Source organism: Salvia hispanica, chromosome 6, assembly GCF_023119035.1.
Source record: "Salvia hispanica cultivar TCC Black 2014 chromosome 6, UniMelb_Shisp_WGS_1.0, whole genome shotgun sequence".
In the NCBI taxonomy this organism is placed as follows: domain Eukaryota; kingdom Viridiplantae; phylum Streptophyta; class Magnoliopsida; order Lamiales; family Lamiaceae; genus Salvia; species Salvia hispanica.
Window position 1 is genome coordinate 8,323,545 of NC_062970.1, and position 57,562 is coordinate 8,381,106.

Sequence of the window (57,562 nt, forward strand, 5' to 3'; positions counted from 1 at the left end):
GAGATTAGCCATCTCAGAACCAATCAATAAAAGAGGTCCCGGTAATTAGCGAATCCCGAGTGGTCTGATCCCTACAGAGCTGAATGAGATGGAGGGGCTGAATAGATTTTGAGAAAGAAAATTTGCAGAAGATTTGAAAGGAAAAAATGGCTGCCGCATTCTTTGGGAAGAAGTTAAATAAAAATCTTATTTTTTAACTGATACTCCTACTTAAACTTTAATTTATTAATTTTTTTAGCAATGAAAACTTCCTTCATTTCTTTAGCTAAATTGCATAAATTGAGTAGAAGTTATAATCTTTTCTAAATACAGCTAAATTGTACTCCCCTCCGTCCCATTTTAGGAGTCCTGGTTTACCATTTTTGGGTGTCCTACTTTAGGAGTCCCGATTGGAATATTCCATAAATGGTATTAGGCCCCATATTCCACTAACCTTTTTCTACTCACATTTTATTATAAAACTAATATAAAAAAGTAGGACCCATATTCCACTATCTTTTTTCACCAACTTTCCTTTACATTTCATAAAACCCGTCCGAACTCAACCGGGACTCCTAGAGTGGGACGGAGGGAGTACTCCATATAAAAAAAAGATTTCTTCATAATTCATCCAAATTAAACTACTCCATCGGTTCTTGGCTGCTTTACTCATAAGTTCAACATTACAATTTCTTTTCATTTGATTGGTCTGTGTTGGATTAATTTTATGTATAAATCATGTATGTATTTTTGGTATTTTATGATGTGTTCGACTAGTATATGAGTTCTGTGTATGATATAGTACTCCTACTATATTACTTTTTCTTATATGGTGAAGTCCCTACCACTAATAATTTCTGTGTCCTTCATTGTACACAGGATGATCCCCCCAAAAACTAACTATGCCCAAGTGCAAATGATGCTTGAAGACCTAATGGTCTTGTACCGCGTTGAGACAACAGTTCTTATTACTAGATTTAGGCGTGCAAGAAGTGAAAAACAACGCCGGAGAATCCTTGAACACGTTAGGCGGTACAGTGTATTGAATAAGATACCTGACCAGTTGAAATACATAGACCGACTTGTCCATGTAAACGACGATGATTGCATCTCTAACTTTCGCATGGACCGAAACACATTTGAGAAGTTGTGTCATATTCTAGCAGTACGTGGTGGTCTTACAGTTGGTAAATGTCTTGGAGTGGAAGAACAAGTTGCAATTTTTGTGGGTATTTTGGCTCACCACAAAAAAAATCGCTCTGTTCATTGTGAGTTTCGGCGTTCAGGGGCAACTATTTCTTATTACTTACACAGAGTTTTAGGTGCGGTACTTAGCCTCCACAAAGTTCTTTTATCCAAGCCAACTCCAGTGCCCGCTGATTGTACCGACCGCCGCTGGAAGTGGTTCAAGGTAAGTGAAAACACTCTCCCATTGAGTTCCTGATGTCTTATGTTCTTTATTGCAATTATAACATGTAATAAGGTTTGAATGCAGGGTTGTTTAGGTGCTCTAGATGGCACCCACATCAATGTCTTAGTGAGTGCGGGAGACAAACTAAGGTATCGAACACGCAAAGGTCAAATAGCCACTAATACACTGGTTGTTTGCGACATAAACATGCAATTCATGTACCTCTTATCTGGTTGGGAGGGGTCAGCCGAAGATTCATGTGTTCTCAGGGATGCTTTGTCTCATCCTACCGGCCTGCGGGTGCCCCAAGGTAGGGTTCGTGCTTATCATCATAATCCAAAATTTTGAAAAGTTTAAATTCTATTTTTGTTCAAGTTATTTAAAAAAGTTGCATCTGTTGTGTTCACAGGAGGTTATTACTTATGCGATAACGCATACGCCAATAACAATGGTTTTTTAACAACTTACTAAGGGGCGAGGTACCATCTTAAGGAGTGGGGCCCCAGTACAGACGCTCCTCAAAACCCAAAAGAAATGTTCAATATGCGCCACGCCAAGGCGAGAAATATTATAGTGCGGGCATTCGCAGTTCTCAAAATGCGGTGGGGAATTCTCCGAAGTGCTTCATATTACCCTATAAAAACCCAAATCCGGCTCATTATGGCGTATTTCCTTCTGCACAACTTCATTAGACGGGAAATGTCAATCGACCCAGTAGAATTAGAGCTTGACGGCACAATCTGCAGGGAAGCCGAAGAGGGAGAATTTGTAGATGTAGATTATGTTGATTGCGTCGAGCCAACACAAGAGTGGACTCAGACTCGTGACAATTTGGCTATGAACATGTGGAACAATCACTACTCTTTAATTGTTGTTTGCTACTTGCTTACCTATTTCTGCATTACTGTAAAACAATGACCTATTTTGTTAATCAATTCGGTATTCCACCAGTGTTTTTTCCCCTTGCATCACCCCGGAAATTGTGGATTCATTGTTGTCTTTGTTTCTGATTTTTTTGCAGCGTTTGTTGGATTTTCTTGCTCATGGGATTGGTCCTTGTTTTGCTGGGTGTAGTGATAGGTAAACTAATATGAAAGGCAATGAAAGGATGAAGGAAGTGTCACTCTCTGTTCTTCGCAAAAAAAAAATCGCTTATGAGACTCATCTAGCCAACTAGAGTTGTAATCTGTTTGAAGCTTTTTTTTGTCAGACTATTTTTGGACCGAAGTCGCAATTCTTACTTTGTAATTCTACTACTACGACAAGGTGGATGAGAATATCTTTGTTTTGTTGGTTACCCTCTACAATAAATTCATTTTTTATATTTATGTGAAGTTGATTTACAATAATTTTATTCTTATTTAAACATATATCTATTCTAGATATACATATTTTAGTTTAGGTCATCTTCTGATGCTTATAGCACTATAATCTAAAATTAAGGCCAAATCTACAACCTTACATTTTAAAATGAGTGGATGAGATTAAATTTTACGAATTTCAATAAACAGTTAACAAAATATCAATAAAGGGGTAAGATCGTCATTCTGTTATCATATCATAATTTTCGTGTTTTTTTATTTATATCAACATTATGTATGACAAATATCAACACAATGACATGAATATTTCAACACAAGTACATGAAAATATCAACACAGATTTATTGAAATTTTTACATGGTTTTATTGAGATTTTTACATGTATTTGTTGATAAAAATCGGCTTATCAACATTTACGAAAACTGATATAAAAAATATCAAATTTCATCATCCAAACGTCATCAGAACATATGCAATTGATATCTCGTTAGAATCCTTGTAAAATTACCTTTAATTTGATATATTTTTTGCGAAAAAATAATTTAAATCGAAAGAGTTGCTTAAATTTAGGATAATTTAATAAGAGTAAATTGACATTAATACCCTTCAATTTTAATTAATAATTATTTAAATTTAAAATATAATCCACTAGGTATTATATCAACCGTTAGATCTTCTAATCCAATAATTAAGAATTGGTCTTAATTTTGAATTGATAATTAATTAGCAATTGATAATCTCTCTATTAGTTTAAGTCTAGATTTAGTGCTACAAATGATATAATGTGTTGGATTTGTTGCTAATTTTTAATCAAATTTGTGGAGCTATAGAAGCATAATACAATGCGTTTCATTAAACAAAGCATACACAAAAGCATCCCTTAGGCTACAAAATAGTTTACACCACTTCCATCTTAGTCCAACAAAATGCGACATAATTTAAACATACTAATCATCATACTTGGCTTAAATTAACTACAAAATATACTAGAACCCCACACAAGCCTAACCCAACTGCTCCTCAACTTTCATGAATATTCTGCTTCAGACATCTCTTCACATAGCCGAATCGAGCATTCGCAGGCATCCCCATAAAAACCTCGAGGCGCTGCTACTTTTCGCTAAGTATATCGCACAGCTCGTACCTCTCGTCAAGGGTGAGGCAGTCAACAATCCCGAGCTTGTCAAACAATGCTTGTCTAGCCTTGCCCAAATCAAACTCATATCCAATCCTCGCAGATATGGCTTCAAGCCTGGAGTTAGTCTCGGCATGGAGATTACTAAGAAATTCCATCAGCGCATCATCACTCAAACCATTCTTCCACTTGAGGGAGCAAGTTTTGGTAGTGTAGTCTGTCGCTCATCATTGCCTGACTCGTGGTCTGGCAAGTCAGCCTGCTCCTCTACTGGAGTGTTAAACTTCAGTCGGCACATCATCCAAAGACGGGTGGTAATCGTTTAACAGTCTCATTCGGGTTAAAATCGTTTAAAAATCGGGTAAAAAATGACGGATGTTCAAAATATAAAGTATATGACAATGAGCATATGTTCAGTACCAGTTTTGCCTTTACTCAATTTTTTATACCAATATGAAACAATCATAAAACTTTTTGTACCGACATGATGCAATGATGAAACATTTTGTATTTTACATAGACAAATAGTTAATGTCGTTTAAACGCATATTAACGGAATGTATTAAACTGAAATACGAATGAAACTTTTTGTGTAAATCTATACATATATAAAAGACGAGTTTTGGTCTTCTTTTAAAATATTTATAAGTTTTGGTGTTATTCTGCAATATTTATAAGTTATGGAATAATATGGAGATTTATGGAGTAATTGGTATAAATTGAGCTGTTACATGAGTTTTTGGAGTTGTTGGTATAAATTAAGCCGTTATCCATGATTGCAAAATTATATTATGATTTATAGATATCTAAATTTTGCAGATATTATATTCAAATGTCAAATAAATTATGAAACATATAAAGCAATAAAATGTGCATATTTTAATGACTATATTGTTAACTATATTAAATGCTATTTATAATTATTTATATTCTATTGTTATTAATTAATTTAAAAAATTGATTGGTGCAGTCATGGCTTTATAAGAAATGTTTTTGTTATAAAATGAAATGTATTTTTTAATTTTTTCCTTTTATTTCTATAGACATTGACTTTTAAGAGTATTAATTAATATCTTTGTTCAATGATAAGTAACGATAAAAATAATTATGTGCATTAATTCTTGGTATCAAATTGGGTGCTGCAAGGAAAAACGTTACTTATAAAGCCCTAGACTCCATTAATCAATTTTAAATTAATTATTCAGTTTTTAACTTTTTTTAAAACTTATTTATCATAATTAACGTGCGAACTTTTAAGTTTTTTTAAAAGAATAGTAAACTACAAAAATGCAAGATTTTAATATGAATATTTACTCTATATAAATGTAAAGTAACGGTCAAATAATTTATGGCTACTAATGGGTGGGTTTCAAATATTTTGTTTTATATTTTTTCATCTATAAATATACGCCATTTGCATTTCCTTCTTACTTTCACCCATTGCATAAAAGATCAGCAGGATTCTTACTCTTTTATCAATAGTAGCATATTTTTGTTCAATCTATTTTATCCACTTTTTTGTATGATTATTATGTTACTAATACAGCGGTCTTACTATAGGAAGGAAACTGAAAACCATGGAATTCAGCATAACTATGTCAATGGAGAAGGAGTAACAAAGACGGTGGATATATAATCCTGTGAGAGAGAGAGTGAAAGGCGACGACCTGAAGCCCGAGACATAGGCCGTGGAGAGATACTCATGTGAGAGAAGGTGAAATAAAAACAACACTTTTAAATCCTATTTTGTTGATCATTCTCTGTTTGAGTGATGTTAGTTCATATATATAAACTTTTTCTTAGTGTTAGTTTGTTTTTTCTTTTTCAGTTTTTTTTTAAGTTTAGCTATAATAGATATTTTTTATAATATTTGTATCGATAATGCTTTTCATATTCGTTGTCAATTTCGTCACTTTCATAGTTTAAAGTAGGAAAACACTCAAAGTTAACGAAATGTCGAGAGAAAGCAAATTAAGAAGATGAAGAACACAAGATATCACATTGTTTTCGCGCAAATGAAAAAATCATCATTTTGGAGATTAAGGGGGAATATAAGGTCAACAGTAGATTGGGAGAGAAATAAGCATGAGAGAAAAGTTGCGGCGCTCTGATGGTGTGTTTGGTTGGATTTGTACTCACTAATTCTTTTTCTTCATTTTGCTATTCGTATTATTAGGGGTGCTTAAACGGTTCTCCGGTTCTCGGTTAACCGGAATCGGAACCGGAACCGACCGGTTAATTGAGGAACCGGAATCGGAAAATCCGGTTCCGGTTACCGGTTCCAACTTTTTAAATAACACCGGTTCCGGTTCGGAACCGGAACCGACCGGTTCCTAACCGGGAACCGGATTATAATTCAATTTTATTTTTTTATAATTTAATATACTAAAAAATCTAATTTATTGAATTAATTTTGAATTAAAGTAAAATAGTTTGAAACATTGAGTGATTTTTAGATTTAAATGTTTAATATGTGATACTTTAAATCTACAATTATTTTCCTAATCCATTTTTTATGAACTAACTACAATGAGTAGAACATCATAAGTTTGTTTTTAGTTTTCAAAAGAACTTATACAAATACAATATCATTTCATATGATATATTTATTACAAATTTATGTAACAATTCATTTAACATACGATTTTAACATATTTGTGAATAATTTATTAAGTGTTCCGGTATAAACCAAATAGTCACAACAATATCAATTAGTATTGGAAATTCCAATGAATACTATGTTTAGCCAAAAAAGCGAAAATGAAATTCAATTTTAAAACTCATTTTTTTAAAAAAAATTTCTAAAGTTTAGAACTCCTATTTTTGTATTAGTAAAAAATTGCTAACATAAACTAGTCCGACCCGACCTACTACACTTGACATCACTCTTATCCATATATGAATATTATTGTATTGTTGGTTTGTATTTTGTGTATTTATTTTAATTTTTAGGTATTATTTGTTATAATTCTAGATGTTGGATTATTATTTTTTTAGTATTGAACTATTTAAAATTATAAATAAATTCGGATTAAAATTACACATCGGTTCTTAACCGGCCGGTTCCAAACCGGAACCGATCAGTTCCGATTCCGGTTCCGGTTCTTGAATTTATGAAAATTTAAAACCGGTTAACCGGTCAACCGGTCCGGTTAGAACCGGAACCGGCCGAATAAGCAGGCCTACGTATTATTGTATAATAAAGGTTGTTTATCTCTTCTATTATTATGGCGGTATCATTGTCCTTCTAATATTTTTTAATTGTATATAAATATTTTATGTCTTTTCATATTATAGTATTTTAGTATTGAAATGTTATTAAGGATATAGTATATAGTATTTTTTATTTTTTTATTTTATGTAATTATGTTGTTTCTTATTTTATTTACAATCCTAAATTAATAAAATAAATATTTTAGATCGCGCATGCGCCGCGTTCACACTAGTTTATATAAACTTCAAACTTTTTATGCTAATATAGTGAAACATTGTTTATGAGCTATGTATTTACCCCAAACTTATAATCTACTCATTTTCGTAATTACTTTACTTAATTAATCAAAAAGTTGAAGACTAATTAATTACGTTAATATGTGGAGTAATATAAATAAATTTAATTAAAAATCGTTTGGGCGAAAAATCAATGTGATGAAGTAGGAAATGAATCTGACGAAAAACCTTTCTCTGTTGAGAAAATTTAAAGAGAACTTGTTGTTTTTTACGCCACCGTCGCCGCGCCGCCAGTCAATACCATACCTCAGGCGGCAACTTACGAACAGTCCATTGTGGTCACCGCAACAGTCATTCCACACCCCTACGCCGCATAAAGATCAAAAGCAGACCTTCAATTTAATTGTGGAATTATATCTAGTTTTAACTCTCAACAAATTAGTTGAGTAACAGGTGCGGTTTAGTTCCTTCAAACCATAATTACTGCCTCTTCAACAAATTTCGCTGAGATTTTCTCATTATTTATTCGATTTGATTGTTTAAGTTTACGTACAAGATCGATTGTTCAATTTTTGGATTTTATTGCTTTCATAAGATTACATTGGTAATTGGAAAAACAGATTAAAGTACTGAACTTTGCTTCTTGGAGATGGAAATACATTGCTCATTTAGGATTCTTTGGGAGAAAAAAATGAACTTCTTATGTTTTTTCGTGCTGTGTCTTGCTGAGAGTGAAATAATGTGTCCGAATCAGCATCTGGTTTGGCCCGGTCCTGTCCAAGCAATAAGGCTGGCCTAGTTGGCCGGTGTCGTGTCAGCCTGGCCAGGTCTATTTGTTTGTCATATTTATTTCCATGTCATCTTCCTATTATTTCTCACATTTGTGATTCAATAGTATGTGTATGGTTGATGTGCAATACTACAATTTAGATTTTGTGATCAACGTTTTCAATCTACATCATATCTAGCACATTGCACCTCAAACAAAATGCTGGATCAATTCATTGAGGTTGAGATTGAAGCTGAAAAGCTCTTATTGGGACGGCATGAGGTAAATGGACTTGATTTTGTTTTGCAATCTGCAATTGTTATTTTCATATCCGATGCTTATCATGTGTTGTGACTGCAGTGGGTTGAAATTGATAAAATGAGGAATGGAAACAGGGAAGCTTTGACAGCTCTAAGAAAGAGGGCTAAAACTACAAAAACGAGTGTCCCTTCACCTTTCGAATCTCTGATGAAGGATATTGATCCAAGGCCACTGGTGAAAGAGGTCTGTGCTACATGTGGTCACCATAATGCTAGAGAGAGCACATTGCTAATGTTCCCTGGAACTGACACCTTTGCAACTATTCCGTTTCATGCTGCTCATACCATTTTGGAAGAAGGTGGCTCTTTCTCTGTTTGAATAGAATATAATGTTTTTGGCAATATTTATCCATAAAATTGCTAATTGGAGGATCTCTGCTTATATTTTGTTGTAAGTTCCCTTTTTGATGATGAGTGGTTCAGTTTAGGTATGTAGGGTATATCTATTTTAGGTTTCTATAAAAGAGTGATGGGTTATTGTTTTCTATAAAGGAGTGATGGGTTATTGTAATTGTTTCATAGTGGTAATTAAGATGCAAAATTGTTTAATGGTGTTATTACTACATGGATGCATCATTTCATAAAGCAAAGGGCAAGTAACCATAGGGATTATAAATCTGTGATGTATGAGCAAAAGGTTAATGCATACATACATATGGTTGCGGATATTATAAATGGCTATATCAGCATATCTCCTAATGTCAATAAGGCCCAAATGTGAATGGGATGTGATGTTGTGAATAACACGAACTAACCTTTCATCATTGTCTGGAATGTTAAGGGCTATCAGATGCCTCTTCAGCCTTTCTCTCTCATTTTGGAGCTACGTAACTGTATACCAAATAACCAAAGTCTAACTCACTGTTTACACTCACTAACGCAACTGAATATTTATGTACCTTGAATGTACTATACTCGCTAATAGATTATTTTGTCCTAATTTAACTGAGCTGGATTGGCTAGCTTTAAAGCTTCCTCTCCTCTAGTGTCAGATAATCGTAATACTAGAGTCTCCTCACAATTGTTTTGATATATTTTGCCATGTTTCACTTTACTGATGGGTTCTATATTTTCTTGTTGTAGATCAAGCACGCCTTGATTTTGATTCCAAAAAACTCCAGAGCTTTGTTAAAGAGCAATCATTAATTCTTTCAGAAAAAGGTGCTCTTTCCGACAAGATAGGTCCTGGTGTGCTAAAATCCCTGGTGGCCTTAAGCGACAAACCAAAGTAATAAGTTACCTGCTTAAAGAATCTAAGTATCCATGTCCTTATTTTATGTCAGAGAAATTACATTCATATGTTGCTTCTGTTCAGGATTGAGGAGGAAAATTGACAACTCCCTGCAGTAATGGAGGAGAAGTGAGTTATTTCTTATAGGGTATGCTAACACAATATTAATCTATGACTGTGTTTTCTTTCCTTCTTGATTTATTTCTAAATGCATGAAGAGGAGAGGTTGGCAGCAGTCAAGTTATGTGATTTGAATAGTTAGAATGTCAATTCTAGTGTACAGCTTGATTTTGTAGCCTTTCTTTTAAAATTCCATGTCCCATTATTTCGAGTTAGTTTAATATTGAAGCTTTTTATTGCCATTGGGCACTCTGTGGATGTATGAGAAGATGTTCTGCTTGATCATTGTTGGCACTCCTTCATTATTAATATTTATACATCAGCATATAAAAAAAGAGAGAAGGGTGAAGAAGATGTTCGACTTAGACAGATAAAGAGATGTGAAATCCGCCCTCCAGTCTGTTATCCTAACCAAGCAAGACCAATAAATTCATTGGTGTAGCAGTCTTTTATGATGTGCTACTGGGAGCCTTGTGTCAGTAATTAGGATTGAAGGAATTTTATGTGTTCATACCTTTCTAGTCCTGACACTTATGTCCCCCTGTACCAAGTGAAATGTAAATAGAACTGAGATACTTCCACTTTATCAATTGAAAGACACAGTTACAACTCATTTCCAATCTTGCCCAATATAATTAGCTTCCATAGAACTTAATAGTATCTCCTCTATTTTATATTCTCCACTATTGACTGTTGCATCACAATAGAAATTTCTACAGTATTATGGATGTTGGCTTTACGGGAACGTAGCTTAAGGTCCCATCTAATTATGAAACATCCATCAATATTTGTGTCTGTTCATTAGTATTATTTTCTTTAAAGCTTTTCATCACTTCCTTTTTTTTGGCGTTTCTGGTCCCATTAGCATCTACCCTTTTGCCCTCTCAGCCAATCTTTACTTTAGAAACCAATATCCTCCTTTTGTCTCTGTTAAAGCAAGTGCTTATCAGTATGCTTGTTGAAGCCTTTGTTTTTTTGAAAGTAAGTGTGACTGAATTGTTTCTTTCAATTACAGGTGTAAAATTCTGCATGAAGATGACCAAACACATGCTAGAGTAGAGCACGAAAGACAGCGACTTGAGGAGCTTCCTAGTGAGTATGATATGCTACTACAACTACCAAGGTTGCTTTTCTTGAATCAAGCCAAAAAATGTTGTCTTAAAGAAGAGGCTCTTAGCACTCTCCTAATTATGTTAGAAGGTCACACTTGGCCTAACACTAATGAAAAACTGTGGGGTTCGTGGCATACCTTACTTATGCCAGAGCCGTTGCTCTCTTGATCTCTTATCATCTGGTAACAAAGGGTTGTCTATAACATTTTACTTTTTTCTATCTTCTCTAGTTAAGATTTGTTTGTGCCTTTTTACTCTCTGATTAGCACTAGCAGTAGTGAAATAGCTTTATGCTGGAGAATATAAGATAGCGTAAGCACCGGAAACTCTTTGAATGGACTGGTTAACATAAAGGTTTTGGTAGTGCAGTAGTAAAGCACGCGGTGTAGAGGAAATGGAGGAGCAAGAGCATACTTTTGGGACCCAGACGTGTAGGTACACTTGTATTATGTTTTTGAAACAAAGCATCGTTAGACATTTCTATCATATACCTTGCTCGTAACATATGATCGTCTGGGTCTGCTGATAACTACGATAGCGAATGTCCTCAAGCCGCTGCTTGGCTCTATTTTGTGCATCCATTGAATGTCTTTGTATTATTAGCTTCAAAGATGGGGATATTGTGGGCCGGTTTTGTGGTGAAGTGGCAATCATTCGGTGGGCATGATTCTTGTTTGGGGACAAAGTTTGAAATAATTAAAGTCGGATTAAAAGTTAGTTTTTCTTGGCTGTTTTGATTTTGTAATCCCAAATCAATGTATTGTTTGCACTTTGCATGTGTTATCGTTGTCATTACTTTGATGATTAGAGTTGAGAGATATTGACAGGGCATAGATAAAAATCGTTGCTGCTAACGACTTGTCTACATTAGTTATTGTTTAACGAGGAACGAAAATGTCGTGCAATTATGGAGGCAGCCACAATTTTTGTGCAATTATTTATGTATTGATTGTATTTGGTATAGGAAAGAAATTGTTCCCTAGGTTGAGTATTTATTACTAATTGAAATAAGACTAAAACTTGACCGAAATCCATTAATTTTATGTGTATTCGTGTTGAAAAATTGTTGCTATTCGTGTCAGTAACTCAAACCAAAATTAGGACAATGACTTCAATCTAACAAAATATATCAAAGGAGTGTATGATGATTGATTATTTCAATGGACCAATATAAACTTTTCTTGTTGGGTTTATTGCCCAAAAATGAAATTTTGGCAGTGAATTGAAATTGACTTCACGGTGGAATTGCATGTGGCATGGTTAAATCGTAGGAGTAATAAATATTTTGATGTAGTGAGGAGAAAAAAGGGGTAATTATTGGGGAATACCCCCTCAAGTTGATGGTACCCAAAACAAATAAGTAGGTCTATGAACATGTGCAACAAGTTGCTGTCAGCTGACAAATTAAATGAGAACTCTTGTGGTTTGTTGTATCGTTTGTTGGCATCTGTGAATGTTCATTTTCAACAAATAGTAATGCCTGCAGCCATTTCTCCATTCATTCCTGTCTCTCTTTATTTTCTAACCAAGTTTGATCAGGAAACCCACCGCCGCTATCTCAACGGACGAAGCAGAGCCACAAAAGAAGATACTGTGTCTTATGAAATCATGATATTATTGGTAGTAGTATTTGTTTTATGTACAATAAATTGCGACCACCTTGGAATATTAAAATCATTTTTAATCACTTGATCATGAAGATCATAAATATTTGTGGATTTTTCTAATAAATTAATATTTGAAATTATTCAGCCTCTCGATCACTACAAAAAACATGGGCTTTTGCGAGCAACTATTTGTCGAGTACATACCGAGCATACGTTTTAGTTGATAATCAACTTCTCGGGATATTTTGGGCCGAAAAATTATTGAGTGGAGTACAAAATAATACTCGGCGAATAATCAACTCTTTGATGCCGACAAATTTGATCGAGTTTTCAATGATAGAAATTGCTCTGTAAATGAAAGAGTAATTTTTACTGAACACTAGTAGGGTGCTCGATATTTTGACTGATTATTTAATAAAAAATAGTATTACCAAGTATATAGTGTGTCCTCAATATTTTGGTCGATGTTTTATACTTAACCTTTACCTAGTAATGTTGTGCTTGACAATGGGCATAACTCATCTCAAATTCCACTTATGAGAACTACTCTTTAAACTTGTTGAGCACCTCATTCTTCTCTTTATTTAATTATGTACACCTATGTACTTCTATTTAATTATCATTTATGATAGACAAAATCATTCCTTTTTTTGTGATTTCTTGGTTTTGAACTTCTTGATTTATGAAGCTCCTTAGCTTGCAAGACATACTGCAACTCATCAAGATCATTGGTTATTTTTGAACCAATCGAAGGTCAAGTGAATCATTTAACTTGCTATAAAGATAGCAAATTATCAAATGAAAGTGACCAATTCAATAATAGTTATTCACAAATCATAACTTGTCAATCATTTGCGTAATAATCAGTCCGCACGTACCTAAATTCAGAACGCGATGGAGGATGGTTGCAAATCGCAATACAATAATACTATATCAATTATACAGTTCCGATGAATAATACTCTTACTCCAAATATCTTTACAAATCGCCATATCTCTTTATGGCTATTTCAATGAAATACAAATGGCCGTTTGTTTTTATAATCGTTTAAACCACTACAGTTGTTTATGAACAAAAGTTTTAAATTATTGAAAATATCTCATTTCTCGTTTCTTCTAACAATCCAAAAATATTACTACTAGTATTTAGAATATTTAGAATTCTCGATAAGTGCGAGGAAAATCTATATCATCAGAACAGTAAGGGTGTCTCCGGTGGTGCCCCTCCCACTAGGACCTCCACTAGCCCTTCCCATAAAAACTGTTTGCCAGCACTAGCCTTTCTCATTCCACTGCCACATCACTAGCCCTTCCCACTGCACTAGGACTTCCACTAGCCATTCCCACAATTATTCAATTTACGGACTAAAATCAACGGAATTATTAATACGTCGAAACGAAATACGGGAAAATTCGAAAACTTCATTAAAAAAATTACATTAAAAAAAAATTACATAATTAAAAAAAATTACATAATTAAAAAAAAAAAAAAACATAGTTTAAAAATAAAATTACATAATACCCTCGGCTCTCACTCCTCATCCTCGTCCTCGTCCCCATCGTCCGTGCCGCTGCTGCCTCCGACGTCCCCGCCCCCGATCTCGACGCCATAATCATCAATGGGTGGCAGCCTTAAATCGCGCCGACATTGGTCGACCACCTCCTTGCACAACCTTTTCAACACTGGATCCTGCGTGTTATACCACTTCATAGTGCTCTGCATCAGGGTCTTCGTTTGCTGCGCGCGGGCGAGACGATCGTTCTCTGGGCCTCCTGGGGACTCCGATTCGACCTCGTAGGACCCGCTGCCGCTGCCGCTTCCCCTCGCCATCCGCTGCGCAGCCTGTTTGCCCCATCGGGCGCCGACGACGGCGAGAGTCTGTTCGTGGTAGCGGGGATACTTCCTCGGCTTCGGGGAGCTTGTGCGAACCAGCACTGCTGCTGTACTCACCGGAAGAGTTGATCTTCGTCCACTTCCAGCCCGATTCGACACCAATCGCAAACTTTTGCGAATCCTTGACCACGAGAAAGGCCTCCCACTTGGTCAAACTCTCTGATGTTCAACTCTCGGTTGGGGTACTGGGCCAAGGTTTGTCTCTTCACATCATCCTCAGACATGCCGCTGGTTACCATGCGCATGTTGTTTTGGTAGAGGGCGGCAAAACGACAGAGCTTAGGCCTCAACCGAAGCCACTGTTTCCGGCATTGCTCGGGTATGCGAGGCTTCGCCCCAGGCGGTTTGACGTTGCGGTAGGCGGCACTAATGCGATGCCACATTCGGTCAACATACTGGTTCGCCCCGACACAGGGATCCTCTATAACACCGATCCATGCCTTCGCAAGCGCGACATTTTCCCACACGGACCAGATCGTCCTCCTCTCATTCTCATCCTCGCCCTCCTCCTCCTCTGCCCCCGGGTGCGAGGAAGAGCTCGGGACTTTGCCCTTGCCCTTGCCCCTACTCCCGCCTCTGGCCTTGCCCTTGCCTTTGCTCCTGCCCCTTGCAGTTGGCTCCGCCTCATCGGGAGTCTCACGGATCGGCGATAGCCCTAGATCCTCAAAAGAGAAAGTCTCGATGCCGGCGTACTAAGTCTCCGGAACAGTACTTGGGGAATCATCGGCCAACAAATCTATATATGGCCGATACACAGATTCCCTAGGCGTCCTCGGGCTCCGCCTCTCCATCGACCCACCCACCGACATATTTGGCGGCGTACCGCCCATCCCCACTGCCCCGGGCATCATCCCTCCCACCCACACCACCTACCGCCCATCCCCGCTGCCCCTGGCATCATCCCACCCATCCCCGACATATTTGCCGGCATACCCGCTGCCCCTGGCATCATCTGACCCATCTGACTCATCCAAGTGTACATAGTGTAGAACATTTGAGGGTCATCGCCGGTATACCGCCCATCCCCGCCGTCCCCGCCATCTAGGGATTCATCCCTGCAAAATTTCCCTCCGATCCGATGGGAATCGAGTGTGTGTTTCCTCCGCTCGTGGTGGGGGAATTTCTATTGTACTCCATTGTAGTAGAAATGAAATTTGTAGATTTAGAGAGAGAAACTTATCAACACAAGTGGTGTGAATGAAATGAAGTTGGGGGAGCCCTATTTATAGAGTTTATTAAAAAAAAAAAATTAAAAATCTCGGACGTCCGACCGGGACGTCCGACCTTCGCCACTGTGGCGGACGTCCGGTCGGACGTGCGCACGAGGGGCGAGCCCATGGCAGGGGCACTCGGGACGGGCGTGGGCGGACGTCCCGCTCACTACGGCGGACGTCCGCCGGTGGAGACACCCTAACAGCACAATATGTCCTATTTCTAATGAATCATATAACATGCCAATTACATGTACCCTATATAAAACAGTACATAAAATCCGTATTGCAAAAGTATACGACACCCTAACTAGGTATATATATGTAAAACAAAAGTTTAAACTTTATTGAAATAAAATAACAAAAGGGGCATAAATTATCCAATTGAGAGAATTAGAAGTAGGAGGCAATGTTGGAGTATGGATGGGGAAACCCACCACCGATTATCCTTTCCGGTGACGATAACCGCCCTGTCTTCGACCTTTGCACCATCTCCGACGCCGCCAACTTCGCTAATCCGGACAACCACATTCCCTTCTCCAATGCCCATTTCACCAGCTTCTACAACCCGCCCCCGCCCCCGCCCCCGCCCCCGCCTCCGGCCTCCTACAACAGCCGAATCGGGCTCAACCTCGGCGGCAGGACCTACTTCGCCTCCTCCGAAGACGACTTCATCAACCGTCTCTACCGCCGCTCCAGGATCATCGAGCCCGGTCCAGTCAACTCGCCCCGCTGCCAGGCCCACGGGTGCAACGCCGACTTGACCCACGCCAAGCACTACCACCGCCGCCACAAGGTCTGCGAGTTTCACTCCAAGGCCGCCACCGTCATCGCCGCCGGCTTGACCCAGCGCTTCTGCCAGCAATGCAGCAGGTCCGAAATTACAAAAATACCCATCATTCATGCATTGCATTTCTTCAAAATTTCATGAGCGATCCCGAGGGCATTTCTGTAAAATTAATTTCATACTTGCCAATTTCAGATTCCAGCTGCTCTCGGAATTCGACAACGGCAAGAGAAGCTGCCGCAAAAGGCTTGCCGACCACAACCGCCGCCGCCGCAAATCCCATCCAAAAATCACCTCCGCATCTGAAAACCTTGCAACTAGTAAAATACTTCACCTCTAAATCTCGCACACAATCTTACTCCCTCCGCTCCATAATAATCGTCATTTTATTTTCTGCACTCATTTTGAAAAAATGATAGTAATAAATAGTTAAAGTGAATAAATAAGAGAATAATGTAGAGAACTATTAATTTTTTTTTAATTTACTCTTTCTCTACTTAAACTAATTTATTAAAAACGAGTGAAAAAAATGAAATGTGTTTACTACTATAGAACGTAAGGGAGTAGTAATTAGTAAAAAATACGTGGACTGATTTTGACAAAACATTTTCAGGGTTGCCGCCTGATTCCGGCCCACAGTCATCGTCGGTGACGGTGGCCATCTCGCCGCCTAGAATCTCGCTGGATTGCTTCACGACGAACTTGCTCTTCTACACCAACGCGTAAAAATTAGGCAGCAGTATCATAATTGCCATCACATTCAAACTTAATTTGCTTTTTTAATTTTAATATCACTATGATTATGGTCACGTACTTTGTTAGCCAAATATGAACAATGTACCTTCATGTTTCAGGGGATTCATTTCCCACTTTGCATGCCTAACTTCAGCTTTGACTGTTTTCATATTAATGAGAAAAAAGAGTTTTTCATGGAAATTCCATCTGCATTCAAGATGAATTTCCATATGTGTAAAAGGGTTGGGTTTGGCAGAGAGGCACTCATGCAGACTCTTGCTATTTACAGTTACTGCATTAATTTCTTTTTGTCTGTGGCTCACTCATATTTCGATACTGTAAAATTAAGGATGAGGGGGTAAAAAAAGAACAAAAAGAGGAGCCATCTTTTTCATCGATTTATACTTTGACAATGAATTTATAGTGAAGTGGTAAAATTTTCTTGGTGAAGAAGATGCCAGTAAGTCAGTCTGTCTCCTGCATGGAGGTATTGGTTGAGGAAAGCTATATTTGTGGGACCTTTTTTTGTCTATATATCACACATCAACTTTTTTTCAACGTTGTTTTTCTTTTATTATTATAATGATTGATTTAATCAAGGAAATAATTATAATTGAACAAATAAGGCATCATTCAAAATTGTAGACTGAAGAATGGTAGACCTTTGGTTATAAAAATCACTCAGTCGATTACTTGTAAAAGAAATTTATATTCACAACATAGATAGACATATACGATCATTGTAAAAATTTGTAGTGTCGATCTGAAGTGACTTCCAATCTTGATGGACCGATGCCATTAGTGTGGTATAAAACTACATTGATAAGTATTACTCCCTCCGTTCCATAGTAACGGAGGCGTTTCTTTTCGGCACGGAGATTAAGAAAAATTGTGTTAGATGAGTTAAGTAAAGAGAGAATAAAGTGGAAAATAAAAAAAGGTAGAGAGATGAAGATAGGAAAAAGTAAGAGAGAGTAAAGTAGGTGTGGAAAAATGTGTTGACTTTTACTAAAAAAGGAAATGACTATATTACTATGGAACGTACCAAAATGGCAAAATGACTCTATTACTATGGAAAGGAGGGAGTATTTCTTTGTTGGTTAATCTAAGTACGACGCCTCGGTGACCAATTATTTCTCAATCTATATAATTGACCTTGAACATACGGTATGAGTTATGCACTACTTTGACATATTAGAAGGTAAAGATTTTTCATAAGACTATTACATCCGCCCTTGAAAAATACTTTTAGAAACTTTTGAAACGGCACGTGTTTTTAATTCACAATTGGTAAAATAAGAGAGAAAGATTGGTAAAAGTAAGAGAGATGAAAAGAAAAAATAATGAAATAAGAGAGAGGAAGGGAAAAAGTAGTGAAAGTAGTGTTAATGGATTATGAGATCCACGTCCTAAAATAGAAAGTAACTATTTTTAAGGGACGAACTGAAATAGAAATAGTTTCTATTTTTAATGAACAGATGTAGTATATTATTTGTATGTGTTGAGTAGTGGTAATTAGTGTTGGAGAATGACTAGTATTCAAATTTTATTAAATCAAGGTTCAGTGCGCAATATCCTCAAAATATGTTTTGAAAAAGAATTTATTATAAGAATCCTAGCTAGTTAAAATTTGTTCATATATAATTGGTAATGTTCCACAAGTATATAGCTCAACTGATGCAAGCCCGGGTACGCAACGTCGAGCACCGAGACAATTTTGAGGCCTTGGATTGATTAGCGGCAAAAAATGAAGGAGAGAGGGGCGATACGAAGACGAGGGTTGAGCGGCCGGGAGAGAGATAGCGTCCAAGATGAGCCACTAGACTGGGTGGCTCAAGGGAGGCCTAACCATCCGACCGCGTGGAGCTCTTTGACGGACAGAGCAAACTACCCTGTCGAGTATCCCTTGCCACACTATCTCACTCGGCCGTGTGAGTTCCTCCAAGGCGAGTTAGTGGCACTAGCTTTATTTGGTAGACTGTGCTGAATCCGTATTTTGGCTAATTTCAGCATTATATACATTGAATTTAGGACATTTTGTGCAGCTAGATCATAATAAATATATACAAATTGCATTTTTCATTTAATTTTTGTCATCTGGATGTATGCAATTGAAATATCGTTCGGATTGTCATAAAATTACCTTTAGTTTAATGACATGTGAAAAAAATATTAATGAAAAGAGTTGTATGAAATTATGTTCTTTGGATTTTTTTTAGATTGATAAGGATTGTCAACGGTCATTGAAAGGGACATGCGGCATTAAAATTTTAAAAAATTCAATGAAATTATAATAGTGCATCGAGTTCATTATCTATATGATATTATTCAAACAAACATCATCAATTATTTTATAATTAAAAAAAATATTAATTCCGTAAAAATAAATCTTATAGCTCACATACTTCTGTCGTGGTTGATCATCCTAATCTGTAGCTCTTGTTTAACTTAGTTTTAATATAAAAATGAGTTTTTATTTGATCAATTCTCTCTCTATATATAAATACCTCCATACCATTAAAATTGAATGGTACAAAAATTATATACCTCCCTACCATTAAAATTGAAACTTGGTCTGAATTGAATGGTACAAAAAGTATTTATGAATCATTGAATAATAGTAATAGTGAATCTTGTTTCCACCGTATTCAAAAATCTTTTTTTCAATTCCTGCTACTGTGGAGGGGGGACTGCCTTTGCAAATTTGGTAGATCGTCCTATCATTTATGTATACATGCCATAATATCAACCAATGTTCATTAATTCTGACTATTGCACGATATAACATTATAACTGTATATTTGTTTGGTTTTTAAATGATAGGACCATACCAAGAACCCCTTACTATAAGTGAAAGAAAGAAAAAAAACTACTCAATACAATACCAAAAATTTGAAAAAAACTGAGACCCACAATTCTTGCTTGGAATGAGAAATTTAAGGAAGTTTATTGTATAGAGCAAGATGAGTTCAATTTAGAGTATTAAACATTAAGAACAAGAAATTTGAAATGAAATTCCCACTACTACATGTTTATCTGCCTTTTCCCATGATAACATCCAAATACTTTCCTTTCTTTCAGAATTTATTTTCTATTTAAGGGGAAGCATCTTTGTTTAGGAATATTCGGTAATTTAGAAATCAGATATCAGATGGCCCAGTGTGATTGTTTCGGGGCCCAGCCCACAGACCTTGAAAAATGATAAAAGCAAATTTGAATCAATTTATTAATGAAATACTACCTGATGCTAATAACATCTCTACATCCACAAAATAGAATATCTTTTCATTTTAATATGATAGTATCATTAACCATGGTCTTGGTTATTCGTTTAAACTTTAAAGTACTCCGTACAATCTATTCAAAGATATTTGTGGAACACATGTTCTAAACAATTAGTGGTGTGTTTCTTTGAAAGAATTCAATGCCCTTCCTACATAACCTAATTAATGTAAAACATACGATTATGCAATCATTGTCATTAATTTTCTGAAAGTCAATAATGCTCCGTTTATGATTATAATCGCTTACCTTTTGATTTTGGTTACTATATGGTTCAATATACTAAGAAATGGAGTACATAATGTTATTGTATGCGTTTTGGCATTTGCCACGAATAAATCATTTCAATCAAATATAAACAATCGATTTCATGTTTGTATCTCGACGAATAATTTAATTTCTAGCTAATAATAATGTTAGAAATCCACGTCATACGAAGAATCCAGAGAGTTTGGTCAGTTTACTAATCTTTAATTCTTGTCATATTATTACTAGAGAAAATAAGTAGAGGTTTACAATAATAAACAAAATAACAAGCGAAGGCGAAATGATATCCACAAGTTTAGATGCACAAAAAACAAAGTTAAAACGCAAAATCAATACCCCAAAGGCAGGTTGTTCCACAGGTCAGAGCAATCTCCAGCGGCGCCTTCTTCCGATGGCCGGTGATCGTGGCCCAAAATAAGCCCGAAAGCCGACTCCGGGCCCTGCATGAGATTCAGTGTCACGTGCCCGCGGCTTTCGGGCTCAGCCCACCCCGGCCATATCTTTGCGGCATCGAAGACCGACGCCCGATTCTCCGCGATGAGCTCCCGCAGGGCCGCGCTGCACCTCGCCGGGAGATCCGGAGCCCCGTAGCTCGCCGGTGAGTGTGACAGAAGAGAGAGAGCACACCCACTGTTGCTCATGCTCACTAAATGCGGCTGCCTGCCTAATATAGTAGTACTCCATTTTTGTCATTAGCATATTTTAAAAAACTCTTAATTTGGAAACAAATGTGGATAATTGGATAATTAAGTTACCTTTGGTAGCAGCAAAAGAGGAAATGTGTTGTTGCGAGCTCTTTCTTCTCCTTTCGTTGTGGCCTGCCAGTCTCCTTCTACAGCTCCTCTTCGTGTCATCAAATTCTCCAACGGCATGAAACCTATATAATTCCATTAAATTAAACATTTGAAGAAAACAATACTAAAGTAGTGGTTATATAATAGTAGTACCATCTACCTGCTGCATTGCTGGCAGAAGCGTTGGTCGATTCCGAGAAGCACGACTTTAGGGGCTTTGGCGTGCGTCTGGCAAACCTTGTGCCGCCGGTGGTAATCCTTGGCGTTGAGCAGAACAGCCTGGCAGCCCTCCACCTGGCAGCGCGGAACAGAGGAAGGCCCTTTGGATCTCTTTATGAGTGGAGAAGAAGAAGAAGAAGAAGACAGATCCCCAAAGTAATGCCTCTTTCCGAGCTTCAAGCAAGTCAGATGCGGATCGGGATTGCGATACCCAGCTTCCTGCATCTGCATCGCCTCCCATGCATTATTACCGTTATGCCCTCCTGCTGCACTGCTACTGTTACTGCTGCTCCTCCCGTATTCCATTTTTTTCCTTCCACAGCTACTACACCAACTCTGTATCTCTGTGTGTGTTTTATGTATATATAGTAATGGATGGTGCTGCAAAAAAAATGGGATTTGCTTCTTGTTACTGTAAAAAGAAGGAAGGAAAGGAAATATGGAAACAAGGTAGGGGAGAAAAAAATAAAGAGTGTGGGGGATAAGATTGATATGTGACAGTTGTACAAGTAGGGGTATGGTTGCAACTGCCCTTCTACTGCAATAGGGTTATGTTCTTAAACAGAAAAGCTGCTGCACTTGTTGCAGACTGATATATATCTACTACTCATTAAATGCCACCACCATTATTCCACTCATTTCCATTTTTAAAATTTTCTGTTTTATTCTATATACATATGTCATATCCAACCAAATAAAGGGACCAAAACTACTTTCTATATAAGTGAGATGTTTTGTGCTTTTAAGGCTATTCGCGTGTCTACTCTTATCCATCTCTTAACCATCTCATCTCTTCATTATTCATGGATTCCACTGTACTTTTCACCCAATCTCTTAACTAAAAGACACACATGCATTCCTCCATAGAATGAGATCCCATGCTGTGCAAAATGCCACAACAGGGGATGCTGTAGTATCTACACCACAAATTAATTTCCCCCCCTACTTGTATTATTATTTTTCATTTAAAAAATGGATGGTTTGATTCACCACAGCATCCCCTGCTGTGGCATTTTGCACAGCAGGGGATCCCATTCCATCCCTCCATCTCTTAATCATCTAATCCCTTAACTATTCATTCAATTTCATTTTTTATTTTTAATTCCAACAAATTCAATTAATAGAAACACACTTCATTAAATAAAATAAAAATTACAATTTAAAGGCCTAAAAATTAAAAAATACATATTTAAAATCCTAAAAAAAATTAAAAATACATAATTAAAATACTCTAAATTACATTATAAAAACTACTCTGCCGGTGAATCATCCCCCGAAGTCGGCGGTGCACCCAAGTTAGATCGATCCTGAATACCAAGTTGAGCTTTCATATGCTCAATTCCGTCCATATGGGCATCAAATTGGCGAGGATTCATTTTTGAAGTGTCAGCCATCGTGGCGAGCAGATACATGGATATTAGGGCGATTCATTTTCAACAATTGGAGAGGAAAGAATAGATGAGTGAAGTGTTTGTGTGTAAAATGGAGAATGGAACAAGAATGGAGTATTTATAGAATAATAAAAGAAAAAAAAATTAAAAAATTCGACCGTTTGCAACGGTCATTTTACCGTTAAATTTTTTTTTTCAAATTTTTGAATTTAAAAAATAAATAAATAAATTTATGACGTCATAATTCGATGCACCCACTCGCGGGCCGGCGAGTTGGCGTCACGCCATCCGCCAGCGCGCGCCACGTGGCCCGCGCGCGTGGCGAGACAGCTCGAGGCCGGCCCCTTCCGCGCGCGACGCACGACGAGCTAGCTCGTCTCTTCGAGACGAGATGCATGCCGCATCGCCGTCTCGATGCCAGCTCTTCTCGTCGAGACGAGACCGAGACGGCATCGAGCCGCGATGTGAATGCCCTAACTCCCTCCTTTTCTAATTAATTGAGATAGTCCCTCCGTTCTTTTTGAATATACACTGTGGATTCAGCCAATAAAGAAAGAGTGAGAAAAAGAGAAAAATAAATTAAAATATTGTTAATCGAAAATGGATCTCATCTTAATATAGAGAAAAGACTTTCTAAAATTAGACAGTGCATATTCTTGTAGGACGGACTAAAAACTAAAGAGTGCATATTATTTTAGAACAGAAGGAGTATATTTTTTCAACATAGAGCTTTAAAATAGTGTATTAAATGGATAATGAATAAAATAAAAGAGAATAAAGTAAGAGAGATGAAAAGAGAATAAAATTATAAAGATGATTACCGATTAACAAAAAATAGAAATGACTCTTGGAACTCACCAAAATAGTAAAATGACTCAATTAACACGGATTCGCAACGAGTTTGAATGCAAAATTGATAAAGTAAAAAAGTGATAGGGAGAAAAATAATTAAAATATTGTTAGTGAGAAATGTAATATTCCAAAAATTAGCTTAAAATAAATTGTTTGAAAAAGTAAGAATTACTATATGAATTCCAAATATTAGAAAGTAATTTTCTTCCCTCTTCAAGAAAGTCGAGATTGTTGATTGGGAGGAGATATTATACCCACCGTCCAATTTTTAATCATAACGAATAATCTAGAAAAAGAGATACTCCCTCCATCCGTGAATAGGAATCATGTTTTTCTATTTTAGTCCGTCCACGAATAAAAGTCCCGGTTCATTTTTACCATAAATAGTAATAGGGTCTCACCTTCACCTAACTCATTCCACTCACATATCATTTAAAACTAATATATACAAGTGGGACCATATTCCATTAACCTTTTTCTATCCACTTTTCTTAACATTTTCTTAAAACCCGTGACGTCAAGGAATGAGACTCCTAATAGCAAACGGAGGAAGTATTACATACTTCAATATTTTTATTTATGCCATGTGTACACTTCAAGTAGTACTAATATTTTTGCTCTCTCTATAAATAGAGAAGGGGAAAGGTCCGGTAAGGGGGGAGAGAAAAACTATACGATACCCTTGAACATGATATCAACTATTTTCTTTCATATATTTGCAACATTTTTCTATTGGGGAATTAAAAATGTCCGATACATGTTCGTCGGTGAATGGAGGTAATGTAAATTGAGGTCCTATGATTAGTAATTTATTTGACAGTAAATTATTATTTCTACTCTTAAAGTGCTTATTTATTGTTCATTCTCTAAAGATGTTATGCAAATATTGTGAAACTATACCTATTACTTGAAGATTATTGTACGATTTTTTTTATAAGTAAATACGGAATTTAATATGGATATTTTGTATTTTAGAATGGAATTATTTCATTAAGGGATAGAAGCAGTGAATTTTGATGTGTATAGTAACAAAATACTTGAAAAATTAATCTAAAAAGGCTTAATAAGAATGAGATGTTACAGGGAATGAGTCCCACCTCATTAGAACGAAAAATAGTTTTTGAAATTGAAAAGTGCATATTCTTGAGGAATTGACTATAAATGAAAGAGTGCATATTCTTGTGGGACGAAGAGAGTAATTGTTTAAAATCATACCTACTTCGTTCATAACTGTATTTTTTTTCTTTTTGCCATTTTTTTAGTATATTTGGTAATTTTATTACTTACATTTAATAATAATATAAAAATATTACTCCGTATTTTACTTTATTAAATTTTAGTAGTAGTACTCCTCTCGTCCCATAAAAATATGTGTACTTTTCATTTCCGTTCATCCCACAAAAATATGAATATTAGCACCATTTATAGAAAGTTGTTTACAATTTATACCACTATATCCTACCATTACAACTCATTAAAACTAATAATAATAGAGTGAACTACAAAAATAGTCCCTGGACTATGCATTTATCTCGCCAGACAACCCTGGACTTTAAAAATATCGCCAGACAACCCTGGACTAAGCGTTTATCTCAAAATTGGTCCTTTTTCACTGTTTCGTACCGAAAATACCCTTTTAGGGCTTTGGGCATTTTCGGAAGTTCAAAAAAATCACTTTTTCAGATGTCAGCACATTTAATGATTTGTTGCAGGTTGTGTCATTATATTAATGCAGATGTCTTTCTCTCTCTCATTCTTTCTCTCACCTTCTCTCCTCCATCTCTCTTCTCTTCCCTTCTTCTTCCTCCCCTTTCTTTCTTCTGCAAAAGTCGAGAAAACATCTCGACTCAAGAAAGAAATCAAAATGGAATGTGTATCTATCTCCGAAGAAAACATCTGCAAAGGCCGCAATTACTTGGTTCAGCATGGTGGGAGTGAAGACGAAGTTGGAAGACAAGATGAAGTTTATTTTGAAGTATCTCTCTCCTCCAACTCTCTCTCTCACCTTCTCTCCTCCATCTCATCTCTCTTATTCTGCACGACGCAACATCTCGACTGAAATCGTTTAGCAGATTCAGCGCGAAGTTGGGGTTGGGGCTGACATATTGAAAAAGTTAAAATTTTCAACAGTCTACAATGTACAGTACTCTACTAGGGACTGCAATTGATATTTCTTCAAACCCAATATGATATTAAAATTTGGGACTAAATCGGATATAACTATCAGGTATCAAATATGATACTATTATTTATTGCTTATTGTCCTAGTACTTCATATGATATTATTTGTGTTGATTACGTCGAGTACTACATCCGATATTATTTCAACAAGATGCATTTCAGTAATCGAAGAAAAGCTCATTCATTCATGCCATGGTTAATTTCATTACTCAATTTAGAAATCAAAATCAAATTACATTGATTTGAACACTACACAATTCTTCCCCAACTTTCACGAACTACGTCACCAAATTTTTTTCCCACAAACTGCAATGACAATATCTGTATATCTGAAACAAATGTGAAACTTCAAAAATTAATACTCAGTACTTAGAAAACATACATCAACATCAAATTACATTAATTTGGAACACTACAATTCTTCCCAAGTTTCACGCACTACTTCACTAAATTGTTTTCCCAAAAACTGCAATCTACGGGTGAAAGCCTACTTCATCAAACTCACCATAATGGCTACAAACGAAACAATCAACGAAAACCCAACAAATAACACCAAAATATAATCTTTAACTTTACTTCCACCTTCAACACGATTTGGAGATAATTCAGAATCAACTCCATCTTGTCTTCCAACTTCGTCTTCACGCCCACCATGCTCAACCAAGTAATTGCAGCCTTCAAAATCCACACACTTGGGATGACACCACTGAAAATACTTGCAGCCTCCAATCTTGCCCTTTTTCTCGCAAACGAAATACAACATTCCATTTGATTCCTTTATTGGATCAACAACGATTTTGAGAATGGCGAGATAAATGCATAGTCCAGGGACTATTTTTGTAGTTCACTCATAATAATATGGGTCATACTATCCATTAACTCTACTTTAATTAATTATCGTTCTCTTCTTTTTTCTTACTTTATCAATTATGCATTAATTTTCGTGTAATTTCAAATGTCCATATTTTCATGGGACCGAGAGTATTAAATTCAAATTCATTACTTCCTCCTTTCGCGAATAGGATTTCCGTTTTTTTCATTTTAGTCCGTCCGTGAATAGGAGTTCCGGTTCATAATTACCATAATGGTAAAGAGGCCTCATTTACACATAATTTAAAACTAATATACATAAGCGGGACCCCTATTCGAGTAACTTTCTTTCACCAACTTTTCTTAACGTTTCTTACAATCCATGTCAAAATAAAAAGAGACTTTTATTCGTGAACGGAGAATGAATTAATTAAATTGATTGGATGGAAGAGGTAAAATTATTTAGACGGACTATGCACGCGGGTAATGAGTTGGTAAAAGGAAGTATATGAATTTATGACTTTAAATCATTTTTGGATATTCAATGCAACAGTTGTAAAGTGAGTTTTACACACAATGCACATACTTCATCTCTCACAATTGCACCTCTCCCGTCAATAAACATGGACCAATCATATTTTACCTGATTGAGACCACTCTTTACCGTTCTTTTTCTCTATTCTTGAAGAGATATTGTTTCATTTTACTCCATTAAACATGCCAGAAAATTTAGCTAACAATATGTATGTAATAAAAAGGAATTACTTTTGTATAAACATATTCTGTTAGTATAACTAGGGCCGGAAACCTAGATTGTCAGTTCATTGATTTTAATTTAAAAATTAAGGAAGCTTAAGTACCCCCTTCAATCTCTGAAACTTTTAGTTTCTGATGATTCTCCGTCCCACATAATTTGGGACACTTTGACTCGACATGGGTTTTAACAAATTTAATGGATAGTGAGTTGAAAAAGTTGGTGGGATGTGAGTCCTACTTTTAAAGTATTAGTTTTATAATAAAACATTAAAATGTGAGTAGGATTGAGTTAGTGGAATATGAGGTCCACTACCAAAAATGATAAAAATGAAGTGTGTCAAATTATGTGCGACGACCCAAAATATAATACTAGGTCAAATTATGTGGGACGGAGGGAGTATAATATTGTTTTGTGAGTTAATGGAAAACAAAGAAAAATGAAAATAAAAATAATAATATTTTCATTTTATTTTTAATGGGATAATCAAAAAGAAAATGATTCACATAGTTTGCGAGTATATATCTAAAATTGGAATGAGATCTCCGACTTTGGAGGAGTGCCCCGTAGAAAGTGTTGCTTCTTACATCCCAATATTTTATTCATCAAATAAAATTAAAATTTGCTTTTTACTAGTACTTCCTCCGTTCCATAGTAATAGATACGTTTATTTTCAGCACGTAGATTAAGAAAAATTGTGTTAGGTGAGTTAAGTAAAGAGAGAATAAAGTGGAAAATGAAAAAGGTTGAAAGATGAAGAGAGAAAAAAGTAAGAGAGAGTAGAGTAGGTGTGGAAACATGTGTTGACTATTACTCCCTCGGTTCCACAAAAGATGTCACACTTTCCTTTTTAGTTTGTTCCACAAAAGATGTCACATTTTCCTTTTTGGAAAAAGTTCTCTCTCACATGAATATAAAAGTTATATTTTCTCTCTCCATTTAATACACAAAACCAAACCTCCTAAAGTCCCGTGCCGTCCCACAAGCGGGACATTTTTTGTGGGACGGATGGAGTACTAAAAAGGGAAATGACTCTATTACTGTGAAATGTATCAAAATAACAAAATGACTCTATTACTATAAAACGGAGTGAGCATAAAATAGTGAGACGTGAGAAACAACGGCAACCCTTAAAATTAAATGCTTATTAATGAAAAAGTATATTGCCTTCCTTTTTCATCTTTACCAAGGATATAAAGCAGGAAAGCGAAGTGACTAGTTCACATAAAAAAAAAGTGTTGCTCGCATATTGCGCCAACTTCCTTTTTTTGGTGGAAAATGAGGATACAATCACATATTCCGATTCCCATACAGTAGACAACTATGTTTCCTACCATCAAATTATAGCATCGATTAATCTGATCTATCATCTATGAATTTTAATTATATGAAGTGTAATGCCAAGTTGATCAATTTGAAAGTCAATTATATTTTACAATTTTTGCTTCCAAAATTTTCCTCCTGTTTCCACATGCATGCAACCATAAATTTAATAATACACACTCACATATGACATATGGAATAAGAAATTCAACAAATATTTACTGTATTCAATATCCAATTCTTCAATTTTGTAGTAGTATATTGATTTCTGAGAAGGAATAATTAATTGGGGTAGAGACACGTGTAGTTAGCCCACAGAAGAGCCGTACGTGGGAGGATCTTGTTCATCGTAAAACACACTGTTTCTTTTAATGAAACACAAATCCATGCGATAATATATATACATATGAGAGAGATATATCAAGTGCAATTTTGTGAGGGGACCATTCAAGCGCATAATTCTGTTTCTTTCGCACTAACTCAAGCCGGGGACCATTTTGCCAATATAAACATACCACATTGTGTGCTTTTTCTTTCTTTTTGGTTTGACTATAAATATACTGAATCCATCCCACTAATTCTGCTCAATTGGATTTGCAGACTAAGGCCGAAAGTCTCTTAGCAAGTGGCAGGGCTTGAACTCGAGACCTCAAGATCACCACAGTCTACACTACAACCTGTTGGTTTACTGGTTGTGTGTGTTTTTTCTAATTTTACATGGTTCGCTTTTTTTTTCAAAATTGATAAATTTTATATGTTTGTTTTTTGGGTGACCAAACCAAAGTATTACATGATCTAGCAATGGATTTTGCTTGTATGGATCCAGTATGGTATAGCTGTTTTGAATCCAATAGTAGAACTTGATATTATTAAGATCCCGGTACAGGTAGCTCGCAAATTAGGCCCAAAACTTAATGGGCATGTTTATTTATTAGACTTGGATCTGATCCAAATATTCTTTTTCCACACTAGACGACAGTTTTTGATTCATGAAAAACATTGAAAGTTGTTGTAAAATTATCAATCTAACTCTTCCAATTAAAATTTTATCTAAACACTACTTTAATCCCTTCTACACTCATTATATTTTAATCCTTACATTAATTCTGGCAATTAATTTCAATAGTACTTTAACGGATTATTCGATTTGCAATATTATATCTTAGGATTAAATATTTAGTGTGTTTGGTTTATGAGATTGACTATAACTCAATCCTAAATGAATAATCATCTGATGATTAATCATGGTCAATTTTCTCCAACTAAAATAATATTACAATGTAATCATAGCTGGATAATGCTCTAGTATATTAGTATTTTATCTAAAAAATTGAAGACTATCTAATCATATTGATTAAAAAACTGAAATTGACCAAGCGATATGCTAATATATACAGAATGATTAACTATTTCCTAAGAAGAATTGAAGCTTACCAAAGGCAGCACAACGTTAATTGAATGTTAATTGATCTATTAGTTAATATGCAAAAAATAATTGATGGAAAAATGATACTCCCTACTCCCTCAGTCGACAAAAATTAGATAATTTTATCATTTTGAGCCGTCCATCAAAATTAGACCAACCTTTTCTTTTAGAGCATCTTCAACTATTCCACTAAACTCAAACCTATTTTAGTGTAAAACTCACACTAAATATTGATTTTGCTCCAACCGTTTACAATAAACTCAAAACCAAAAGAATATTCCTCACCCATTAACTTTTTATACTTTTCAATCATACCTATATGTTTTATCTAAATTACACACTAACCCTATGACACTTATCAATAACTTAAATTAAATTAAAAAATATGATAAATCTATTATTTATTAAACCAAAAAAATTACATAATATAGAAAACTTGAATACAATAAAAATACAAGTACTACAAAAGTTATCAAAAGGTATAAATAGGTTAACTAAAATTCAAAATTAAACTTTATTTAAAGATACCACAAGTATATACATTAGGTATCGTTTTAATTATTAATGTTTAACCATTGTTTGTTATAGTACTTGATAACGTATATAGTTTGATATTATGCATTAGGCATAATATTTGTTTAAAATTAAATATTTTTTTGTCAATTTTTTAAACTAAAATAAATCAATTCTTAATATTAAAATTTAAAAGCTATCAAATTATGTAGAAATTTAATAAAGCATAACTAATCAATATCAACAGGCATAACTAATTAATATTTCTATTTGTTAATTTAGAAAGAAAAAAACTGTGTGTAGCTTTTTAACTAATCAATAACATGTGTATATACTAATATGGGCAAGCCCACTAATTAATTACCAACCAAATATTAATAGAATAAATTTAGGTTTTTTTCTATCTTCTTCTTCCCTACCGCTAGAACAGTGCCGGTAAGTTTTTGTTTTTGTGTATTTTTACTTCTCTCCCTTCCCCTCTTTCTTCCCTTTTCTTTCTTATGTTAGATAAATACTTATAAAATGATTTGGACTTGAATGTAATAAAACAAAATCTGAAAAGCTTTTTGGTATACATTTAGTGCAAACCTAAAGATAGATATTTTTTCTTCAAAAACCTATAATGGGATTGGTTTTGCAGTACCGTTGGGGGTATTATTCTACTGCATTTTAAGTTTTGCAGTACTGTTGGAGATGGTCTTATCCCTCTTCCTTTATCAATTGCGGATTAAAATTCGTGTGATTGTAATTTTATTTTTTATATATATTTGAGACATAGCAACATCATTCTTAGTCATGTTGGTTTTGCAACCGCCTGAAATATACTTAGAGATGATAGATGTTACATCATATAATTGGGTAAATACCCACCAAATTAACCAAAATTTTCCAAGCAAATTAGCCTATCTTGTACTCTAGTATATCAATATTACCAAATCAACTAAATTTCGTACTCAATCGGAGCTGAACATTTGTTTGTGCTAGAATTATATTATGGTCTAAAAGTCTGATACACGTTTCCTTAGTAAATCGAAAATAGTAAGTGGCGTGGGGTATACTAGGAAGAAAAAGCACCGAATTGGATAGGAACAACCGCAATCAAATCATTGCATTTAACATAAGTTTGGTTGAAACAGTTAGCTATATGTTCACCATTCCAAGCAACCATTCTTTACTTCAAACGCACAAAATCCCCCCAAAACTTCTTCCTCTCAACACAGCCATCGCTTGCTTCTGACAGCAACAACTACAACATTTCTCTCTTACACCATGCATTATATCCTATTTTTGAGAACGCTTCAAATTAAAACTCTTGATCATGTTTAGCCACCAAAAGGAATACATTCGCTTAAAATTCTTGATCAATCCCACTTTAAAACTAATTAAGAATCCAAATTAATTTATTACTCTTACCAAACTTCATTAAAAAGTCAAGATTAATAAGAAAGAGATTCAACCAACCAATCAACACAAGAATGTTCTCATTCATGCAAAAAACAATTGCAAACTTATGCAACAAAGCTAATTAGCCCTTTTCTTTATATCAAAGCTTGCATACCTCCTACCTTCATCTGTTACATCATTCAAAACAAACTATGTTGATATCATTTCTTTCTTATTCTTTCCTTGTCTCCTTCATCACCTCACCATCCAAAATCCACGCAAGAACACCTTCAATCTTCACCGTTAACCCGCAAAACACTTCCTCCGTGGCCGAAATCCACGGATACAAATGGCACGAATTCGAAAAGTTCCGCGGCGCAATCAAGGGCAGCTCCGTCAACGGCATTTCACAACTCAAGAGATATTTACACCGATTCGGATATTTAGAAGCACAAGCTGACGATGTATTCGATTCCAATCTCGAAAATGCAATAACCAAATATCAAGAGAAATTAGGGCTTCCGGTCACCGGCAAGCTCGATTCTCCAACAGTTTCAGAGCTCATGTCGCCGAGGTGCGGCGTTCCCGATTTTACTAGAAAGCTGCACGGCATCAGAAATTACGCGTACTTCGCAGGCCGGCCGCGGTGGGGGAGGAATATTCCGATGAAGCTGACGTACGCTTTCTCCCCGGAAAATCCGATCAATTCCTCTCTAAGCAAGGAGGAGATTAGGGTTGCGTTTCGGAGGTCGTTCGGGCGTTGGGCGTCGGTGATTCCGGTGGCATTTGTGGAGGCGGAGGACTACGGAGGGGCGGACATAAAGATAGGGTTCTACAGCGGGGAGCACGGCGACGGGGAGGCGTTCGACGGGGTGCTGGGGGTGCTGGCGCACGCCTTCTCGCCGGAGAGTGGGAGGTTCCACCTGGATGCGGCGGAGACGTGGGCGGTGGACTTCGGGAGGGAGAAATCGGCGGCGGCGGTGGATCTGGAGTCGGTGGCGACGCACGAGATAGGGCACCTGCTGGGGCTGGGGCACACGGCGGTGAAGGAGGCGGTGATGTATCCGAGCCTGAGGCCGAGGGAGACGAAGGTGGAGCTGAAGATGGATGATGTGAAAGGGGTGCAAGCGTTGTATGGATCAAACCCTAATTTCAGTTTAGGGGCATTTTTAGAGTCGGATATTTATTCGAATGGAGGAAATCAAGTTATTAGCCTTACTCTGAGTTTGTTGCAATTCTTCACGATGCTGTGCCTCTGCATGTAGATTCTTTTTTTTTTTTGTTTTGTCTAGTGTGTGTGAATTAATGTGATGATGTATATTTGCGTAAGTGTTTTATTCAATTTGAAGTAGAGGATTACTACTTAATAGTGGTACTTGGAAAAGGAATCGGTGATAATTGAGACATTTATACTCATTATACTTTCATTTTATTTCTGCTTTTGTAATTAGGGGCAAATTCATTAGAAAAATTAGTTGTATATATAAACCCGAGGAAAAATTCACATTATGCTTGATGTTTCATTTATATTTTAAAGCATTTACGTGGTTTAAGTACACAAGTCTAGGTCTTCGCATTATAGACGGAATGATGGTCATGTCATCACTAAAGGTCTTTTATTCAGTTGTTCGCAGAAGTAAGCTTGATTTTTACAATTTAGATAGAATTTGAGAATCTATCGTGAACGGTTTTAGTATTAGTTTTAAGTGGTTTTAGTATTAGTTTTAAGTTGAGCGTCTTCTGTGGATGAAAGCTTCAATCCTTTCTCCAACTCTTGAGTGTCTCTCTTTTATATTCTTCTCTTCTCTTGGGTGGCAAAAGTCCTTTTAAGTTGAGTGTAGGTCTTATTTATAATTGAAAGGTTGATGTATATGCCTTATTTGTATCCAATAGACCCTTTGGAATGCGGGTGTGGACTCGGTCAGGTAGCTGGTGTCGCCTATTTTAACCTTGTTGGGTGGCCCTTTCTAGAATCTCCTGACCATTTTCACCCGGACAGGTGGTTTACAATCAATTCTTCACCAGGCCCGGTACTCCTTTCTACTCTTCTGGAGTCACACCCTTTCTCACCTGACTAGGTGGTAATTTGACACCTATGTGACTCGGTCAGGTCCTTTGTTACTTCACTTGACTGGGTGGCTTTGAAAACCACTCCTCACCTCGCCGAGTGAATTTTTCTAAAGTGCAATTTATGACCTTTCTCGTCTTCATACTTCACTTGTTGCTTACTTTCTTCTATCCTAAGCATTAGGTCATATAATAAAGTCAAAATGAGTCTACAGACTACACTTCACTTTAAAAGTGCATAAAAACATGATAAAAGAAAACTACAATTTGATCCACATCAATTCTAACCAAATCCTAATTGCATAGATTAATAGAAAGATAATTGTATGGTCATTATGAATATGATTTGGTTAAGAACTATGATGATACTTTTTTGACGATTATAACGACATTTTTTAGCTGGTGTTTTAATATTGTACAACTGGTGTTATATATATAGTGTAATGACATTGTATAACTTGTGTAAGATCTAGTGTGATGACATTGTACAACAGACGTGATGACATTACTTAACTGATGTAGTTACATTGGATAAATTGGTGTGCTTACATTGCACAATTGTTGTGATGACATTTCTAACATATTAACATGCAAAACATAGGAGTATAAACTTTCATATAAACATATGCAGTCAGAATATAAGTATAATCTTACTTTTATGTGACATATATTTATTTGAAAACAATTGAAATTGACAGAGTTATGTAGTACTCTATCCGTCCTACAATAAGAGTCACACTTTTCCATTTGGTTCGGCCCATAATAGAAGTCACACTTCATTTTTACTATAAATGGTAAGTAGGTCTCACATTACACTACCTCACTCCACTCACATTTTATTCTAAAACCAATATAAAAAAGTGGGTCTCATATTCCACTAACTTTTCCAATCCACTATTCTTTACATTTTTTAAACCCGTGCCCACAATCAGAGTGACTTCTATTGTGGGACTAATGGAGTATTTTTTAAGGAGAAAAAAATGGTGAGATTTAATTTACTACTCTGTCGCCTATTTTTCCGTCTTGGTAATATTACAGTGATGACATGGGCAAAGAAAATTAGATCAAATAGTTAATATTAGTTCTTAGTTATGCATTAAGGGTCAGTGTGCTTGTGTGAAGTTACATTTAATATATTTTGTGAAAAAAAAAATTAATTAAAAGAGTTATATAAAGAAAATTATTAAAGATATTGTTCGAAAAGAAAAAAGTAGCTAGCCTTAATTTGTTAACTATAAATTTCCTTTTTTTCGTCTTGACAATATTGCCCATGTGATGACATTCTATAGTTAATAGACATGGCTAACATTTAATTGTGGTTATAAAACATTGGATTGAATAGTTATAATTAGATTTTAGACTTTAATTTTGTAGTATACATTAATCAACGGCCAGTGTGGGTGTGCGTTAAATTTCGTTAAAAATGTGCTGAACATCTCTATTGTGTGTTAAATTTCGTTAAAAATGTGCTGAACATGTCGACTTCATGCTTTGACTATATATCGATAAGACTAAATTATCGAAATAGAGCTTTATTTGTTGCCTCTCCACTTCTTGAGTATTTGAAAGATCTAATTCCCAATGAATAACAATAGTGAAATACTCAATAAAATCATAGTGCAAAACGTAGATTAACAAAATAAAAATCAAAACTAGTGGATAAAATAATTGGTAGTAATTGATAGGTAGTGTTAATGAGGATTTGGAGTGAACCAAAAGGTTTGTGCAAGCCTCCTGCATATATGAGAGGGATGAGAGGGATAATAGATGGAAGATATCTTTGTATCCACATAATTAAAGATGCCAATATCTTGGCCGCCTGTTAGTGTCAAACGATCACCGAAATATATGGAGTCGGGTGTCAAGTTGAAGTCAGCCGCCGGAAGCGCGAATGAGTTGTTGTATCTGACAAACATTGCCAAACCATCCAATGAAGCCTCCATTTTGGTGAGTGTCCCTTTGTTGGCATCGATTTCATAGACTTTGAAATTAAAGGTTTTGCGTGGGTAGTCCATACGAACAGTTAAGGCGTATTTCATGTGGGATCCGTCGGGCCCGACACGCCTGTGGATACCACGCTCCACTAGAAATAGGCGGTCGGAATGCTCGTCCATCACCAGATAGCCGTGGTGATCAGATAATCTTCCGAAGAAGGTGTCGTCACCCTCGGAATACAAGGGATGCTCCCACAGAAAGGAGGGAGATTCGAGGTCCCAGCACTCGACCGAGGTATGCGTTAAGCAGAAGAGGCGTTTCTGGCGGGTGGAGTAGGCGATATCACACGGGGAGCCAGGTGCTGCTGTTGTGGCTGGGGAAGCAGAGCTGAACGCGGCTGCTTTGGCAATTGTAGGTGATGATGGCGCGGAAGTCGTGGGCATCGGGAGAGGAGGAGGTTAGGATAATAAGGCCAACTAAGTTTGGGAAGCTTTATATGGCGACCGGTGATGGGATTGGAGAGGAAAGCCTGTTGGTTGTCTTGATTGAATAATGCCATCCAGCCGTGGTTACATCCCAAGTCATGTATTACTTGGCGGTGGCATCTCCTTCTTGATGCTCACCACTTTCTTCTCCGCAAGGCTGTACAACTTAGTACTATTCCTATCATCTGATTGTAGTATCAGCCAAGGGGATATTGATATTTTGCTGCTTGTCCAATAATTCCTATTCATACGGAATATAAATTGGAGACTCATTCTCCTCGGCATATTGGAGTATAATATAACAATATTCCTCCCTCCAATTAATATAGGAAGATTAAATTGAATTCACTCTACATAACTTGTGCTTCAAGTCTTAAGATTTTATTGTAATTAATATAGAATGATTAATAATATACGGTAATTAATAGTAATTTGAATTTAAGATTCACCCAATCTTATTATAACTTGCGCTCCAAGTTGAAGATCATCACCTCTTACTTATTTAATACTCCGTATAATAAGATATGCCCTAACTCTATAATCAACTATTACGCAAATGAAAAAGCTCCTAGTATTTGGAGGTGCGGCCAGATTAAATTTAGGGTTTAGGAAGAATAAATTGAATTCCAAGATTTTATTTGAGATTATGTAATTAGGGCTAAGATTTTATTTGAGATAGTATATAATTCAATCTTATAAAACTTGCGCCTCAAGATTTACTATTTGAGACATACATAATCAATTAATATAGGAGGATTAATTTCAAAGATTTCATCCCAATCTTATAAAATACTAATTTGTTGAAGATACGAATTAATAACAGTATCTATATATATACCCTATAATGCTATAATCAACCAATTACGCAAATGATGAAAATGCTACTAGTATTTGGAGGTGCGGCCGCCAGAGCCATATTACATGGGCGTGGGCGTAGGATGATGAGCACGAGCACGAGCACTAATCCATATCCATGGCTGATGCTGCCGCCCACATTCGACAGAAGGCGCGGTGGCATGGTGTACAACTTCTACAGCCTGGCCGATGAGGAGGTTGTGCTGATCAACAAGTACGGCCAGGGACCGGAGCCTCCCGAGATCCCGGACGACAACGCCCGGGTGGCTAGCATTGATGAACGACCGCAACGACGAGCTGTTCCTCTCCAACCCCATCACCCGGCGCCACATCAGGCTCCCCCCAATCCAGTCCCTTCCTGACCCCGTGCTCAACCTCGAGCGGCAAAGCCACGGTGTCGAAGCTAATCCTGTCTGCAGCCTCCCCCGGCTCGGAGGAGTGCCGTGCCATGGTGTCACAGCCAGGAGTGGGTCCCCATAGGGAAGCCATACATGGATCGAGAGAACAAGACTTTGAACTTGGTCTTTCCCAAGTCGTACGATGACTTTGTGTATTCTAGCAAGAGCAATGTGTTGAGTTGCTTGACCAAGTCGCAGCTCCACGAATCGGGGCTGGAGGAATGGGACCTGACGGACATGCATTCTCCCAAATTAGCTTGGATTCGGACGCACACCAATAGTCCGTCGGGCCGATTGATGATGAGCACCTGGCGTTGGCGTATGCGGAGCAGACGGATGAGCTGTTCCTCGTGTCACGTTTTATCCACAAACGCCAACACAAAACTGTCTTTTTCAGTACATATAAAATTATAAAGGAGGATGGATGGATTCGGACAGGATCGTCATTTTCATCTCATCTCGCCTTGTTTCTTGGAACCAATCACGCCTTTGCCATCTCCCATTTCAACCCCAATTCCATTCACTTCACCAACCATAAACACCATTATCATCGTCATCATCATCATCCAGATGTCGGAGTATACCATTGCGGCGACCATACTCTCTCAAATTGCTACTATCCCTTGCATCAAACCAATACTACCAATGTTGTCCCTGCACCCATTTGGTTTACTCCAACACTTGCTTCATTCTAGTATTTTTTTTTTATTATACTACTTACTTTTTGGGCTGCAACATGTTATTAAGTTTATCAAGTACATGAGTTAGCGTATTTATAATGAACAATATATATAGTTGTTGTGATACTTATTAAGTATTTGTTGGTATGCTGCTAACATATTGGATTTTAAATGCACAAAAGCACGCCAATGTTGTGGTACTCCGTTAAGGGAATGTGCGTACATTTTCCGAGCGCACCAACAACTTACTTCAATTGAATTTCTTGCTCACATTCCTCAATTTTTACCACTATTTTCATCATAGTATGTATTTCAAACAAAATTTTATTTATCAAGCTATCATTCTCTATAGCATTTAGAGTTGTCGGACTAAAAAACAAAGAATGAATAATCAACTCAATATCCATCATATGCTGAGGAATATCACTTTTCCATTTTGCCATTTTGGTATGTCTCGAAAATTTTGCCTCATCCCAATTTTACTCTTATAATTGGTTTTTCAATCATTAAATTCCACATAATTTAATCTTTAAGAGATGGTTAATGATATAACTATTACAATTAGATTTAATAAATGAATATTTGCATCAAAATCTTTTAACATTATCACATGGTTACATTGTTGAGTAGAACTGATAAAAATTCATTTACAAATACAAGAAATAGACTAATTTAATGAGAAATATTAGTGTCAAGTTCTAACCTCAGCATATTACATAAAGATTAAAGGCCACTATTCAACACACAAGGTCTTCAACATGAAGTGCTCATAAGAAGCTTGTGGCAACACTGAGGTCATTCAAGTTGGACATGATCTGCATCCGTGTCGTACCAATCTGATTAGCAATTTCAAGTTGATCTTCGAGCGCCAGCATCTCGAAACTGCCAAAAGAGGGTAACTTTTTATTTCATAGACGGAGAAATAGGCTAAGTAAGGATGTGTGTGCGAAAGAGTAAGATACGTACTGCACGAGCAGCTCACAATCGACAATGCTGTCAGGACCTGGGCGATGAGCCTTTCCATTCGAATGGAAATGTCTGGAAGATCGTGGATTTAGTCCAGCGACATGGCAGACAGAATCTACGAGCTTTTTCTGCAATGACTGCAGACGGCGAAAGGTAAGTTCCTCCAGAGGTGCAATGCTGCCTTCCAGGGTACCAAAAAGTAAGGCAAATCGGTTTGTCTTATCAGAGCCAGGCACAGTTCGATCAGCAGATGTGGGAAGAAGCTGCAACCGTAGAAATTTGGTAATATGGGCGCCAACATGAAACTCAGCTCTCGACAGAAGCTTCTGTCCTTTCCAGCTCTCTGATACTTTTGGAGCATAATAGAATATCTATATGTTGCAAAAAAAAGGTTACCAGTTATCACATATAACCATTTATATATATGAGCATATCACAAATATTCAGAAAGAGAAAGAAGAATTTATACATATATTTTTTAAACTAAGAAGAATATACTTCACTTGAAAAACACAGTATTAAATAGAAATCAAAAGGCAACCTAAAAAGGAAAAAACACACTCGAAATGTTTCATTATTTGTTCACAAATGTGCTAACCTGAACATTCTTCTGGTCATCTGAAACAGTGAGGCTGAGTGTGCTTCCATCGATCAAAAACTCAGTTGCTAAACAATCAAGTGACCCAAAATCTTTTGACAACAGATTGAGTTGAGAGCCCTGCTCTTTCCAACTAAGAAAATTTATGCTTTTGTGAATATCACCGAGAAGAATAAAATTTTTAACCTGCACAATTTTCATGATTAACAGCAAGTCCAGTAAAAAAGCTTGAAAGTTCATAATAAAGCTACAGTGATGCATCTCTTTTAGAGTTTTATAAAACCAAACAGGGTATAACAGATTGCAATTAACAAGATAGAAAAGCATTTTAAGTTGAAAGTTAAACATAGATTTCCTAGGAAAACTCGCCCAACCCATAAGTTTTTTCAATTCATGTCTTAACAAAGAATCTAAGCAATTGAAAGAGCATGTCTGCTATCTCAACTGAAAATTTTACACTGGCAACATTCAGCTCCCTTGCAATTGAAATTCGAGGATGTTGGCAACACCATATTCAGTGATAAAATAATCTTGAAAATATTTAAGATTTTGATGTCCATACTGAACAAGAATGACTAGGATGTTCAGTTGGGAACAAAGCAATTATAAATAGGACAAGTCATGCCTCTGCAACCATTAACCTATCTCTCTCTGTATAGCAAAATGCACCTGACAGAATTGCTTGGACCAAAGCATAGATTGAAGAGCAAGTGAGATTTGTTTCCATATAATTATAAGTTCACTGTTTATGCATCTATAACCGTCCTCGGGTCAAGGAGCAAACATATTTAAAATACACATGTTTCATGTAGAATAAAGAGGGGCTTACGATGTTTAAGCTCACGACATAGAGAGGTGGGACATCATGAAAGGCAACACCGTTCAACTCAGAGCCAGTCCATTTGTGCAGAATAATTTTAGGACCTGAAGCAAGTAGTAAATGGCCTTGAAGTGAAGCAAGAGCTGATATAGCACCCTTCAACTCCTTGGAATTGAATTTTGTAACCTGAAAAGACTAGGATAAAGTTAAGCATTGAAGTATTAAAAATATAAAGGGCAAGATCAGACACCAATATGACTGGTTGGAACTCTGGAATAAGTCTCATACAACCCTCATATTAGTTAAAAGAGTCTAAAGAAAAACATCAAGCTACCTTCACCTGTATATTGTCTGAGATTCTTTCAACAGAATATAAAAGAATGCGTCCTCTTGCTGGAACATCCTCTCCTTGTACATAAGCAGTTCCAATTGCCAAAAGTGTCTCATTTCTTTGTGCAGTGGTGTTCTGAAAGTACATAAACACAACAGGGAATATGAAAACTCCACAGATATCTGACCATCTTCATAAAGAAAATGGCAAAACCAGATAGCACAGGGGAAAAATGGAGAAAACAACAATGTCAAATGTCCAATGAAGCAGCAAAATATGTGAAGTTGAGCTTACAAATAACGTCACCACTCGCACAGTAAGAGCGTGTTCAGAAGTTTGCATAGGAATAGTAGCCCAAGTCTGCCAGGGGCCATTTATTTTCTCTGGTTCCATAATCCGAACCTCAAATTCTTCCATGGGATATGTCCCCTCCATATTAATGTTATCAGGCTCAAACTGATTTCCGACTTCTTGATCAACAAGAGATGAGAGCACTTGATTAAGTGGCTTGAGCACCTACATGAAAAATCAAAAGAACGGTTAGTTAACCCAGCTTTAACTTTATATCTTATTATCATTTGGTAATCGCAATATGGAGAGGCAGAATGGGGTCACGTACCCAGCTTTAACTAAGTATTCATGGAAACAGATTTAAATATTCAATAAGTTTGTGTGCTGATGGAAACTAAATACGAAACTGATTGCTGATACACTAAAGAAAAAGACTGCATGATAGAGATTGCCCTTACTGGAACAGAAACTATAACAGGGTACAAGTTCTTCTCTGCAAAATAGGTAACTTGATGTGGAGTCCCCTTCAGCCCAATCTGCCAGCACTCCCAATAGCCAATGGAGAGAGAGCAAAGGCACCCATACAAAACACAAAGAAAAGCAACTCGCATGAGCAAATTAGGCACATATGACCAATAGCATACAAATTGACTCGTGGAGAAGAGAAAATTGAGAACTGATGGACATGCACCTTTTGTACAGGCCAATAATTGTCATATGATAAAGCTGGAAGCTGGCATATTTTCAGAGCACCCTGAAAATAGGAAGATTATATATTGCTCATTGACATAGCAAACAAGGTTCCGGCAGAATTACATAATTAGAATGCTAACCTCTGAAGTTATACATATAAACCCATGGTTGCAGTTAACATTGTGAAGAACGGTGAAGGCTACTATAGGTCCATCACACCCCTTAAACAGAAAATGATAATAGTGATTAATGAGCTCATTAATTACTGGAAAACTGGAATACGAATATTCTAGTATTACAACAAAATGCTATAAGAATAGTTGCTTAGTAATTGAATCAAACTAACCTGTGGGTGCATCCGAAGCCGCTCTCGAAACATCATAAACCACATTGGCCTTGAGCCAGAAAGAAAAAAACCTTGTAGACCACCAACATTCTTGAAAACAGTGATGCGCTGTGAGCAGACTCCAGATGGTGTCTCTTCTTTTGCATATGTGTCCAAGGGGACACGAACAAATCGTAAATTTCTAAGCCTAGATGCATTTGTATTGCTAAGATTAACAGAGTTCTGAGAAGAAATGACACCCTCAGTCTTGGAAGCATTATCTGAAACTTCGTAAATGTAAGCATGATAACAAAGAATGGTCCCATCAGACAATATTCCTAAAAGGAATGGCCGGTTATGCTCTGAATCCCATCTCCGCATAGACAGCTCAACCACCTTTATATTGTGAGTGGCCTCTTTTCTGACTTGTCCAATATCTTCAGAATCTTTGTTTGTGAGGTTAATATGATTATTCGCTGCGCCATGGAAAAATGTATCTAAGATGTGGCTCCTTCCAGATACAAATTTATCGACCAAGAAAACACTGTTAAAGTTAGGTACATCAAATATCTCCAGATCTCCATTGTCATAGCATAGAACACAGTACACGTCACCATGGTTATGTGTTGAACCATCAGCCCCATCAATAGCCTCACCAATCCCAGTAGAAAGCCAGGCATCAGTACTTGTCTTACGAATCCATGGTTCGGGACCTTTATCATGATAGAGATTAGAGAGTGCAAGCTAATACCAACTTATCAAGTTTTCAGATACTGGTGGATTGATGACTGAAACAGAGCAGGTGGATGGATCTGGAACAAAAGAATGTCAAGAAAGGTGAAGTATACCATACGATGCTTGGAAATAAGTAAAAATATCTGGTTGTACCCATAAATGTGTCTCTGAAATACAGAGCATGCATGTATATAGGTTGTAGACTACAATGTTAGGTTTGCAAGACTGATCTCCAAGGGATACAAATGTTATTGCATTTTGTATATTTAAATAGAAATAAAGATTCTTGAAAGCAAAGTACATACAGCGAACACAGCCAAGTAATTGCAACTCTATAAACTTTGTCCACACATACCTCCAACAAGAAGCTGAATGCTTCCATCAGTCATTCTCAGCAACACATAAGGATCAGCTATGGAAACTGAGGACACAGTTGCCCCATCAGAAGCTGCATTCATCTCTGTATTGGAAGATTTTAAGCTCAAATCTTGAGTCATAAAAGCACCATCAAGTATCCAAGCACCACGAGCAAATACTTGGATAACTCGACGTCTGTTTGAATATTAGCATGAAACATAGTCACTTATTAGAATTTCCATCAAGTTATTGTGCTAAGATAAACTTTTTCTACATAAGCAGGAATCCATGCATTCAAAAGCTAGGAAAGATTTTCAAACTAATGTCACAGAAAGTTTTGATGCACCAAGGTGCCAAAACACTCTCCCTCTCATAATCTTATAAAGAAGAGAACTTCTCACCATCAAATCTCCTAATAAAGCATATTTGTGTGCTGTTAAAAAACAGCTGACAATAAGTAATTTGATCCCCCAGCATAATTTAGTCATTAGCAGAACCATTTTTCACCTCCTTCCAGAAAAGGACTAATTTCTTCCAGAACCTCCAACCCCTTCCCAATAACACATGCGCGCACACACATACCAGAAAGATGTTATATGATGGTTTATCGGTAGACTAAGAAACACACCTTCCAAATAAATTTCCTGCAGCAACTGTAGTTCCTTGGACGTAATAGTCCACATTTTCAGTTACCTCCTCAAGATTATTAGCAGTTTGCAATACCTGTAGAGTAAAACAAGAACAGAATACAACTGTAAGAAAATAAGAGGTCAAGGCAATAAGAGTTTTATACAACAGATAGTGATTAATTTCCAAATGGTATCTTCTTCGGAAGGACAAGGTGAACAACAGCATACCATTGTACGATTTTCCAAACTAATAATCAAGTATGCATGATATTCATCCTCGTCAGCTACTCCTTTAGAGGAGTCACTGCGCGAATTTTTGTGGTAGACAGTCTAAATTCCTTTGCAACCAGGTAATGATTCCTTCAGAAACAAGGTATAAACAAACTCATGAAACAATCAAGGAGAAACTAAAATTCTCTTAAAGCTTTACATTCTGCAAAGAAGAAAGAAGCTCTCAATACAGTTACTCAGCCTTAATTTAATTATACAACTTATACATAAGACATTACGTTTAGTACCCTAATAGAAAAAAGATGTATGGAGACCAAATATGTAATATTTAAGACCCTACAAAAAGGACAATTTCAAAGTGTAGATCAAACATTTTATTTATTTATTTTGCATTTTCTTTATATATATGTTTTCTGGGAAGATAAGGAATATTAATCTAGCTAAAAAAACAAAAGGGCTTGGTATGATTGACATCCCAACTACTAAGTTCCAATGTTGAAATAGAAATTTGACATTAACAGATTCTAAGAAGAGATATTCTTATGTTTTTTTTTTAATCTTAATTTGACAGTTTTTCAAGAGAATTACAATGAATTTCATATACGATATAAATGGCCACAAGTGTGTAGCCTAATAGTTTTACCAATAGAAAACTAAGTTTATAAAACTGACGGCATCACATGACAAGCTAACAATGTAAGAATAACCACAACCTACATGGTTTTTTACTTTTCATTCTCTGTTCTAAAAACAAACTGACTTATTCACAGATAATTCATTCATATTACTACTAGACATTAGAAAAATCATGTGTAGGACAGTAGGGTAAAACATCTTCCAGAATTATGCAAGAAGCACAGCAATAACCAGATATTTAAAAAGCCCATGTAGTGAGAAAAAGGAGGTGTACACACTTGAGTTATTGTATCTGGGCGGATTGATTTTTGAAGTACAGTGAGAGCACCATTTTTTCCATGGCCAGAACAGCATACCTAGAGAGGGGATGCATACATGGTTTGTATATCAGATAACAAAGGACTGTAAATTTCTGAACAATGAAGGACAATTTAATAAATAAGGACAACACTTTTAGCAATGCATTGGTTATCAACTGATAAGCCAACTTAAACTGAAGAATGAAGCTACAACTAACCAGTTCATGATTACTTTGCTTTGCAACTCCTGTAGCATTTGGATCGCCATTAATTCTCAAACCATAAGAGAAATCCTTTAGTGGACCAATATTAAGCAATGAATCCCGTACTGCAAAGGTAAAGTTTTTCTGCAAAAAACCAAACAACCAACTCATCTCTTAAAAAATACTCCAGAAAATTCTAAAATATATTTCAGTATAAATGCATTAAAACCAAATGTCAATTCAGCAGCTTAGAATGAAATTTATCAGCATACTATGAGAGATCTGACATGACATCCAATCAAGTTCATCAAGGTCAAATTACAACAGAAACAAAATCCAAGATAGGAAACCATAGGATATCATCTAGTTAATTCATATGACTTCACATTCGAGATGAGTACAACCTCAAGTCCATAAACATAATATCGCTGTTCTACAATTAAGATTGCGCTTCAGTAAGAAACTAAGATGCAAAGTTCAAAGCAGCTAGAATTTTAAAAGGCTTGTCAATGTTTGGAATTTATCAATCCTAGGGGAGAATGTAAAGAAAACATTACAGTCCCAAACTTACAATGAGAGATCCAACAACAATAAAAGCAAGTCAAGGTGGTCTGGTGAAGTTTAGTTTTTACATTCATCCTCAAAGCAATTGTTGAGCCTTCTGATTGAAATCTTTGATAGATAAATTATAAATATGGGCCGTATTCAAAGCAATGTATATTTTTAGGCTCTCTTTTGAGAAGATTCTCAGAATATGCTTAAAGCATTTTCCCAAACAAAATTCAAGCTCACAAAGAGAGGCTGATGTTATATAGAGCACCAATGACTATAAAAACAAACATCGCAGATAAGCTGAAGAAGCATCTTCTACGATCCTAATGAAGAGAATAAATGACAACCTTGATGTCAAAGCAATATATGATGCGTATAGAATTTTCTTGATGCTAAAACAATTAAAAATTTAAGGTTAGTTTTAAGAAAAAACAGGCCAGTTCTCTTTGAGCGTGGTTCTACTTCACATTTAAAAATCATAATAAAATTAACACAATGGAGCTCAGCAAAGAATGCAGATCATGGTTTAACCTGAGCTATTTGAGCATTGTTTGGACCTGTGCAATAGAATGTAAGTTCCTCGCTGGTAATCAAATCCTGCAATGCATCAGAAGGAGATCTCCGCAGTCTCTTCATTGAAGGGGCATCACTTTCAATATCCCCAACCTAGAGATAAGGAGAACATACACAGCCCATGTTGAGTTAACTGTGCCTTAAGATACATAAAAAAAATTAGAGACTTACAAAACCCATGGCTAATATTATGCCAGCACTTAAGAGTCCGCATTTCAATATCAAGTCTTATTTTAAGAAAGCAAACTTGAAATATACTCATTCTGAGTTCTAACAGTCAAAATGACAAACCTCTTCCTTTACACCAGGACTTAGCGTCGGAGCTCCAACTCCAGAATAGTACTGTACAAGCAGACTATCACCCAACCGACTGCCCAAGAAGAAAAACGAGCTTCCAATGGTAGTAATGTCCTATAAAAAATCAAGTTCAATTGATGAAAAATCTATCATTACAGATCTTCATCAGGTAATGTGCAATAACATGAGCTTAATGTGGCTGACCGATGTAAGGACTGAAGCTCTTGACTTCATCAGTTCAAGCCTCTGAACAACTCTGCAGAATTGAATAGGACAGCATATCAAATATACAGTATATGGACTACATAAGTAATGTCACCGGCCTAGTTTTTACACAATCAAAGGCAAGCCAACAATGCATAGCCCAGGCATATTTATACATCATATTCTACACTTGAAGCTTAACTGCTTAAGTATCTCATTTTTGCATACTCTCAACCAAAATGATAACACATCACTAGGAAGTCTTTCAAACCAGATCTGCAGAGGTTTAATTTGGCAATATTTGAAAAGCTATAAACATAACATAAAGAAATTTACAGATATTCCCAGTAACACGCTTTACCAACAGATCATAAGATAAAATTGTTGAGCCAGATAAGTCAGCAAAAGAATATCTAAACACCCATGTCAGGAACAGAATATGCAAAATTAGATGCAAGGGTGACTTAGTTAAACAAAATGAATACGGCACTTCCGTATGTCTCCAATAAGAGAACCAAGTGAGAGTAATAAATCGCCAACCTCCCATCATAAACAAGAGTAAGCAAAAGCAGCTCCCCAGATTTAGAGGAGAACGCACCAACATCATTAGTTAACCATGTCGCAGTGGCGGCATCAAGCTCCGTAGTAAATCCAGACCTAGGCATCTCTTGACTGAAAGAGGAGTGCATATACATTAGAAATAATGCAACTTCTTAGTAATAAAGGCTAGGTTGAGATATCAAACATTCTAACCAAAGTTATTAACAGTAAGTACTATGTTTACAAATATCACCTTTTAAACCAGCAAACCTATACGTACACTAAGTAGTTTTATTAGGAACGGGACGGAAGAACAATGTATAACCTATCCTATAAGGTGGCACTGTGCTTTGTGATGCACTTATTCCTAATGTAAATCATTATAAGAGGCAAAGTCAACAATGAACCAATAGCTTGTCTAATAATACATGCACGGTCTAACTTAAAAAATTAGTAGATTATATTGAATGGTAATACATCCTTCTCCACATATTATAGAGAAAAGAAGGGGGAGAAATAAATAGTGAAGCTGAAATTTCAACTTTCATCTGCGGGAACAGCAAAATTGTTCAACCCCAAGTGACATGAAGCAGACTGATCAATTAAGCATCATCAGATATAGAGCAGGACAAAAAGAATGGAAAAGCATTTGATTACGAAGATGCAATGCCAAAAGAGCAAACCTGGCTATGATAATGAATTGCATTCGCACCAATTACAAGAACTCCACCAATAGGTGAAGGAACTGCAAGAAGCTTGTACGCATCATGAGGGAGATTCTGAAAATCATATAGAAAAATATAGTAATTAGTTCATATTAAGGTTGGAAATTGGAGGGTGGTTAGCTTTAAGCTAGTGTACAAACTCCAACGTTCTTCCTTTGTAATCTATCAATGCGTAAGAAAGGTACAAATAGAAGATAACCAAGGCATCATAATGAAGGCTTTCTCAACGATGGATGTAGGTCATTAAGTAAACCTCTAGCACCACAAAAATATGCTATCAACGTTAGCACGTAAAGAAAAAATATTCCCAAGACATGACATGATAAGCTCTTAAAGAGAACCACTGATTAGACCAAGCAATGGCTACAAGTAAGACTACTTTACAGCAAATCAGAAGAGTCCTCTTATTAGAGACCTTTGGTGTACCCAAAAAAATTATGAAGTTGAATTGAGAATTTAATCATTTATTATAAAATTGATTACCACTTAGTTGCTGGCAGTCAAGAGTGTCTCACTGAGTTGGAGTCGTCTATAGACTGCACTCTCACTTAATTTAATCCACAACCACATTAAATTATAACTTATAAATTTTAACTGAAGAAGGTCAAAATCTGGTAACTACAACCTTAAAGCATAAAACAGATTTTTACTCCATATCTAAGCATCTCTTCACAGTGCCTTCCTCAATCCATTTAGAATTATTGTCATTCTCTATACTGGACAAGTCAGGTGTGTGAAAGCTTTTCGAGAGATCTGTGAAGTAAAAAAATTCACAGATTTTTCAACTTTTAAAAAATTAAAAAAATGCTATAACTCTGATTAATCAAACTAATCGAACTACTATAACAATAATAAAATGAAACACCTCCTTTTGGCATAACCAGAAGTCTTCTTACAACGCACACAATAATACTTCCCAGGGGCAACTTGTTCAAGCTTCTTCACACAAATCTTGCAGGACTCATAAAACCATTGACATAGTGACATTCCACAGAAATAACCCTTCCAAACACCCAATATGAACCACTATGTGAATAAGAATAAGACACAAACTAAGTTGAGATTTTAATCAGTAAAGTAATAACAACAAAAAAAAAAGCAAAATTATATATAAAAAAATATTCACTACCTCAAGACACAGGACATCCTCCAGACTCTTCAGTTGCAGGTCATCAAACTCACTGTTTATGTTCTGTCCAACCTCACCTAATGACACCATATTCATGAAAGTTGGATCCACAGATATCCTAAAACAATAAATTAAGTTTAAGAATGTTAAAATTAATGGCATAATATAATTACTATACAGTTAAAAAATTCAATAACAGTTGTTATCATACCTGCTTCTAAACTGCTTAACCTCACTTATATCAGCATTGATAAAAACTTGGGAGGAATTAAAATGCGTAGACACACGCATCTCACCTAAAAAAACAGTTATTGAAATAATGATTAAACAAACTTACAGAAATTATAACAAATTAAAAAACTAATAGAAACAAAAAAAAAACTAAAACAAACAGAAAAATAAATATTAGTGAAATATATTACCTCTAAACATATTTGGCCGGCTGTTCATATAAATATGTTTGATAATTTAATTTCTACAGTATTTTTAAAAGTTCTATCCTTTCCGTATATTCTTATATATCTATAGACCTGCAAAAGTGAATTTTTTTGTTAGGATTTAAAAATTGGATTTGCACTTTTTTGTTAAAACCCTAACTTACCGGATTTGTTTAATGAATAATGTATTGCTTTTGTTTTTTAGCTACTGTTTGATTAGTTGCTTCATTACTAAATCCACATTTTTTAATTAAATATTGATAGCATTCACTTTATATAGTATGTGTTTTAGAACTCTATACTAAACAAATATAGGTGATTATTGATTACAGCCGATGCAAAACAGAGGCATTTAGTTAGTTTATACATTGGTTATACTTATACATGATTATTTTATTAGTGATTAATCAATGCTAATAATATCTATACATATATAAAGGGGGAGTTTTGAGAATATTTACAAACTGCCATTATAAATTAAAAATTGTAATTTAATATAAACTCTTTTTTTATATGAATCTATACATCTCAACGGCAATTTCACAGCTCTCATTGAATGTACTGATAAATATTGCAACAAGAAGACTAGAAAGAAAGCTGTACAGTCTAATATTAATAAATTGAGTAAATGTATATAAGTTACAATCGATAATTGATGTCATAAATTTGAAGAAGTGAAAAGTTTTATAGGATTATTATCATGTAAGTGGAGAAAGTGAAAGGATTTTGAATAAATTCCTCATATTTTTATTCACACTATAAATATATGATACTTGGGTAGCTAAAAATCCAATCACTCACAGTTTATTTTATACAAAATTCAGATTTGGTAGTTTTTGTTCTTACTAGATAAAAAGTTCCACATCATATCATGATTCTTCACCTTGGTCAGTGATCTGCATCCTTTCGTTGTATTTGTGTTTGTGAAGTTGCACTCCCCAGGAACTAAGAATGAGCTTCAACCTTAATCTTCTTCAACAATAAATAAGTGGGGAACAAGCTGAACGGATGAATTGTGCATGTATGGTGAAAGGAGTTGCAGCAGTCGACGATGGCTAGGCGCCAATCGTGTTTCCAGCTATAGAAACGTAAAATATAAAGAGAAGAGAGGGTGGCGATAGCATTTCTGGGAAGGAAAAAAAATTATACAGAAGTGAGAGGCAGGTTGCTTATAATCCTTTCAAATAAAAATTATACAGAAGTGAGAGGCAGGTTGCTTATAATCCTTTCATTTGAAATTTGATATAGCCAGTGAGTTTAAGAAATTAAACGATTGTGTGTAAAATTGTAATATTGGCAGCTTATTTTGAGGGCTGAATTTTAGGGATATTAGTTACAGTACCATATATTGATTTGGCCATATCTTTCTTATTTCGCACGCATATTCGTATATAACAACAATTGGAAAAACTGATGAATTTTAATTGAGAAATTATTTTTATCATAATATATTCTATAATATCAATATAGTTTTTTAATTATGTATATATCTTGAACTATATTTAGTAAAGATAAATAATTTACGATCAATCCTATAATAATGGATAAATTATAGTAGTACATATTGTGCTCTATATTTAATATAGATAAATTAGTTAAATTCTATCCCTATATAAATACGAATATGAATTCAAATTTGTGTTAAGTTTTAAATTTAAGAAAAAATACTTTTCTTTTAAATTTGGTCACAAATTATAAATTGTTTTTGTTGACTGATTCTTTCAAAATGATCTCAATTGAATTATATAATCATATTCATGGATTCATTTAAAGTTTGAAAATTGATTCTAGAATATTTTATAGAAGATGTGACTTGTGAGTGTATCTATTTTATCGATAAAGAAATTTAACAATGTACATTTAATTCTATATGTAATATAGTGCATACTCGCTCCAATAAGGCAATAAATAATACCATTGGATAGATGCTTGGAGAATACAAGGAAGATTTTTTTTGGTTTACCGTTCACATAGCCCTATTGTAAAGCACTTTCTTGATATGAGCATATAAACAGATTTAGAGCCAAGATTCATGTAAAAAAACCTCTACTATCAGCAAGGATTATCAATTAGGCCGACCCAGTGTAAGATATGAAATAAAGATCTAAAATCTCTAAAATAGAATAAGTGATCAACAAAGTAAAATTGAACTGGGACGGAGGGAGAATTTTATTGATATTTGATTCATTTGTAGGTCATGATGAGTATAATTTAAAGTAAAGGGTTTAGGATTTAGGCAAGGTTTGGGTTTTTAGGGTTTAGGATTACTATATTGCAATGAAATAAAGTTCGGCTAGAAAGTATCTCACCAGTGCAAACTTAAATTATAGCTTTTAATTTCTGTAACTGTCACTATTTTAAGGTATTTCTTAAAATGATTTTGGCTAAACAATAAAGTGTGGGAGTTTTAATAAACGCCGCTGAACGGTTACATTTAATAAAATAATAAATAGTACTATATAATAAATGGTAATGGAATTAGTCGTTACTGTTACACTGATTAGAGGAGTTGTAGAGTATAGTAGTAACACTGATTAGAGGAGTTGTAGAGTATAGTAGTAGTATAATTTATTAATTAATGGAATAAAGTCAAACATTTTAGTTCACAAATTGGTACTGTTACATATTTAATAGAATTAGCCTTAAAACTATAATAAATAAAATAATACAATGCAAAATTAAGCATCCCATATGTAATAATAGTAATATGTTATTTTAATTTCTTTATTTTGCTACTTTTATTATTGTACCTTTTGAGGTTGTTTATAATACTTTTTTTCTTAACTTACAAATTATTATTTTATTTACTAATGTTAAGTTTTATTAATATTTATATATTTGTGCTTTTTATTTGTTTTGTAATTTTTCATTTTATATTTTACGACAATATTATTATCTCCTAATATTTTATTTATAATATTATATATTTTATTAGATTTATATACTCTTGATATATATTTTTACATTTTTGTTAATCTATATTGTCACTTATTATATTTATTTAGAATATTAATTAAAATAATAGTGTGAAAATATTCTAAGTCGCGCATAGCGCGTGGGTTAATACTAGTTTATATTTATAATGCAGATTTATAATTGTTAAGAATGGAAGATTCTTCTCCAACAATTAATACTGAAAATGTGGAGACTCCAGGTGATTCCAAGCCTAAGAAGAGACTAAAGACTTCCGATGTTTGGAATAACTTTACAAATGAAGAACCCGACAAAAATGGGAAGAATGTTAAGTGCAATCATTGTCTTCAAAGATGGAAATATGAAGGTACGAAAATGAGAACTTCCACTTTTAGTCGCCATATGTTGGTATGTAAGAAGAAACCGAATTTTGGAGATGTGGGTGCTATGCTTATTAATCATGATGGCAAGTTAAAGGGTAAGGATAATGTGATAGACCCAAAAATATGCCGAGAATTGATGATTAAAGTATCAGTTGCACATAATCTTCCATTAAAGTGGGTTGAATATAGCGAAATGCGAGTTTTTTTGAAGTATTTGAACCCGGATATGAGGTTTATCTCTAGAAATACGCATGCCTCGGATGTGATGAAGTTGTATGAATCCGAAAAGAAAAAATTGAAGATAAGATTGAGTAGTCTTCCTGGAATGTTGTGCTTGACTTCTGATATTTGGACTGCTTGTACTAATTCGGGATATATTTGTTTGACTGCACATTTTGTGGATGAAACATGTAAATTGAATAGCAAAATACTTGCATTTTGTTCAATGCCTCCTCCACATAATGGAGCTGAATTAGCTCAAAAGATTTCTGACATTTTGGTGGATTGGAACATAAATAGGAAAGTCTTTTCTCTGACTTTGGATAATGCTTCTGCTAATAATTCCATGGTGAAATTGTTGAAAACAAGACTTCAGTTGCAAAACTCATTATTGTGCAATGGGGAATATTTTCATGTGAGATGTTGTGCACATATCCTGAATCTTATCGTACAAAAAGGTTTGAAAGTAGCTAGTGATGCTTTAGATAAAATTAGAGCAAGTATCAAATATGTAAAAGCATCAGAAGCGAGAATGATCAAGTTTAAGGAATGTGCACGAAAAGTTGATATTGAATTTATAGGCAATGTTCCTTTACTTTTCTCCAACTGCTGAAGATAAGAATCAACGTTTGCATCCCAAATTGTGCAAAAGATCCTGTTGTGACTGCAATAAAAGGGGAAAAAAAGATTAATAAGAGCAGAAACCTTGATTAGATATTTTCAACATTGTTTTCAAACTTACTTCTCATTTGCAATTTCAATCTCAATAAGTCTACATTTAGGCTGACATAGAACTCTCCCAGGTGCAACAATCACTCCAATTACATCTACAAAACTGAAAAGTTAATATCTGGAAAATTTTAAAGTTACAAAATATCCAAAAATATGCAAACATAATACCAAAAAATGTTTCTTCAGCAGCTCTGTCAAGCCTTGCAAAACAGAAATAAAAAGAACACTAAAAAAATACTCAATTAGACTATCAGTTATTAATACAAATATTTACTAACTAATATAAATATTAATATAATAAAAAATTTCTAAATCGAATATATCATATATATGCACATAGGGGAGTGATCAATTGCTAACTCATCATTTAATTGCTAACTACAACTAATTTAAGGCTACATGATTTTAAAAAAACGTGTGGTTTACAATTTGCCACGTGTAATTTTTGTTTTTATTTATTAAATCGAAAAAAATAATTAAAAAAACGCCAAATTAGGGTTTTGGATGAAAATGTCAATATAGTGTTTGAAAATATCAACACAATGCTTTGAGAATGTCAACACAAATTTATGATTGACATTGTATATGCTTTATATTGACATATTATCTTAGCTGTATTGACATTAGCCTGTGTACGAAAAATACGAAAATTCTAGATTTTTTTTTCAAATTTTGACGTCGGAACATATGCATGTAGTATATCGTTGGAATCCTTATAAAACTATCTTTAATTTGATATATGTTATATGAATTTAAAGTTTTGGGATTTCTTTTAAAAGTTAGTTATAACTAACTTGACATTAATACCCCTATTGATTTTTATTGGAATTAATCCTATAGCCTTATTGACGTTTTTTGTTGATCGTATTGATATTTTGTGGTTAATGATCTAGGCCTTTAATTTGAATATCTAATGGCTATTATTGAGTTGTAGTTAGCAATTAAGCATTGAGTTAGCAATATAACACTCCCCTATGCACATATATATAAGTTAATAGTAATTTTACTAAAATATTTTAAAAAATAGCATGTCCAAAATTCGGCCCACTAAATTTTAGAAGTTTCCATTAATATAGCTTAAGTTAAGGCCCATTAAATTTATGCATTTATTAAATTATTATAGGAGTGGTTGGAGAGGGTATTTATAGGGCTCCCAGGTTCCCCATAAAAACATCATTATGAGTGACCTTTTAGATTATAATAATCAGAAATAAACAATAGAAACAAAATCAAATAATAAAAAGAATACTGAAATATCTGATACAACTATTCTAACAATAATATAGATATTTACAAACTATATAAACATTAAGTAGTAAAATAAGTCCAAATCGTATATAAAATATATATCTACAAATATATAACTTAATAACACTTAATTTGAAATTATATATTAAAATAACATGTCATAAATTTGGCCAGTTAACTATTACTCCATAAGTTTCCATTAATATAGCATAAATTAAGGCCCAATTCACTCTTATTTTTAGACTGGATTCTTGTGTTATTTATATGGAACTTAATAAGTCCTATATCAAAACTGAACCCTAACTAATAACAGCCGCCTCTACTACTCTTCACTCTGCAGAAAATAGAGAGAGCAGAAGAAGATAAACAGGTGTCTCTCACTTCTGACGACGCAATTATCATCCAAGAGGCATAAATGTCATAGCAGGCGTGGCCTCCCTAAAGCCTACTCTACTGCATCAGCAACAAAACCACATATCTACAGAATAAACATATCAAGGTACGAAATACTCTATCTAAAAAATGGATGTAGATTTATTAATTTATCTACTAAGATTTCTATTTGGATGTCCATATTTTCCAAATCTTAGTTAAAAAAAAACATTTCCAATATCTACTTTTTCCAAATTAATTTATAGTATATCACTGCTCTAAATAATGACTAATGCATCCAAAACAATTAAAAAACTGTTCTATAGATGTTAATCTTAGGGATCAATATATTGCCTATTGTCTGCAAATTTATGTATCTGAATTTAAGGTTTACACAGATTGAAACTTTTTTCTATTTCTTTCAGGGACAAATTGCAATGGGAAGTAAATCTTGGATGACAAAGTATTATTTCATAACTTCATTAAGGTAATATTTTCTGATTCTCATTTAGAAAACGAATTTCAAGCTTTTTTTTATTCATAAAAGACTAAAAGTAAAAGGTTTTGAATATGCATTTAACATTTCAAAAATTTCTTTTTCACAGGCAAAAATCTTGGTAACCGGAGGGAATCAGTCGCAGCTTTGGAGAATGAAAAAAATATATTATTGTAATAGAATAGTGGTATTTTATAAGCCTATGGAAGCCTAATAGAAATAGGTTGCAACCCTATAGAGAATTATCGGTCCATACAAAACTAATCACACAAAAGATTCACATTAAGCAAACTGACTTTTACAATAAGATAATAAAGATTAAGACAAGATGCTGGCAAAATTTTATGACGTTTCCTGCCTAAATGTGGGCCCAGTGGCAGTTCTGTAAATTTTCCAAACAAGTCTCCCTTTATATGAGTATAGATAAGGTCGATTTTGCTTCATTGATTTTAGACTTTATTTGAAATATTGAGTTTTAAATGTCTCAAGTAGGGTGAATTGTTTTCAAACTAGTTCTCCCCCGTTAATTGACACTATTTTTTTTGTCATTCCTCTTTAATTGGCATCATTACTGGACTCTAAAATTCCACAATAATAATATAGTGGATTCTTGCCTCGTTAATCTTATGTAAGTTGTGATCAATAATGAATAAATTGGGTGGAAAAAGTTTATCGAATGGGAGTAGGGGTGGCAAAATGGGTAGCGGGTAATGGGTAATTTCCATCTCGACCTGCTACCCGCTGGATATTGGGTACCCGTTACCCGACAATAACGGAAAACGGGGCAGGATCGGGTAATGCGTTTTAGAGTTTTACGGGTAGCGGGTATACCCACTACCCGCGCGGGTATACCCGTTAGTCCCGATAATACCCGTTATTATTAGTATTAGTCATATTCCATCTTTTAATACTCTCTCCGTTCCATATTAAT

At 35.3% G+C, this 57,562-nt stretch overlaps 6 protein-coding genes and 1 long non-coding RNA gene across 15 annotated transcripts; 3 read left to right on the forward strand and 4 right to left on the reverse strand.

The window, feature by feature from the left end:
* Positions 1-7,499: 7,499 nt before the first annotated feature.
* Positions 7,500-12,488, forward strand: LOC125192675. 9 transcript variants are annotated; one of them, XR_007171450.1, is made up of 8 exons: positions 7,500-7,750; positions 8,266-8,348; positions 8,427-8,685; positions 9,470-9,614; positions 9,702-9,765; positions 10,753-10,829; positions 11,219-11,284; positions 12,389-12,488. XR_007171450.1 is itself a non-coding variant. In XM_048090298.1 (6 exons), exons 2-5 carry the CDS (start codon positions 8,286-8,288, stop codon positions 9,718-9,720), a joined length of 486 nt encoding a protein of 161 aa, XP_047946255.1. In that variant the 5' UTR covers positions 7,500-7,750; positions 8,228-8,285; the 3' UTR covers positions 9,721-9,765; positions 10,753-11,097. The 9 variants fall into 9 exon arrangements, 5 of the variants coding, with proteins under 5 accessions (XP_047946255.1, XP_047946253.1, XP_047946257.1 ...); XR_007171449.1 differs by lacking the exon at positions 12,389-12,488 and having other exon boundaries at positions 11,214-11,754; XR_007171448.1 differs by lacking the exon at positions 12,389-12,488 and having other exon boundaries at positions 11,219-11,754.
* Positions 12,489-15,969: 3,481 nt separating this feature from the next.
* On the forward strand, positions 15,970-17,221 carry LOC125194618 (squamosa promoter-binding-like protein 8). The gene is made up of 3 exons (XM_048092866.1): positions 15,970-16,433; positions 16,543-16,667; positions 16,961-17,221. Exons 1-3 carry the CDS (start codon positions 15,970-15,972, stop codon positions 17,071-17,073), a joined length of 702 nt encoding a protein of 233 aa, XP_047948823.1. The 3' UTR covers positions 17,074-17,221.
* A 3,607-nt stretch (positions 17,222-20,828) lies between these two features.
* On the reverse strand, positions 20,829-22,146 carry LOC125197240 (squamosa promoter-binding-like protein 7). The gene is made up of 3 exons (XM_048095960.1): positions 21,586-22,146; positions 21,387-21,508; positions 20,829-21,295 (listed from the first exon to the last, which is right to left on the reverse strand). Exons 1-3 carry the CDS (start codon positions 21,948-21,950, stop codon positions 20,961-20,963), a joined length of 822 nt encoding a protein of 273 aa, XP_047951917.1. The 5' UTR covers positions 21,951-22,146; the 3' UTR covers positions 20,829-20,960.
* A 10,232-nt stretch (positions 22,147-32,378) lies between these two features.
* On the forward strand, positions 32,379-33,693 carry LOC125196936 (metalloendoproteinase 4-MMP). The gene has a single exon (XM_048095601.1). The coding sequence runs from the start codon at positions 32,490-32,492 to the stop codon at positions 33,540-33,542; it is 1,053 nt and encodes a 350-aa protein (XP_047951558.1). The 5' UTR covers positions 32,379-32,489; the 3' UTR covers positions 33,543-33,693.
* A 2,342-nt stretch (positions 33,694-36,035) lies between these two features.
* Positions 36,036-36,722, reverse strand: LOC125194619. Its single transcript, XM_048092867.1, has one exon. It carries the CDS (start codon positions 36,720-36,722, stop codon positions 36,036-36,038), a length of 687 nt encoding a protein of 228 aa, XP_047948824.1.
* Positions 36,723-39,345: 2,623 nt separating this feature from the next.
* On the reverse strand, positions 39,346-47,116 carry LOC125194620 (cleavage and polyadenylation specificity factor subunit 1-like). The gene is given in 17 exon segments (XM_048092868.1): positions 39,346-39,579; positions 39,664-40,034; positions 40,262-40,447; positions 41,091-41,267; positions 41,416-41,547; positions 41,707-41,928; positions 42,162-42,239; positions 42,395-42,457; positions 42,537-42,617; positions 42,743-43,533; positions 43,812-44,008; positions 44,442-44,536; positions 44,671-44,802; positions 45,588-45,665; positions 45,827-45,955; positions 46,895-47,029; positions 47,108-47,116. Coding segments are annotated over 17 exon segments (2,991 nt in total). The 3' UTR covers positions 39,346-39,464.
* Positions 47,117-47,228: 112 nt separating this feature from the next.
* On the reverse strand, positions 47,229-48,040 carry LOC125196312. Its single transcript, XR_007171868.1, has 3 exons — positions 47,978-48,040; positions 47,438-47,489; positions 47,229-47,347 (listed from the first exon to the last, which is right to left on the reverse strand). It is a non-coding gene; the product is annotated as an uncharacterized LOC125196312 (long non-coding RNA).
* Between the last annotated feature and the right edge of the window lie 9,522 nt (positions 48,041-57,562).

Coding starts and splice junctions, on each gene's coding strand:
- LOC125192675 (XM_048090298.1), top strand. CDS start 8,286: ATGCTGGATCAATTCATTGAGGTTGAGATTGAAGCTGAAAAGCTCTTA. Junction 8,349..8,426: donor TCTTATTGGGACGGCATGAG/GTAAATGGACTT, acceptor TTGTGACTGCAG/TGGGTTGAAATTGATAAAAT. Junction 8,686..9,469: donor TCATACCATTTTGGAAGAAG/GTGGCTCTTTCT, acceptor TTCTTGTTGTAG/ATCAAGCACGCCTTGATTTT.
- LOC125194618 (XM_048092866.1), top strand. CDS start 15,970: ATGTTGGAGTATGGATGGGGAAACCCACCACCGATTATCCTTTCCGGT. Junction 16,434..16,542: donor TTCTGCCAGCAATGCAGCAG/GTCCGAAATTAC, acceptor TGCCAATTTCAG/ATTCCAGCTGCTCTCGGAAT. Junction 16,668..16,960: donor ATCTGAAAACCTTGCAACTA/GTAAAATACTTC, acceptor AAACATTTTCAG/GGTTGCCGCCTGATTCCGGC.
- LOC125197240 (XM_048095960.1), bottom strand. CDS start 21,950: ATGGAATACGGGAGGAGCAGCAGTAACAGTAGCAGTGCAGCAGGAGGG. Junction 21,509..21,585: donor TTCTGCCAGCAATGCAGCAG/GTAGATGGTACT, acceptor GGAATTATATAG/GTTTCATGCCGTTGGAGAAT. Junction 21,296..21,386: donor CTCTTTTGCTGCTACCAAAG/GTAACTTAATTA, acceptor CTACTATATTAG/GCAGGCAGCCGCATTTAGTG.
- LOC125196936 (XM_048095601.1), top strand. CDS start 32,490: ATGTTGATATCATTTCTTTCTTATTCTTTCCTTGTCTCCTTCATCACC.
- LOC125194619 (XM_048092867.1), bottom strand. CDS start 36,722: ATGCCCACGACTTCCGCGCCATCATCACCTACAATTGCCAAAGCAGCC.